Genomic DNA, 60,948 nt, shown 5'->3' with positions numbered 1-60,948 from the left:
GATAGGCTACATAACGATTTATGTAGCCTATCACGGGTGACTTAAAAAAAAAAGCGCGTACGCAAATGGCGGCCCCCATAGGGAGCCGCCATTCGCGTTCCTTATTTGGTCGCTGTAGTCTATGTAAAGATTTATGTAGACTACAGCGAAAATAAGGGCAACGCAAATAGCGTTGCCCTTATTTTCGCCGTAGTCTACGTAATCTTTACGTAGACTACAGCGACCAAATAAGGAACGCGAATGGCGGCTCCCCATGGGGGCCGCCATTAGCCGTACGCGCTTTTTTTAAAAAAGTCACCCGTGATAGGCTACGTGACGATTTACGTAGCCTATCACGGCTGACTTTGCAAATCTAGCCGTGATAAGGCTACGTTAATTGTCACGTAGCCTATCATGGGGGCATTTTTTTTTTTTTTTACTTTTCTTGGAATGGCGGCGGTGGCGGCAGCCGGTCGAAAGACCGGCTGCCGCCCCCGCCCCCGTCGAAGCCCTGCCGAACCGCCGCTGCGGCCCGCCACCGGGAGCGACATTCGGGAAAGGTAAGTCCCATCCTGGGGTGGGGGGGGAGAATTTCTCCCCGAAACTACTTCGGGGGGCCGAATACGTTGGCACTCGGCCCCCTGAAGTTTCGGCGAGAAATTCTCTGATACCGCTAGCCAGTATGCCTATGTACACTAGTTGTTGGGGAAGATGTGCAGGAGGGTGCTATTGCACTCATGTCCTAGTTGTGGGTTCACAGAATCATACAATCATAGAATAGTTGGGTTGGAAGGGGCCTATAAGACCGTCGAGTCCAACCCCCTGCTCAATGCAGGAATCCAAGTCAGAGCATCCCTGACAGATGGCTGTCCAGCCTCGTCTTGAATGCCTCCAGTATGAGAGAGCCCACTACCTCCCTAGGTAATTGGTTCCATTGTCATATTGCTCTAACGGTCAGGAAGTTTTTCCTGATGTGCAGCCAGAATCCGGCTTCCTGTAACTTGAGCCCATTATTCCATGTCCTGCACTCTGGGATGATCGAGAAGAGATCCTGGCCTTCCTCTCTGTGACAACCTTTCAAGTACTTCAAGAGCGCTATCCTATCTCCCCTCAGTCTTCTCTTCTCAAGGCTAAACATGCCCAGTTCTTTCAGTCTCTCTTCATAGGGCCTTGTTTCCAGTCCCCTGATCATCTTTGTTGCCCTCCTCTGAACCCTCTCCAGCTTGTCTGCATCCTTCTTAAAGTGTGGTGCCCATAAATGGACATGGGTTTCTGGTTAGCTACTGTGGTTAGCTGGTTAGCTACTGTGTCAACAAAATGCTGAACTAGATAGACCTGTGGTCTGATCCAGCATGGCTCTTCTTACGTTCTTATGATATCATAAATGGTTGCATATTCCTTAGATCCAGTATAAGTTCATAACATAAGCATATATCAGTACAACATTATACTCAGTATATGGGATGGACAGTTTCAAGAACAGCCTTAATCTTTGCTGTCCGTGGCAATTCTTCACACAGCGCATAGTTAAACTATGGAATTCGCTACCACAGGATGTAGAGATGGCCCCCAATTTGGATGGCTTTAAAAGGGGGTTGGACAAATTCCTGGAGAAGGCTATCAATGGCTACTAGTCTTGATGGCTATGAGCTACCTCCAGTACCAGAGGCAGTGAGCATATATACACCGGTTGCTGGGGAACATGGGTGGAAGGGTGCTGTTGCACTCGTACCCTGCTTGTGGGTTCCTGGTGGACAGCTGGTTGGCCACTGTGTGAACAGAATGCTGGACTAGATGGACCCTTGGTCTGATCCAGCAGGGCTCTTCTTATGTTTTCATGATAACAAAATTGTGTTCAATATATTGTATTAGATGCATACATTTGCCTTGTAAGTATATAGAGTAGGATGGATGAAACAGAGGTTTAGCTTGAAGAGTGGTTGCGAAGCAGCCAATCTAAACTTAAGAGAGTATACTTTGCCTGGGTGTACCTTGCCTTCAACATTATCTTCCATTTGCCAAAAGAAGAGTTAATAATTCATCACTGATCCTCTAGTTCTCAATTAATACCTGTTCAGATTGCTGATCTACTTCGACAGCATTATACACAATGCATTATCAGAAAATTCAGGTTTAAATCAGTGAATGACACAATTATATCCAACAACAGTCAATGGTATTGCTGATGTATATTAGATCTGTTTTGTACACTGCAGAATATGAGGAGGAAGATAATATTACAGTGTGGTGTTTATTTTATTTTACAGTGTAAAGGCGGTAACCCTAAAGTCATGATTGCTGCAGCCATGTTCCATTCTAAGCTTTATTTCTATTTCCTCCTTTGCCCTCTCTTCCTTCAAACTTTAATATTGACAGAAATATAACATGACCATGATGGAATTGGGTTTGGCATCACATTGTACCTTACAGAAATGCTAGATGTCAGTTGTACTTTGGAGGGGGAAAATGCTGTGTGTGATAACTAGGACATACTGTGGCCAAGGGAAAGATCTGGATAAGGGCCTAGGTTTTGTCATCCACATTGGAACCCACTCCAGTTCTCCCACAGAACTATACTATGTCTTCTCTTCTCTCACAGACATAATGGGCCAGAACAAAATTGGAAAAATTCAGAAACAAAATAAAATGGGAATGCTGAAAGTTGTACAACTTTTTTCTGTCTAAACACACACAGGATTGCACCCTAATACAGTTTGCAAAGGAGGTATGGGTTGCTATGACCTAGACAAGACTGACATTTAGAGCATTGTAGTCACCAACTTTAATCAGATATAGTTTCAGGAGGAAAACCTCTTGACAAGGTGAGAAACCTCTGACTGGGGATAGGGGGTGGGAGAGCTCAGAAAAGCTTCCTGCCAATTGCAGTACAGACAAGGCAAGTGCATGCATAGGCAGAAGTAAATCATAAGACCATAAGAACAGCCTTGCTGGATCAGACCAAAGGCCTGTCTATCTAGTCTAGCATTCCTACAGTGGCTGAAAAGCAGGACATGAGGGCAACAGTTTTCTCTTGCTGTTGTACTGCAAATGGTATTCATTGATAGCTTTAGGTCTCATGGTATCCAGTGGGCCTTCCTCCCTACTACATTGGAGAGGGACCATGGGCTTCTTCACATGGAGCTTTTATCCTGCTATTGAGATTGCTCACGTATGGAAGTTTGCAGCCCCTCCAGAGCATCTCCTGCACTAACGGTGCAATCCTATGCTGGTTTAGACAGAAAAAAGTCCTACAACTCCCAGCATTCCCCAAGCTGGGGAATGCTGGGAGTTGTAGGACTTTTTTCTGTTTCAACCTGCATAGGATTGTGCCCTAAATGACCTTTATTCAATTTTTAAAGAGATTGGAGATAATGAGGTATCAAATTACCCCGCCTGTGTTTCACTTGAGTTCTCTCTGTGAAAAAGGAAAAACCGCAAGAAGATGAGCTAGATCAATGAAACATATGGAAGTCGCAGATAAGGGGGAGCGAGGGGAAGAGGAGTGGGAAAAGGAAGCATGTGTAAAGGGAGTCCATTGAGAACCTGCATTTTAAAAAGAAGCAGAAAGCCCCATTTTAAATGCAGGATTTTAGGCTGGCGTAGAGATGCTCCATAGCTCAGCTTTGCATGCAGAAAGTCCCAGGTTTAATTCCTGGCATTGACAGAGTAGGTAGTGGGTGATGTGAAAGACCTAGGACCCTTGAGGATCACTACCAGTTAGAATAAACAATACGGGGCTAAATAGACAAATAGTCTTACCTGCTATAATGCAGCTTCCTATGTCTAGAATTGCAGTCTGACAGCACCATGCTAACCATGTTTACTTAGAACATAAGAACATAAGAAGAGCCCTGCTGGATCAGACCAAGGTCCATCTACTCCAGCATTCTGTTCACACAGTGGCCAACCAGATGCCCACGGGAAACCCATAAGCATGAGTGCCACAGCATCCTTCTGCCCATGCTCCCCAGGAACTGGGGTACATAGGCATACTGCCTCCAATACTGGAGGTAGCACATAGCCATCAGGACTAGTAGTCATTGATAGCCTTCTCCTCCAGGAATTTGTCCAATCCCCTTTTAAAGCCATTCAAAGTAGTGGGCATCACTACATTTTGTGGAAGTGAATTCCATAGTTCAACTATGCCCTGTGTGAAGAAGTACTTCCTTTTGTCTGTCCTGAATTTCCCACCAATCAGTTTTATGCGATGACCCTGGGTTCTAGTATCATGAGAGAGGGAGAAAAATGTCTCCCCATCCACTTTCTCCACACCATGAATAATTTTGTACAACTCTATCATGTCTCCCCTTACTTGCGTCTTTTCTAAGCTAACAGTTCCAGATGTTGTAACCTTTCCTTGCAGGAGAGTTGCTCTAGCCCCTTGATCATCTGTTGCCCTTTTTGGCACTTTTCCCAACTCTTCGAGTCCCAGTGGGATCAATGAGATGAAGTCACTACTAGTAGGTGAGTTTAGGATAACAGCCTGAATCCGCTTTCTCCCGGTTCTCACTCAGAATGGGTCAGAAGCTGCAGTCAGCACAAATGCAGTGACTAGGGGCTGATCTACATTGCGCCCGCCATCGCAATGAATTCAGTGTCCCGTCGGGTTAAACGCTCTCGCATTAAAACGTGATTATTCACACTCACCCATTTTCCCCGTTGCAGTGCTTCATCGAATGCGCAAGTTCGGTTCACACTTGAGCACTGTGCTGTTTTCCTGCGCGTGCTTGTCTGATCTTGGATGCTAAGCAGGGTCGGCCCCGGTCAGTAGTTGGATGGGCGACTGCCTGGGAATCAGGCTTCCTGCACTGAGCAGAGGGTTGTTGTATCCCTTCAAATGAGACTAAGTTTTACCCCCTCCTATCCCCCTCTCCGGATGATTTTTTTAAAATAAAGGCATTATCCTCGCATAATCAGGACTTCTCCACGATGTTTTTTTTTCTAATTGAGGCATGATCTTCGAAGCTTCGAAGTTGTGAAGCTTCACAACTTCAAAGCTTCGAAGATCATGCCTCAATTAGAAAAAAAAACATCGTGGAGAAGCCCTGATTCTGTGAGGATAATGTCTGAATTTAAAAAAAGCAAATCCAGAGCGGGGGATAGGAGGGGGTAAAACTTAATCTCATTTGAAGGGATACAACAACCCCCTGCTCAGTGCAGGAAGCCTGATTCCCAGGCAGTCTCCCATCCAAGCACTGACCGGGACCAGCCCTGCTTAGCTTCCAAGATCAGACAAGCGCACGCACATCCAGCCATTTGCTTGTTGCTGAGGAAATGGGGGCTGCTGATGAAGCTATGCGATCGGTAGCCGGAAGAAGACATGGGGCTGTCAAGAGCTGTGTTTGGACAGGAGGGAAATACAAACACCGCCGTATATGGACAGGCGAGGGAGGGAGCTACGACTGGATATGACAGCGAAGGCGGAAAATCAGAGCACATTAAGGGGAAATACCGAGATATCAGGGTATTGAAAGCGGGAGCACGGAAGTGGGAAATTTCGGTTCCAATTCGAGGCGGCTACTGCGTAGTGTGAAAGATGGGCGGTGAAACCTCATTGGAAGCGAAAAAAGGCGGTAAGTGTAGATCCAGCCCAGATTGCTCAGTGGAGCTTTTCACCACACTCGTATGATTTCTGTGCTGAAAACTCTGCATTGGCTTCCAATTAGCTACCAAGCCAAATTCAAAATGTTATTGCTGGTTTATTAGGCCCTAAACAGATAAGGACTAGGTTATCCAAGACTGCCTTCTCCTGTACAGGCTGCCCTGGTCTCTACATTCTGAGGGGGAGGCCTTGGTGACCATACTGCAGCCTACTGAGGCTTGGCTGGCCATGGTGTGGAAGAGTTGTGGCTCCTCAACTGTGGCTCCTACCATGGGAAGTGATCTCCCTATTGAGATCAGGTGGGCTCCTAGTGTGGAGTGTTTGCATCAACAACTTAATGCACATTTGTTTGCCCAGGCATTTCTCTGACCACAAGCATTGCCAGCTACCACTGCTTATTTTAATGAGATTTTATTGCTTTATTACTGCTTTATTGTTTTAATTATTCGCTTTATTGTATTTTATCATCTCTTCACCTTGTAAACTGCTTTGGGATTTATTTATTTATTTTATGAAAAGTGGTACAGAAATTCTCTGAAATAAGTCAATATGACACAGAGCTGCATGAGCAGCATCAATAAAGAATTGAAGTTCATACGCCCCCGCACCCCAAACTAAGCTTTGGTTGGACTACCCCATATCATACATCTCCATGACCGAGGAGGGGTAGGGAAAGAATCTGAGTGCTGGTGTAAAGCAAGGAGATATTTCATAAAAGAACCAACAACATATAAATGGTTGCACATTCGGCCTGTTTATCTGATGTTCTTAATAACACTGGAGAACATGGAAAGGTAGAGTGTAATGAAGACCACACAGGCCGCCTTCATTCGTTTCACTGTTGCATCTGTTTCTTGCATTGAAGAAGATGCATTCTTCATCCCGGTGTTGCTCTGGAATCTCACATGAAGAGGGATATTGGTGACATCCAAACCATACTTGCCTGGTCCAGCGACTATGTGCTCTGTGGCCACAACAAACTTAAGCGCAGCAAAGGTCTGGGGTATGTCTTTGAGGATGGAAGTAGTTGGGCCATTAAAACGGGTGTACAAGGGGATGCAGGAATGTGGGAGGACATGGGTGATGTCATCAAAAAAGTTCCCTTTGCAGGCTGAACACCATGTGGGCCTGATGGAGTAAAAAAACTGGGTCAGGACATATTTCACTGCTCGTGCTGATAGGTGGAAAGCGTCCTGAACTCCATCGAGGAATCCCAGGAAGAGTGAGATAACTATTTGCTTCATGACTGGCCGCAACACTGCCTGGTATGCTTCAGTATTCTCTTGGAGAAAAGGATGCACGGAGTGGTGGAGTTGGTCCTCTGTAGATGAAACAGCTGGCAACACGCTCTGTTTCAGGAGCATAAGTAGCAACCCTAGAGACCATTTGGCAGCACAGTCTTTCAAGGCACTGACCAGATAAATGCCAACACTCCTTGCAGCTGCCTGGGAATGCCACAGGATGCGGACTGCTGGGGCTAGCACTTCCCTCCAAAGCTTCCTCACGAGAATTAAATGCACAGCACTTGATATCTTTAGGCTGCAATGGCATAGGATGAAGATCCCAGTCACGTGGACAGTGACCCAATAGAAGACCAGCCTGCCTACAGTGGTCAGGGAGTGCAGCAGCGGCCTGTAGACTTTCACAGAAAGAGAATACATCAAAAGGCAGAGTACCATAACCTGGGGTTGGGGCAGCCTCAGAGTCTGTTCTGCCCTGTGCAGCATCATTTGCTTCCCAACCAGCTGGTAAACTGCCAGCCTTTTAGCGCCCATAATTTTGTTAATTTTGATCCCTTAGGTGGTAAGGCCACGATCATTCCAGCACAAACATCTCCCCTTCCCTTCTTACCCCAGCATCTGTTTTGGGACTCCTTTATGTGACTGGGTGATGTCACCACAGTTGATTGCATCAGAAAGGAGGGTGAGATAGGGTTGCTACCTTTGGGCTCCAGCCTAAGACACCAGGCTTAAAACAACAACAACAACAACAACACTAACAGACATAATTTAGATCCAGTGCCTTCCCCCATCCCCACAAAGGGGAAGGTGCAGAGAGAAGCTAGGAGTGAAGGAAGCGTGGCTGAGGATGGAAGAGAAGGGCTGGAAAGGAAAGAGGTGGGCCAGTACAGGAAATTCCCTCTCGCTTCTTGCCATGCTGAAATAGCTCCCCTCTATGGATCAGTAGCAGTGAGGGGCATACATTCACATACATTTATGTGAACGTAAATTCTGGCATGAGCGATAGTGAAATGGAGAAGTGAGTGGCAGCGAGGAGAAAGGAATTTTCAGGGTGGAATCTTTTCCCCATTCCAGTCTGCTCATTTCCAGCCTGCTCAATTCCATCCCAGACCCAGCCACACCTTCACTCCACCTTCCTGGGCCCCATCTACATGAGCCATTTACTCCAGGGCTGCTGTGATCCAAGGACCTTCGGGACATGCGACACAGTCGCCACTTTGCAGACTAACCATAGTTTTCACAGGGAAAATATAGATTTCCACAGAGGAGTTTTGCTGCAATTTTTTACCTTGCTGCAGGTTTACCGTGGTTGCTGAGCTGTCTGCCCCTTCCTCAAACTGTCTTTGCAGTTTGCGGTGGGCGTGGGGTAAGCGTGCTTAGTGATTGCGTCACTCTGTGACGCCTTTTCACTCCCCCCCATTCCTTTGCAGCTGCGCAGAAACAGAGAGGTATCATTTTGGAATGATGGGTAGGCACGTGCTTCTCACATAGGTAGTTGGCCCCTTCGCATGTACAAACTATCACAAGAGTGTGGGGCTGGAGGGCCGCCATTGTGACTGCATACAAACAGTTGGCATGGTAATGAAGGAGCCGACTACCCACATCTTACCAAAGAGGAACAGACAGAAAAGAACCCCTAAAGTACAAAACAACCACTCAAACCCGAAGTGTCGCACCCCCACCCTCACGTGGCTGTGCAGGTGCGCACTTAAATATAATGGTTAAAAAAAAAAAAGAGTAGCGTGACGCCACAGTTTACTTTGCTTCAACGGCCATGTGTCAGGTCTAGGGATGCTGGAGAAATTCAAGATGGATTAAAATGAGCTCGGATTTCTAATAATCCGACTAGCGGAATCTGCTGTGGAACAACCCCCTCAAGCCGTTCAGAGTCCGTGGACTTTCGGATGATTTTTTTTACTTTCCCAAAATTTATGCATATAAATCCATAGAACAATACGTAAGTTTCTGCTAAGGAAACATTGAATGGAATGGGGGACAATACACTACATGTTACGTACTGAGGTAAATTATGTAAATACTTACGTAAATATTTACGTAATTATTTCTGTATTTTTCTGCATGACGAAAAAAAATTCGCATCCGTCTGTGGGTGCATGACGGAACAAAAGGTGACTGACGATCCGCAAAACACAGACGGAGCGGATTTTACACAGTCCATAGTACATCCCTAGTCAGGGCACAGTGGATTTTTCCATTGGAGTTGTCCGCAGTAAATCGCGCGTGTACTACAGCAGAAGTTAATTTGCAGCTGCAGTACTGAGCAGTTATGACGGAGTGAACATTGAAAGTGGTGCTGAATCAATGACTCCCTGTTCTCCCTACACATGGGCCCATTCCCTCTCCTTCTACATGGGGTGAAAGATCTGGATCATCTCCAATTTTTAACATTCACTATTTTTTAAAATAAAAATGAGCAAGTGCTAGATTAAATACTGTGATGCCTTATAGTTTATTTGTACTTAAATATATAATTTTGTGAGATGTATCTGCCTTAAATGACTCTGGTTATACGTAGCTATTATGTAGCTATGGAGGTCACCACAAGATGTCAGCATTGGGTTGCACCTAACGTTAGCCCTACTTAAGGATGTAGGAACCGAGCTCCTACCATCCCACTTGACTTCCGCAGTTTGCATCCTCTGTCCCGTTCCGCTGTCCGCAAGCCCCTGGAATCCTCCATTTCTTCCCCGCTTCGGAAATTACGTAAATAAATCCGTAACGACCGCCGAAAAATCCTCCCCGCCCAGCAGCCGTCCGTCTCCGTCCGCCATTCAGCGAACTTCCGGGGGGAACACTATTTTTCGTAAACGTTTCCGTATTTTTTGTCAAGGCAGCAATTCCCCACGTAACTTCCGTAATAATTCTTTTTCGTAAATATTTACACTTTTTCCATTGGCCGGAATTGACCTCCACATAAGTTCCACCGCACTCGCCATTGTTGTAATTGCTTACGTATTTTTTCCCTTGCCTTGGCGGGAATTCCCACACACACACACGTAACTTCCGCTGCACTCGCCACCGCCATGATTACTGTCTACGTATTTTTTCCCTTGGGTGGAACTTTCCCGCTATTTACGTAATTGTTTATGTATTTTCTCCCATGGCCGGAATTTTTCCCACCCTCTGTGCGCTCCGCCACTGTCTTGTTTTCTCAGACAGGGACTGTGATTTTATTACTTTCAGAGTATTTGTGGTTGATGTTCCTCATGTTTACTGGTCTTGTTAACCTCAGAAAACCCAGCGTCTCCCAAATTTAAAAAAAAACAGGGCTGCAGCTCCGCTTCCGCAAAATCTGTCGTAAACTTCCTGCTAACTTCCTGAATGTCGTCTGCATCTGCATGGCGGTGGTGGTCTGGCCATTCTGTGTGTAGTTGTGTGGTGGTTGTGCGTGTGCATGGTGGTGGCTCTCTGGTTATTGTGTGTGTGTGTAGTTGAGTGGTGGTTGTGCGTGGTTGTCTGGTTTGTGTGTAGTTGAGTGGTGGTTGTGCGTGGTTGCCTGGTTTGTGTGTGTGTAGTTGAGTGGTGCTTGTGCGTGCGCGTGGTGGTGGTTCTCTGGTTATTGTGTGTGTGTAGTTGAGTGGTGGTTGTGCGTGGTTGTCTGGTTTGTGTGTGTGTAGTTGAGTGGTGGTTGTGCGTGCACGTGGTGGTGGTTCTCTGGTTACTGTGTGTGTGTAGTTGAGTGGTGGTTGTGCGTGATTATCTGGTTTGTGTGTGTGTAGTTGAGTGGTGGTTGTGTGTGCACGTGGTTGCCTGGTTTGTGTGTGTGTAGTTGAGTGGTGGTTGTGCGTGGTTGTCTGGTTTGTGTATGTGCAGTTGAGTGGTGGTTGTGCGTGCGCGTGGTTGCCTGGTTTGTGTGTGTGTAGTTGAGTGGTGGTTGTGCGTGCGCGTGGTTGCCTGGTTTGTGTGTGTGTGTAGTTGAGTGGTGGTTGTGCATGCGCGTGGTTGCCTGGTTTGTGTGTGTGTGTAGTTGAGTGGTGGTTGTGCGTGCGCGTGGTTGCCTGGTTTGTGTGTGTGTAGTTGAGTGGTGGTTGTGCGTGCGCGTGGTTGTCTGGTTTGTGTGTGTGTAGTTGAGTGGTGGTTGTGCGTGGTTGTCTGGTTTGTGTGTGTGTAGTTGAGTGGTGGTTGTGCGCGCGCGTGGTTGTCTGGTTTGTGTGTGTGTAGTTGAGTGGTGGTTGTGCGCGCGCGTGGTTGCCTGGTTTGTGCGTGTGTAGTTGAGTGGTGGTTGTGCGCGCGCGTGGTTGCCTGGTCTGTGCGTGTGTAGTTGAGTGGTGGTTGTGCGCGCGCGTGGTTGCCTGGTTTGTGCGTGTGTAGTTGAGTGGTGGTTGTGCGTGCGCGTGGTTGCCTGGTTTGTGCGTGTGTAGTTGAGTGGTGGTTGTGCGTGCGCGTGGTTGCCTGGTTTGTGTGTGTGTAGTTGAGTGGTGGTTGTGCGTGCGCGTGGTTGCCTGGTTTGTGTGTGTGTAGTTGAGTGGTGGTTGTGCGTGCGCGTGGTTGCCTGGTTTGTGTGTAGTTGAGTGGTGGTTGTGCGTGAGCGTGGTGGTGGTTCTCTGGTTATTGTGTGTGTGTAGTTCAGTGGTGGTTGTGTGTGGTTGTCTGGTTTGTGTGTGTTTGGACTGTTTGGTTTGGACAAAAAAATGGCTGCAGCAGTGCTCGAGAGGAGGTGGGGCCGGGAGGGGACCAAGGCGCTCATAAGAAATATTAAAAACAGCGAGGCAGTGGCAGTGCTGTTTGGGAGCTACTGGGAGTGCATTAGGAGGTGCATGGAGACCGTGGGGCATGCGCGGACCACTGGGCAGTTGCGGTCCAAATGGAAGGCCCTGAAGTGCTCCTTCATTAAGGAGGGGATGGGTGCAGCAGAGAGGAGGGCACCGTTGTTGAAAAACGCCCCCCTATACTACTGGAGGATCTGGAAAGTGTGGGTCCAGGCAGGCAAGCCTGCATTTTCAGAGGCAGATGCCTGGTATGTTATATTTATCCCATCATCAAGCTTGATTGAATATGAAAACAATGATGTGTACCGTCTGCCACTCCTCTTGGACACTACCAGTCTTATTATTATTCCCATCCCATGTCCCTCCAGTCCCAGCCCTTTTTGCAACCACCTCTCCTGCAAAAGGCCACCTGAAAATGAAGCTATCTTTTTATGTTCTCATGTTGAAGCAAATCCCAACATTTAGCCTGCAATCCTATACTTGTTGGACAGAGAAAAGTCCTACTCCCATCATCTTCCGGCCACTTTGGCTGGTTGAAAAAGGTATGCTGGGAACTGCATTACTTTTTCCTGTACAACCACATGCATAGGATTATGGGGCCCCCCGGCTACAAATCGTATTACACACTGATCATTTCCGGTGAAATATTGCTGCTGCTGAGAGACTAGCAGCAGCAGCAGGACCAGCCTCTCGGTGGGTGCACGTCATCCTTATTTATGTAGTGATTGCTGAATTTTTGCACCCCACCTTTCTACCAAGACTTTGGCACTCAGATCAACGGATGAGCAAGTGTTGAACTGGGAGCTTGGAGATCTGGGTATAGTCCACTCAGCCATGGAAGCTCGCTGGGTGACTTTGGCCCAGTCAGAAAGCCCCAGCCTACCTCACAGTGCTGTTGTTGTGAGGGTTTAATGGAGAGGAAGAGGGTAATGTGAGCCGCCTTGGGTTCCTTGCGCTAGGAAAAAAGGTGGGATTCATGCAATGCATAGAGTAAATAAATGCCATGACATTGCAAATGTAGAAATGCAGTATATCAGTTCTGTGGGGTATACCGAAGTCCAACAGTCCCCATCATGCAGCCAAAACTGCCAATACTGTCTAATCTGCCTCCCTAATTATCACCTCAGTAGACCTTGTGGTGGGAGGACAGAATCTGTGGTTCTTATGGTAGTCAGAGTAGGCCTTGGAAATGGTGATAGACGGATCAATGAATGGCTGTGGTTTTGTTCACTCACTGCATATATAACTGAATTCATGCTGTTACTGTGACATTCCACAGCGGTGCATCGTGCATTGCTTGCAGAGGAGGCACTGAGGGCTTCCCAGAGAGGAGAGAGGAGGAAGAGGAGGAGGAGCAGCAGCCCGAGGAGCCCAAACCCCAGCCAGCAGCAGCAGCATCTGTAGAGGAAGGCCACCCTTCTTCCACAGATGAAGCTCCTCCTCTGGTACTCCTCAGGCGTCTGCTGGGGGATGTCCAGAGGCTCAACAGGACCTGTAAGTACTACAGAATGGCATCTAAGCAAACAACTCTGCCTGCAAGATGCATATTACCACTGTGGTTGATTCTTCTCTTTCTACACAATGACCTTCAAAGAAGGGTGGAGGCCATTGAGCGGGCATCACACATCTGAACTGAGGCCCGCAGCCGGTGACCAACACTTCAATTGTTTTTGTGTTTTGTTTTTTAATTCTGTTGTTTGTTTAAAGTTCTTTCTGCCCTGCCCTAAAAAAAATAAAATAAACAATTTCTTGGTTCAAGTCAAGAGATAATTTTTTTAAAATCTAGATCATTTTATACAATGATCTCTGTTTGCTTACTGTTCCACAAACTGCAACAAGAATGCTTTCCAAGCTAAACCATCCCAGCTGCTGTAAGCTTCCCTCATAGGGAGATGCTCAGCATCCCTGATGTTACGAAGTATGCTTTATTTTTGTCAGGAGCGCCCTAGCTGCCTCTTGCAGTCCCCACCAATAGCCAACTCAGGACACAGACGACGAGGAATTCTTTCCAAGACTTTATTCCTTTATGACTCGTTCAGATACTAATCACTAGCGACAAAGCCAGGAACAGCACTGGGGAAAGATAGCAGAGCAGCCTAAGCTCCAGGTAAGGCAGTTGGTCCCCGTTTGAAGGAGAACCATGGGAAGACCCTGAACTTATGGGCTAGGGAGAGAGGCTCCCTCTTTCCCTTGGGTCACGACCATTGTTTGCGCACCAAACGAGCGCTACACCTCCTTTCTGCGCCCTCCATCTGTCGTCGCTCCCTGCGTCTGCGCCGAGCGTCCAGCAAGCCCCCCTCCAGCGCTCTCTCACTGCCAGGGTCACTATCTATCCCAGGAATGCTGGCAGCGAGCTCCTCTCCCACAGATTGCTGTTCCTCCTCAGAATCAGAACTCCTCTGGGGCTCTATGGGCTCAGTTTCCACCCTGACAATTTTACATGGAGGTGCGTATCACATACATGTAAACTAAACACATACCAGAAAGATCTTTTCACACAGAACTCTCGGTGCTTCGGAAAACCCGATACCCCCAAAAGCTGAGGGAATCAGAGAGAGACCACAACACAACAGAAAGCAATTCCTTGATTTATGAAAGAAGAATTTAAAATGAATTAAAAGCACACTTCAAGGGAATTAGAACTATACTACATGCTATACTACATACATACTAACATTCAGAACGATAAAGATACACATATAAAGTCAATAGTGAAGTACACTGGGATGCATAGAAAATTGTGTGCGTGCGTGTACTAGGGATGTACGCTGTATAGGCCGCCAGGCACAGTCAGGCAGCGCAACTGGACTCTGCATGTCGGTGTGAGTTATGCAAAGCACCGCCACATATCGCCACTGCTTTGGGTTCTGCCCAGGCCAGACAAGGACTGCTTGTTTGGACAAAACAAGAACAAGATGGTCCGGTGCGGAATATGTACACTGCTGGTGGTGCAACCACCACTCTGTGAGTTGCCTCTTCGACATGCACATTTGGAAATGGTGTTTTCTCCACCAATTGAAAATGTGCATGAACTTGGGGTCACACTCACAATCACACGATTGTGCCTCATTGTGCCTCATAACTTTGGGTCACATTAGCGGCAGTATCATCATCAAAGGGGTCCTCCTCGTCACTTGATGACTGCTCTACTCTGCTGACAGTTTCAGCTGGTGGTGGTGGAGGGAGGTGCTGCTCAGGAATCCATGCCCTGTTGGAACGTATGAAGGCAAGGGTGGAGACATGTTCTGGTGCAAGTGGACTTCGGCGGGTGGTGACAATGCTGCCAGTGGTGGAGAAAAGCCTTTCAGAGGACACACTCGAGGGAGGGCAAGATAGATGCCAAATGGCAACCTTGGTCAGATTTGGCCAAACTCCATGTTTTGTGTCCCAGTATAGGAGAGGATCACTCTCTGGACTGCTGCGGGTTTCTGAGAAATCGTCTGTGGCATAAGCTTCCAATTCCTGGCTAGCCGCATCATAAGCAGATCCATTCCTGGCTCTTTTTGTACAGTTCTCCTGTGCACTTACACCGAGCTCCACTGCCATTGAGGAGTACAAGTAGAACTTTCTACAAGATGCCCCTGTATGTCGTGGTGGTGCAGCTGCTGTGGTGTCATCGCCCTTCCTGCTGGTGATGTCACTGCTGCAGATATTATCTGTAGTGGCGGTAGTAGTCCTACCAGCCTCACTCTTCCCCAGCTCCTTCTCATCCAGAACATCTCTCTGGTCGCACTCCATGATTTTCTCTGTCAAATAGGTTTTTAGACGTTGGTAGCCAGGGTTCTGGTTTTCCAGCACCTCCCTCATTGTGCTATCCCGGAACCGCGGTTCAAGGAATGATGCAGCAATGTATTTCATGTCCCCCCTCATCAAAGTGATGTGTCTGTTGGTGCCCAGCTCCTGCAGAAGGAATTCAGCAAGCCTAACTGCAGGATTGGGGACTTGACTGCCTACAGCACTGGTGCGCTCACAAAGCTCAGCAAGGCGTTTTCTCAGCACCCCCTCTATAATCTTCAGCACAGGTAGAACCTGGCCTAGCGTAGCATAGTCTGCACTCAGTACTGTTGTGCATTCATCAAATATTTTTAAAATGTCAACCAGGTCTTGCATCAAGACCCACTGCTGTGGTGTGCCAAAAAATTTGGAATGGTCTTGTTTCTCGAAAATGTAGTCATTTATAGCAGCTCTCTGCTCACAGAGTCTCCGTAGCATATGAAATGTGCTGTTCCAGCGTGTGCACACATCCAAGATGAATTTGTATTGTGGGAGACCACGGCTACGCTGGATGGCGCCTATTGCCGCCATCGCTGAGCAGGACTGCCTGAAGTGGGTGCACATGGCTCGCGCCGCCTTAAGTAGCTTACCTATTTTAGGAGATGCGTTGCTCAATCCAGAATGCACCACAAGGTTCAAACACTGCACAATGCACGGAACGTGGTTTAGCCCTGCAATGCGGACTGCTTTCAGGTAGTTGGAGGCATTACCTGTTGCTAAACAGCCCACTGTCAGATTTAAGGGGGTGAACCAGGACTGAACAACACCGTTGATTTTACTTGCAATGCTTTCTGCCGTGTGTGTCCCTGAGAGCATTGTGAGGGCCAATGTCGCTGTTCTCCGAGTCAGTCTGCAGCTCGCATTGACAGATACCCACTGCGCAGTGACACGCAGATAAGGCTGTGTTTGAGCGCTTACCCATGTGTCACTTGTTAGATGAATACTTCCTCCAACTGCGTGTTTCAAATCCTGTTGGAGCGCCCTTCTGATTTCAGAAGCCAGGGCTGGAATGGCAACGCCACTGATGTAGTGACGAGAAGGGACATCCCACTGAGGGCACAATTCCTTCACGAAGTCCCGGAAGGCCTCCTCTTCCACCACGGAGAAGGGCAGCATGCAACGAGCAATGAACTCTGTCAGGGCTCGATTCAACCTTGCTGCCTGGACGCTGTCAGGTGGGAATTTCTGTGTCAGCGTGAGGCATTTTTCCATTGACACCTGCCTCTTAGCTAAGTCGCCTTCTGTGTCCTTCTCACCCGGACCACTTTGCGTTAGGTCTTTGCAAGATGAGGCAAAGAAGGCAGTAATGCTCTTTTTGGATGGCTGTGAGAGGGACTTGCCTTTACTATCTTTGGGCACAAGAAGCGCATGATGCACCTCCATGTGTTGCCTCATGGCAGACGTGCCCACTCGGCCACAGCCCCCTTCCTTCCCTAGGCGCACACGGCTTCTACAAACTTCACAAACGACAACATAACTGTCATCTTTTGCATATTTGAAGAAGCGCCACACACCATCTTTTCTTTGGGGAATGGGGGTATCAGTTTCAGATGAGGCGGCATCGGGAGCTGCACGTTTCCGCTCATCTCTGCTTGTGGATGGTGTTGCTGGTGGCACTGTTGATGGTGATGACGAGCGCTTAGCAAGGGATATGTGTTCCTGAGGTTTGGGATTGCTCCCAAAGAACCCAGCAGGCTGGACTACAGAGTCATACTCAGTCTCAGCAGGGACATTGGTACAGAAGGGCTCCTCATCATCTTCGCTGTCTGGATCACTGCCGAAACTAAGTCCTCTGGCCTTTTTTTCCAAATCACGTGAACAGCTGCCCACGAGGTAATTATCAGCAGGCAGCTCTGGACGTGATTCATCTTCTGTCCCACTTTCGCTCTCTGATACAGGGAGGACGGTTTTGGGTGTTTCTGTAAAGATTCCAAATAGATAGAAGCGGAATTTCATGAGAAATGCACCTTTTACACATGAATAATAGCAAAGAGAATAAAACTGTGTACTTCTAGAAATCTATGAAACATAGTTTGGAATTGCGATCAACATCACACAAGGTGCAGATGTAAGCTACTACTGCACTAGCACTGGGAAAACAACACAAGACACAAGGTGCAAAAAAAACCGTACAGACTTCAAAGCTCCACGAGTTATCTAAAACTGTCCTCACTGCGAAAAGTCTGAAAAGCATGGGGGAGGATTGACTGAGTCTTACCAGAGTCATCCTTTGGAATGACGCAGACTTTGTGACTTTCATTCCGCCGCTGCAGAATCTCCTCAGGAACATTGTCATCTGCTTTGGAGACACTGCCCTTCCGCTCACCATCCATGAACTTTCTTCCTGTTCCTCTGGAGTTGTGGCTGGCTATGCCTGTGCCACTTTCTGTGGCAGTATTTGGTGGTGTGTGCCGCTTACACTTGCGGGGTGGACTGCTGCTGGGGCTATTGTCGCTGGTCACACCTTGGGCTTCCTCCTGTTCCAGCTCCTCCAAATATTGTTGAACTGCAACCTCCGCGCTGAATCTCGCCCGGCGTCCGCGCATCTTTTGAGTGCTGGATTGACTACGGGTTCGTCTTTTCTCCATGTTCATGTCTCTGGGCAGGAGGAGACATAAATGCATGTGGTGGTGGTGGTGGTGGTGGTAAGAGAATTACTCAGGAATGTATTTCATTATGGCAAAGCTGAAATCATGTGAACAGCCTACAATCACAGATATAGTGCAGTGTAAAAGTAGTTTGAGGGTGCTGCTGGAGGATGGAGTCCATCCATGCAGCCTGAAAAACACTGGAGGATGGAGCATGGAATCCTTCTTGGGCCTAAACACAGACTGCTGGAGGATGGAGTCCATCCATGCAGCCTGAAAAACACAGGATGATGGAGGATGGAGTCCTTCTTAGCTCAGGCCTAAACACAGGATGCTAGTGGATGGAGTCCTTTTCGGGCCTGAACACAGGATGCTAGTGGATGGAGTCCTTCTCAGGCCTAAACACAGGCTGCTGGAGGATGGAGTCCATCCATGCAGCCTGAAAAACACAGGATGATGGAGGATGGAGTCCTTTGCTGCTGGCCTTCCCCCACCACCAAAAAATCACTAAATAGGAGCACATTCATGTAAAGTAAATATATCAAAGAACATACCTTCACTGTAATAAAGGTTGAACTGCAGTGCCATAGAACGGGGACACAAACACCCTCCTCTTGCGGCTGGGCACGAACACTCTGTCTGCAGCAGCAGTGGCGCCTCTGGTCTCTGGAGCAACTGAAGCGACACAGGACGATGAAGGGAGGGAAAAAATGGTTGGACTCCCTCCCCTCCCCCTCCCTTGAGTTCCCTCCCCTCAATGACATTATCTTCCTGGTGGGGTGGGGGGTGGCCTGGAGGGATCTCAGTCACCTGACCTCACCTCCACAGACAATTTAAAAAAAACCTGAGGCTTTACCTGCACTTCGTGACTCAGTCCCAGCGAAAGAAAGCCATGTGGTCGCAGGAAAGTGCGTATTTATTTTCGTAAAAATAGGAAACGCGTTCGCATTCTATTTTATTCATTCTGATTTACGGATTTTCTTTTGTAATTATCTTCGTAAAATCCGCGGTTCAGATTTTTTTTTAAAAAAAGGGTCTGCGTGAGCTCTGGTCTGGGTTGACTGGGCCACCCCATTCCAAGGAGGATTCTGCGGACCGGATTTGTCAGAATTCAATCCCATTTAGGGCGGAATTCTCTGACATCCCTAGCCCTACTTAGAGAAGACCCAGTGAAATGAATGGGACTTCACTGCCATTCATTTTAATGGGTATACTCTTAAGTAGGGATAACACTGATAAAAAGGTAAAGGTGTCCCCAACCAGTCGTGTCCGACTCTAGGGTGTGGTGCTCATCTCCATTTCTAAGCTGAAGAGCCAGCGCTGTCCGAAGACGCTTCTGTGGTCATGTGGCCAGCATGACTGAACACCGAGGTGCACGGAACGCTGTTACCTTTCCCGCCGAGGCGGTACCTATTTATCTACTTGCAATTTCTTGCTTTCGAACTGCTAGGTTGGCAGAAGCTGGGACTGAAGACGGGAGCTCACTCCGTCACGCAGCACTCGGGTCTGGAACTGCTGTCCTGCCGACCTTCCGGTCTGCAATTCAGCGTCTTAACCACCAAGCCACAACCCATTTAATATGCACTATCTTGAGGATGGCTTTGTTAATTTGTCCCAATACTGCACATTATGGAGAACACACAATCCACATAACTCTTGTTAATAAGAAATTGACATTACATACTGCACAACCTTGTAAAGGGTTGGTATGGAGTTGGCTCCACATTTCAAACAGTAGCGTCATCCACTTATTTTCATACCAATTTTCAGCTAGTGCTTTTATTTTGGCGTAAAGGTGGCGTTGTGGAGGTAATCTAGAGGCCCATACAATCTAACTCCAAACTGATGGCTTTTTTAGGCTGCAGTCCTATAGCCACTTACCTGGGAGTAAGGCCCACTGAGCTCAATGAGTCATTTCTGAGTAGACATGTACTGTCGTGTTCTAAGATTTGAAAAATTCATAGAAGTCTATAAATAGCTACTAGCCAAGTCCAGAGGCAGCCTAGCCTTGAAGACCTTGTATACCAGTTGCTGGGGGCAAACAACAAGGAAAGGGTGCTACCTGCATGCACTTCTTGTAAGATTTCCAGGTGCATGTGGCTGACCACTGCCGGGAACAGAATGCTGGACCTGATGGAATCTTCATTTGTCCCGGCCTTGGAGGACAGCATATAGGCGAGGAATTGAAGATCTATGTCTATTATCTGAACCCACTTGCTCAAAATCTGGGAATGGCAGGGGAAGGAAGCAGGTTGGTTTGGGCAGTGTTTCCCCCTCCACTCCAACCTCCTTTCTTCTGTCAGTTGACTCACCAACGATTCACACAGGCATGGTTCACCTTTCTTCTCTCTGTGCATAAACCTAGGCCCCCTGACAGAGCAGCATGAGTATAAACCCTGAATAAGCTAAGTGGCAAGAAAAGGGGAGGAGCAGCAAGGGACAAAGTTGTCCTAACTAAGCCATTCCTTCTTCCCTTGCCTTCTCCCTCTCTCTCCCCTCCATCATGCTCCTAAGCGGAGTTGGGCAATAAGCCCTGTAGGGGGTGAGTCAAGAGGAGAGCTAGGGAACTGATCTTTCATTTATAGATCTTTAATTGCTGTACTGTCTAGGTGAAAACAGACAAGGGGGACCTTATGTTGAGGCTACAGTAGTGAGTTAAAAATACGGTAGAGGGAGTTCCTGACATCAGAATATGCCTATGAACCAGTGTAAAAGGAAACATTCATGAAAACATACCAAAGGCAACGGATATGTCTCAACCTGTTGGGGGGGGGGGCAGGGACCCTTGAGGCTGCAATCCTATGTGCAACCTGAGAGCCACACTGAACATGGAGACAGAGAAGACTGAAGAGATCTGTGAAACCCAGAAGCTTACATATTCACACACTGACCAATTTTAACCCACAAAATAATAGCACTTCTCTATTTTGTATGCCCTGCTGTGGGGCCTACGGGCTTCTGTCAGGCTGTGATGCCATTGATAACCCCGTCTTCCATGGATACATTTTGGGCCTTCACTTCGGTGGCTGTCTAGAAATTCGACTTCAAGATGTTTAAGGTGCAATCCGAGGCATGTTTAGGCAGAACTAAGTCCTACAACTCCCAGAATCCCCGAATGCTGGGAGTGGTATGACTTATTTTTACCTGAACTTGTATGGGATTGCACCCCTAATATCTTCAAATATACATCTCCCATATTTTTCGGTTGTATTGCATTTCTATCAGTCCCCATCAGAGCCCCATTAAAACACGTCTAGGGTTAGGCGACGCCCCTCTCGTAGCTTGCTCCTTTATGCAAGTTTACCCCAAAGAAGGTCCTACCTGAGTTCAGCGGGGTTCCTTATTGCGCCTTCTGAGGATGATCGAGTCTTGCCAGCACCCGTAATTCTTTCTTTCTTTCTTTCTTTCTTTCCCCCTCCCCCTGCCCCTCCCCCTGAACGACGTTACCGTTTCTTCCTCTCTCCCCGCGAGGATTACGCTACGAGTACGTGTACGTCCTTTGGAAAGCGCACGCGTAAACGCATTGGTCGGGCGCGTCTACGCACGTCCACGCGGCGAGGAGATAAAGAACGCATGCGTGGCTTTCGGCTTCCCTTCTGCCTCGGCTCGGAGACAAGATGGTGGGTGGTAGCGAGGCGGCGGCGGCGCGGCGGGGAGGGGCGATAGTAATCCGCCGCCATCGGTTCTGCGGCCGCTCTGATCTTTCTGAAGCCCGGGTTTTTTTGCTCTAGGGTCTTGGCCATACGTGCCTCGAGAACTATTTTGGGACTTCCTACACCGCAGTCGGTGCAGGAGCCCTGGGCCTAGTCATTGGCCTAATGAGCGGCAGCCATTCTAGCCTTTCTTATCTAAGACTCGCATGAGAGAGACATTGACTTACGGGGTACCTGAATAGAGGCCGCCTTGGTGTGTCTGAAGCGAAGCTTGCTGGAGTTACTTAGGCCGGAGTGCTCTAGCGCTAATCCGACTTGGCGCCTATCCCACTTCTCGAAGGCCTTGAAAAGTTGACTGCATTCTGGATAACTTCGTAAAGTCTTCAGATGTGGCTCTTTTGGGGAGCGCATGGGGGGGGTTAGTAGATCAGCCCTATTAAGGAGCGTGGGTAATAGTGGGTAGAAAAAACGGCTTTTAAAGTTATGGTTGTATGTCTAGGATTGTTACTTGAGGTGGCGTTGCATGATCAGAAAGCCTCAATGGTATGTAACTTTCAGGAATAAAAGAGCTGCTAGGCCATGCGCCTAAAACCTGGATGAGCCCCCAGGTTTAAGGCAATGTTCCAAGGTGTAAAGAAGCCATTTTAGGCTGCGAATATTTAAAGTACTTATGCCTTTTTTTCCCCCTTCAGAAATGGAGTTTAGTTTATAATGGATGTGGAATTAATAAGTCAGGGATGCTGCATGACTACCCTGGCTTTGCTGGCTGGGAATGATGGGAGTTGCAGCCTAATACACCAGGAGAGCACCGGGTTGGGGAAGGATGCTGTATGGCTTTGAATGAAGCTTCTTATTTCTAGGGCTGTTTGTATGCTCACAGTAAAAATACATAATCGGCTACTGGTTTGGGGTGTGAGAAAACTTTGATTTTTCCCTGCTGGGCAACCAGTACTAGGTAAATACTTTGTGTGGTTATTAATCTTGTCTAAGGCTCAAAACCATTCAAATCTTGGGCTATGACTGTAGAAGTTATTGACAGAGAGGCATGGCAGGCTTAGACCATGCTGTGAGGAAAAAGGAAGCAGCAGAATTTACATAGGGCGAAATCTGAATAGCCAGCGTGACCTTGCTTCTAGAGACGAGTATTCGATAGGATTGGTTGATTATTTTAATAAGTCATTGTGATTCTTGTGTAACCCTCTGAAAGGTCTGCACTGATTCCCTAGTATTGCCACACTAAGCTCTTGTGTGGTAGATAGAACATAAAAAGAGCCATCCTGGATCACTCCAGAGACAAATCTAGTCCAGCATTCTGTTCACTCAGTGGCCAACCAGCTGCCTGTGAGAAACCCAGAGTAGGACATGAGCATAATATCACCCTCCTGCTTGTGTTCCCCAGCAACTGATACACAGAGATATACTGGTTCTGACACGGGATAACATATAGTCATCCTGTCTAGTAGATAGGTGAGCCCTGCAAGGTTGTCAGACTTAAAATTTGCTTGACACAGATTTCATTTCTGTATGCAACAGAAGCACACTTTAGTGTTCTGGGGGAATGTTGTGAGTGGAGGAAGTTTCTGTCCCTCTTCCAAGGAGCTTGGGTATTGTCTTAGCCTCACAAGATCCCTGAGTTGGGTTAGGAGAGTAACTTACTCCAGCCTGCCTAAGGAACCAAATGTGTTGTCGTTTTCCAGTCTCACCGCAAGTTTTCAGCTCCCAGGCATGGATCCTTGGGCTTTCTGCCTCGCAAGCGCAGCCGTCGCCATCGAGGCAAGGTGAAAAGCTTTCCTAAAGATGACCCCAGCAAGCCCATCCACCTCACTGCGTTTCTTGGGTACAAGGCTGGCATGACCCACATAGTCCGTGAAGTTGACAGACCTGGGTCCAGTATGTATGACTTTTGTATGTGATGTGAAGTCATTAGGAGGGAGGTGGTACTGATACTTGGCAAGTATATAGTGCTTAAGGGTGCTTCATGTTCTCAGTACTACTTAAAGATATGCCATTATTATTCCCATAATTTGGGTGAAGGACCTGGGATGTAAAATAGTGGTTCATAGAAGCCCATTTGGTCCATAGGTGAGGAGAAGGTTACAGCAGGAATATTTTGGCTGTCACTGTTGAACTGTATGATATCAATTCCTATTGGGTGGGAGAAAGGAATAGATAGTCTGGCCACCAGCATTGCTGTTCTGTTGCAACGCTCAGGGCTAAGAGAACTTTTGCTGTATTTGTTCCTACTTCTTCGGCATCTCAGGATCGTGTTTACGTTCCATCTGGGGCTAGGGGGTTCGATCTGACTTCCAGAACTGAACAGTTCGATTCCATTTCAGTGCAGTCTTTTATAGCCCGGTTACCAGAAATCAAGGTTTATTATTGTGTTTTAGTACTAACTTGTATTCTATTCCGCAGAGGTGAACAAGAAAGAAGTTGTAGAGGCGGTCACTGTGGTGGAAACCCCCCCCATGGTCATTGTGGGGATTGTGGGCTATGTGCAAACTCCCCGTGGCCTTCGCACCTTCAAGACCATATTTGCTGAGCACATCAGTGATGAATGCAAGCGTCGTTTCTACAAGAACTGGTATGATGACTGAGATGGAAAGGTGCAGAACTGGTTAGGCTCTCCTGGGAGAATTTGAGAGTTTTCCTGGGTCATAGTTTTTTGGAGGAGAGATCAGTGGTAACCCTAAGGTTTGATCTCACTGGTAGTGAAAGAACATTTCTTAAACTAGAGAATCATAGAACAGTAGGGTTGGAAGGGGCCTACAACACCATCGAGTCCAACCCTCTGCTCAGTGCAGGAATCCAAGTCAGAGCATCCCCCACAGATGGCTGTCCAGCCTCATCTTGAATAACTGAACTGAAAGTTATGTTGAAGAGCTTGTTCATATCGAGGTGTGAGAGTAAAGTTGATGAACCCCTTGGATACATAAACACTACACATGATGATTTCCTCGACGGGCGGACATAAAGAAATCGCCTTTGGCGTTTGTTGCTGATTGTCGAGTACTGAGTGTAGTTTGCTATTTTAGGGTGATGTGCAATGTTGCTTTCTCTACTGGTGGGAGTAAATTTTCAGCGAGTTTCCTGGGATAATCTTAACATAGGCCTTGAGAAGAATTTCTCCCACATGATATATATTGTAGCCTAGTGGCCTAGAATTCCAGGGGAATTCATCATCATTCTGGGTTCAACGTGGTGTAAGCAAATGTAAACCACCCCCACCTCCTTGGTAAATGGAGTGAGAGTTAGGCTTATGTTAAGAAGGTAGTACTTAACGTTGTAATGTTGTGAGGTAAGGTTGTGCAGCTTTAAATGAAAGTTAAAGGAATTGTGTGGAATGTAACACACTTTGAGGTATAAAAAAGTTGTTTTAACTGGTTAAAAACTTAGTGAGGTTTCTGAACAGTGCATATTAATGTCCTTTGGGTGAATTTATGGCAGCTCCGCTCAGCTCTGGCAGCTTTGCCTTTGTTTGATGAGCTCCAGGCTCCGCTTGTCGGTGGAAAAGGCTCCTTAGAAGCCGGCAATGAGCCCAAACCAACCTCTGTGGCAGCTTCTTCCACTCAACCACCTCCCTGGGTGGGCTGATGAAGGGCTCTGCCAATCCCCTCTCTGCTCTTCTGCTCCTCCTTGAAGGCATAAGTCCAAGAAGAAGGCCTTTACCAAGTACTGCAAGAAGTGGCAGGATGAAGAAGGCAAGAAGCAGTTGGAGAAGGATTTCAACAGCATGAAGAAGTACTGCCAGGTTATCAGGGTTATAGGTCACACTCAGGTGAGTCATCACTTGTTTCCTGCAGTACATACAGATTTGCAGTTGTTTGAGTGTTGGTGGCCAAGGCTGTACTGGTAGCAGCCACTGGGCGCTATTTGGTTGACAAGTTCTGTTGACTGTACTTTGGTCCATACTGTTAGTAGCTGTTGAAGAATAAGACCGCACCAGTTGTGTGCTTAGCAGGGTTCCCCTTGCTGTTCAGATGTCCTTATTTTTAAATGCTTCCTGAATGTTTGTGTTCTTCCAGTTTAAAAAAAAAACACACAGTTGCCTTGTTTTCTTGAGTCCTTGGATATTAGCGAGACCTGATGGAATCTGGTGTGTTGGTGTAACATGGCCTAGGAGCCACGAACAGTTAGTCTACTTACCTAGTGACACATTTTGGCAGAGCCCTATTTAAAAGCAGTTGTCTGGCTGAATTGGACAAATGTTCATATGTCTTGCAAAATCTTGGCAATAAAATAATGGACATCCGAATGTGGCTATTGCTGCTGAATACCTTGCAAAGCATAATCATTAGATTTTATACCGGAACAAAACTAGCTGACATAATGGCATTTAGCCGCAAAATTTAGTTGGATTTCTTTGAAGGATTTGTAGTTTGAATAATTTACAGGAATCTGTTGAAAGGCTGTTGCTATTCAGCCTATACCTTGCGTGGGGTCTTGAACTGAGCACGCCCATGCTGCTGTTGATGGCTGTAGAAAGGAAGCATGGGGGTAGCTTTCCTACCATCAAGAACTTGCTGCCTCTTTTGGCTCAGAGGGCCTTCAAGAAGTATGGTGGGAACAGACGAAATCCGAGCCATCAGTTAAAAATGCCTAATCAGTTTTAAACATAGCAGCATAAAAACGGTGGAATGATTTTGCTGGAAGTACCCACTGACGTAGGAAAAATCTCAACAGCAAATACAATTAGAGATCTTGGCGTAAGCAGTGCAGTAACGCTGTTTTTCTGGTCCCCCAGATGCGCATGCTTCCACTCAGGCAAAAGAAGTCTCACCTAATGGAGATCCAGGTGAATGGTGGCACAGTGGCTGAGAAGGTGGATTGGGCCCGAGCAAAGCTGGAGCAGCAGGTGCCTGTGTCGACTGTTTTTGGGCAGGATGAAATGATAGATGTCATTGGAGTCACCAAGGGCAAGGGTTACAAAGGTAACTTCTCCAGCAGGAACAATATGCCAAAAATGAATTTACTAAGTGTGTAGGATTTTTTTCCCTTGGGGGGGGGGGGGTATGTCGTGGTGGGGAGGTAGCATCTTGTGTCCTCGCTAGGCAAAAGCTGTTCAGTGATGAGGTCATGGAATATGCACTGGGCACAGTGCCTGAAACTCATGAGGAGTCATTCCATGCTGCCTTCCTTCTGAGACCAGCTCAACAAAGAATGGGAGTGGGGTTGGTCAATGAAGAGCAATTATTTGTACCATCCCTGTTTTTTAGTATAGTAATCTTATCTTGGGTTGCAGAGGCAAAAGGAAACGGGTAATTTGGTTGCCAATGATACTTGCAAGGGCACAGAGTAGGGCCTTCTCGGTGGTCGTTAAAACCTGACATTCAGTGGCTTCTCCACGAAATGTGAAGGCTCAGTAAATTAATTGGTAGAGCTGAGTAGGTCTAACAAGGTTCCATGTCTTCTCTTGTTCTTAGGAGTTACTAGCCGATGGCACACTAAAAAACTGCCACGCAAGACTCATAGGGGTCTGCGCAAAGTGGCCTGCATTGGTGCATGGCATCCTGCTCGTGTGGCCTTCTCTGTAGCTCGAGCTGGTCAGAAGGGCTACCATCACCGCACAGAGATCAATAAGAAGGTGAGGATGTGCTTTACAATGTTCAGCCTTGGACTGGAATAGAGTATACGTGTTCTGTGTGTTCATAAAAATTATTCCAAAGTTCCAGATGGGTAGAAGGAGACTACTGCAGTAGAGGATGGTTTACTTGGCTGGATTTAACCCCACAACCTGGGGAATTGTGTGCCAAGCTCTCTGCTAGGCTATCGGCTTCATTTAACATTTGCCCTGCAACACCACAATTTGTGAGAGAATACAGCATTTCAATAAAGAACAACCTATTTGGCAACTCCCCTGTGAGGAAAGGTTACAGCAGCAGGGATTGTTTAGCTTAGAAAAAAGGCAAGTTAGGTGGGACGTACAGATGTGTACAAAACCATACGTGGTGTGAAGTGGATAGGGAGACATTTTTCTCCCTCTCTCACAATACTAGAACCCGGGGTCATCCCATGAAGCTGATTGGTGGGAGATGCTGACAGATAAAAGGAAGTACTACTTCACACAGTGCATAGTTAAACTATGGAATTCACTTCCACAAGATGTAGCGATGGGCACTAATTTGGATGGATTTAAAGGGGGATTGGACAAATTCCTGGAGAAGGCTATCGATGGCCACTAGTCCTGATGGCTATATGGTATCTCCAGTATCAAGACAGTATGCCTATGTACACCATCTGCTGGGAATCGTGGGCGAGAGGGTGTTGTTTCCTGCTTGTGGGTTTCCTGTTGGCAGCTGGTTGCCCACTGCATGAACAAAATGCTGAACTAGATGGACCCGTGGTCTGATCCAGCATGGTTCCTTTTATGTTCTTAATGTGCTGTAGGAGGCGAAATCTAGTCTTACAGAGTAAAACATGCGAGCACATAACGTACTAGTACCTTCTACACATGTGTGCTAGTGACCAGTTAACATAGCAAATCTTGATGGGAGTAGTCAAGGAAGCAAGTTCCTTGGGGATGAAAAGTCTTCCTGATAAGTGCATGTTGATCAGTGGTCTTCAGATGTTGGCATCACTTTCTAACCACACTTTATTTGTGGTTGCTGCCCCTCTCCTCCCCAGCATCCTCTGGCATGCACAGGTGGCTTGGGAGAAAGGCGTGGTCTTTGCTCATTTGTGCAGGGTAGAAGGGTAGAGTCCTGCTGCTTGGAAGGAACTTGGGCTGGTTCTTATCTTCTCAATCTTCAGTGGAAATTAGAAGTGGGGCAGGGATTTGTACGGGTCCAGGTGTCCTCATCAGAGGGCTAGAGGCACGTGCTCCTGGCGAATGAATTTGTGGTTGCCTTGTTCCAGTTTCTCATTGCTTGAAGAGCACTCATTTTCTCTTTATTTGTTGATCACATAGATCTACAAGATTGGCCAAGGATATCAAATCAAGGATGGCAAGTTGATCAAAAACAATGCGTCAACAGAGTATGATCAGTCTGATAAGAGCATTAACCCTCTGGTGAGTAGTTTTCACATCAAAATTTGGGGTCTAGGCAGGTGATTGTTGGGCAGAAATCCTGTTTGTGTTGTCCCCCACCAAAGGATGAGTGACTGCCATGTTCTGGAGGCACAGAATAACCTCCAGTACCATTTGGGTTGATTATAACAATTCCCAAAGATGTCATTCTGCTTCGGTATAAACACTCCCACCTCTGTGGTTCTTCATGCTTTTTTATCTGGTGGATGTCTACCATGAATTCTGTCTTATTTTTGGAGTGGACGTGATAACTTCTGCAAATCCCATTGGGGGTGAGGGGAAATGGCAGAAGTAAGTGGTGGGGACACGGAGTATTAAATATTGCCTTGTTTTTGTCATACAGGGTGGGTTTGTCCATTATGGTGAAGTGACCAATGACTTTATCATGTTGAAAGGCTGTGTTGTTGGGACCAAGAAGAGAGTTCTCACTCTGCGCAAGGTGAGCAGTGCAAGGGTATATGCCAAATGAAGTGATGTAGTTGCAGTTGTCTTCCTAGATATTGCAAAGTATCCAATAATGCCAACAAGCTAGAAGCCGAGTGTTTCTTCTACCAATTTTTGGTAGTGTGTTCTCAAACAGCAAGTGAGACATGTACACTAACTAATCCACTTCTCTTTCTCTTAGTCCTTGCTGGTGCAGACCAAGCGTCGGGCCCTGGAGAAGATTGCCCTGAAATTTATTGACACCACTTCTAAATTTGGCCATGGCCGCTTCCAGACAGCGGAGGAAAAGAAGTCTTTCATGGTAAGAGTGCTTCCTTCGTAATGTGTTGGTAATACATGTTTGCTCCATATAGCCCTAGATGCATAGGGTCAACTCCTGTCATGGTTTTTGCTTGCCGGGATAAACTGGGACTCTGGAATTCTGCTTTCTGCCTAGATAAAGGCTCTATGATGATGAGGCAATGAAATGATGTCTGACAAATGTTGCTTTCCTCCCTAGGACCACTTGAAGTGCACAATGCCGCTTAAATAATAAAAATAACAAAAGTCTTGTGGCACCTTAAAGACTTGACACTTTTATTCTGGCATAAGCTTTTGTGGACTATATCCCATTCCATCAGATGCAGTAGATCACACAGCGTGAAGTTGTGATTGTGTATTTATAAAGAGTGAGGAAAATGCCCTGTGCTTGGAAATGCAATCGCATGCATTTACACATTCTTCAGATTCAGGTTTTCAAAGGAATCTTGAAATTTTTTTTAGGATTAATAGGCCAGTGGAGAGAGGAAATTTCCTCCTGACAGCTGAGCTTTCCTTAAACACTACTGAAGTTTCATAATGACGTTGCATAGTGTTGAGGGCTAGAAATACACATAAGTAAACTAAATAGTATTGACACAGCATTTACCTGCAAGCAGTTCATAACTTAAACTCTAGTACGTTTGTGCATTGATGAAAGTCCTGAGAATTGGAGGTTTGTTTATTTATTTATTACATTTCTTAATCGCCCATTTGGCCATTCACCTGGCCACTCTGGGCAATGTACATCAATACAAACAGTTTTAAAACAATAAAATTTTACATTAAAACATCGTATTTCTAAAAATGCCCTAACCCACCCCAAAAGCCTGCGTGAACAACCACGTTTTTAACGTGTGGCGGAAGCTCATTAAAGAGGGGGCATGGTGGAGTTCCCTTGGGAGGGAGTTCCACAGAGTGGGGGCCACCGTAGAGAAGGCCCTCTCCCTTGTCCTCATCAGCCTAGCTGTCCTGGCTGATGGAACAGAGAGAAGACCATCTGAGGCTGATCTTGTTGAGCAGCTTATCTGGTGTTGCTGGGCCGGAACCATATAGGGTTTTAAAGGTCAAAACCAACACCTTGAATTTGGCCCAGAAAATGACTGGTAACCATCGGAACTCTTTCCGCACTGGAGTAATGTGATCACACCGGCAGCTGCCTTTAATCGGGCGAGCCGCCACGTTCTACACCAGCTGCAGCTTCCGAACCATCTTCAAGGGTAACCCCACGTACAGGGCATTACAGTAATCTAGACGAGAGGAAACCAGGGCATGAACTATTGATGGGAGCAGATGGTTAGGGAGACGGGGCGCAGCCGCAGTATCGGATGGAGTTGGTACAGCGCTGTCTGGCTCACAGCTGACACCTGAGCCTCCATGGACAGCTGGGAGTCTAAAATGACCCCCAGGCTGCGGACCTGGTCTTTCAAGGGTAGCTGTACCCCATTCAACATCAGGTCAACATCCCCCAGCCTCCTCTTGTCTCCCACCAAAAGTACCTCGGTCTTGTCAGGGTTCAGTTTCAACTTACTCCTCCCCATCCAGCCACTCACTGTCTCCAGACATTTGTACAGGGATTCTACAGCCAACCTTGGTGAAGATTTGAACGAGAGGTAGAGCTGCGTGTCATCTGCATATTAATGACACTGCACCCCAAACCTCCTGGTGATAGCCCCCAGCGGCTTCACATAGATGTTAAATAGCATTGGGGAGAGGATGGAACCCTGTGGCACCCCACAAGTGGGTGGCCACGGGTCCAACACCTCCTCTCCCAGTGCTACCCTCTGGTACCTGCTGGAGAGGAAGGACCGGAACCACCGTAATACGGTGTCTCCAATGCCCAACCCCTCCAGGTGGTCCAGGAGGATACTGTGGTCAACTGTATCAAAAGCCACTGAGAGGTTGAGGAGAACAAGGAAGGAGCATTTGCCCCTATCCAGAGCCCTCCTCATATCATCCACCAAGGCGACCTAGGCCATTTCTGCCCCATGCCCAGGCCTGAAGCCCGAGTGAAATGGATCTAGATAGGAAATGGATCTAGGTTGAGTTCATCCCATTTCTAAAGCAAATTTCTTGTATATTAGGTGCAGGGTGACTTCAGTCTTGTATGGCTTACTTTCTCTTAGATCAAAATTCCTGTGGTCCATTGTGTGTTAGTCTTGCTGTGTACATTTATCTACTCAGGATCCCTTTATCGTTCTAGGCCATAACAGTAGCTAACATGTAGGAACGTGAACGTCTTGGTGCACAAGGAACCCCAGCAGCAGGCGTTCGGTGTAGTCCATCAGAAATGTAGCCAGTAGTCCATCAGCGAACTGCTATTCCTGTGACCACTAGGTGGCAGCAGATTTCAACAATTGTCTTACGATGTCATATTCTATTAACTTCTGCCTCTGAAAACACTTAAAATGTGCTTGCTGGCTAATGATGCATTATGAGAAAGATCTGCTGTGTAGACTGACATGTTCATAATTTTCTTTGCAGGGACAACTCAAGAAAGACCGTATTCCCAAGGAGGAGACAGCTTAGTGTCTGGAATGTTGTGGTTCTGGCCTGTAGTCTATAATAAAGATAGAAATATCGAATACCAGTTCTGTTTCATGCTTCATGAATGATAGCACTGTTGTTGCAATTGGTGTTTAGTTGGATTGTGAGAATGGCTTGGATTTTAAAGGCTAGAAAATGGCATTGCTGTTCTAAGAGTATAAACAGATGGGAAGTTATGTGGCAATACCCCCTCATTGCAACCTTTAAGGCACTGTTGTCCCGAGGGGTGGGGGGGTGTATGGAGTAGGTACTACCTGTCCAATTGCTAGAAGGGTACCTAGGATCTGTCTCTGGAAGCTACTGCTCTCAGACACTGAATCAGATTCTAAGAAATCAGTTTGGTTTTAAGTAGGAACAGAGGGAGCTACTTTTTATTCTGACTCAAAACTATTTGTCTGTCTAGTTCAGTATTGTCTACACTTGACTGGCAGTGGCGCTCCCGAGAATTCAAACGAGTCTTTCCCTGTTCTACCTGGAGATACCAGGGATTGAACCTGGGACCTTTTGCGTCCAAGCCATGTACTCCACTGCTGAGCAACTGCCTTGTGCCAAAGGAGATTGACTTTCAGTGCCCTTACTGAAGAATTCATGCACAGTAGTTATTTGGAGTCCATCTGTACTTCAGAACTATAACATTGGTCATCTCCAGAAGTGTATCTGGAGACTAAGTACACTTTATATGACAGGAGGATAAATGTTGCTGGAACTCTGCTTTCCTCATGGTGGTGCTCTGTTTTTACAGCAACCGCAAATACTTGCCTGGACTGGTACATTTCCATGGTAGTGTCTTGCACACTAGCACCACCCAACTTGGAGCGAGACAGTCAGTCTTGTACACTCTGTCCCAAATGTGGATTATTCCTTTGGCTGTTGCTTGAGGAAAAGCTTTAAAATGATTTGTTCTTGTATATGTCAACTTCCTGAATCACTTGATATGTACTTCGCAGTGTAGACTGTCTCAAATGATGCAGCAAGTGCAAACATGGTTATGGAGTGAGCCAAGAATTGAAGATTGGGCACTCTCCTTTTTTGGGAACACCCCATTTCAACCTTAGAAGCTATAACCAATGCCAAGGTTACCCAGACAGCCTTGCCACCTGCTTGTTGGCATTGGTGCTAATAACAAAAGGATATTTCAAAGGAGCCAACCAAGCTGCCTCTTGTCTCATCGGCCCCAATAGTATTAGTTGTGGTTGGAAAGATTGAGGACTGGAAGGAAATGTTGGATGAATAGGCATGCAGGAGAGCTTCCCCCCATGAGGGTGCATTAACTTGAGGAACTCACTGCTGTGCGACCTATGCAAATACTGGCCTTAAAATTGCTCAGGGCATGGCTAAAAAGAACAGAAGTTCTACCTGGAAGTGGGATCTAGTGCTGAAATGCGTAAGCTAGAAGTCCCTGCTAAGTCACTCCTACCATGAATTCACAGGGGTCCTTAAACATTTGTTTGTAATACAGCATTTATATAGTGCATTTCAAGAAGCACTAGGATTATCTGGGTAAATCTTAACAGCCCTGTAAGATAGGCCAGTATTTCCAATATGCAGGTGGGGTGCTGGTGGCCCATGTGATAGGCCTCTGAACAATCATGGCTTCTATAACAGTTGGCTGAATTAGAATAGATTGATGTGCTGGGGGAAAGGTACTAGCAGGTGCTCAAGAGGGAGTTGAGTAGTCTGTAGGAGGAATTCAATCAAAAGGAAATCTTGAGTATCCAGAGCTTTCCATTCTCTGTTCAAGTCTTGAACAGGTTTTGAGCTTCTAGAAGGCTTGAACTTAACTTTTCTCAGAAGGCTTGAATGCTGCAGATTCAACCATGCCAATTCAGCTTTTGGTAACAGGACTTGACACGGTCAGCCCAAGGTGTTTTGATGCCTGTGAAGGACAAGATAGTGCTCCCCATTCCAAGTACAGAAGCCAACCACCACAGGCTAGCTTAGGGCACACAGCTCTGTCCTACCAACACTCTGCAAATTCTCAACCCAACTCCCAGCATCTGCTTGAGGTGGCTTCCTCACTCTGCCTAATAATAGAGCTGGCCTTAGCAACAGGTATCTACTAGCCCATATCTGTCCCCAGCAGGGAGCTGCCTGATTAGTTCACTCGTTAACCCAGATTCAGATAGTAAGTGTGGAGGGCATGTCATCCGTGCCAAAGATCAGCAGGCCGGTAAGATGCGTAAGCTTCAAAGTCAATGCATAGAATGCAGACACGCTCATATACATGTAAACTGCCTTGAAATCATTGATAAAAGGTAATATATCTCTTTTAAATGCACAGTAACCTGGCTCAAGTTCTTTCTACCTCAAAGCTACTTGCATAGTCTCGATTTTCCAGTTTGCAGTCTACTCAAGCCACAGATTTTGAGCCACAGATGCTCAGAATAAGGAAGAAGCTTGTACCAATAGTTAGCTTGGTGGACCAGATCTGGCACTTATCTTTCCTCCCAGGTTTTAGTCTGCTCTGATGCCTGTGAACTTCAAAGACCCCACCCCATTATGAAGCCACCAGAAGAAATCTAAGGCTGCAGTCTTTTACATAAGCTTACTAGGAAGAAAAACTCTTGAACTTGGTGGAACCTCTCACTGAGTAAACATATTTAGGACTGGCATGTTAACACCACTTTTAATAATTACATCTGAATAATATTGTAACAGGTGTGAAATGGCAAAGGTGGGAGCGGCCGCAATAGTGGAGGAGTTCCATTGTGTCCTCCCAGGGAGGAAGGCATGTCAACCTTGGGGAGTATGCAGCAGAAGCACTGATGATGTCTTTCACTTCAAGTTTTCAAGCGGCTCTTGCTTTGAGGAGACCTGCAATAGAGCGCCTTGTTGTTCAGTCGTTCAGTCGTGTCCGACTCTTCGTGACCCCATGTACCATAGCACGCCAGGCCTTCCTGTCCTGCGTTCTCAAGTCCATATTCATTGCATCAGTGATGCTATCTAGCCATCTCATCCCCTGCCGTCCCCTTCTCTTTTTGACTTCAGTCTTTCCCAGCATCAGGGTCTTTTCCAGAGAGTTTTCTCTTCGCATTAGGTGGCCAAAATTTTTGAGCTTCAGTATCTGTCCTTCCAATGAGCACTCAGGGTTGACTTCCTTTAGGATGGACTGGTTTGACCTCCTTGCAGTCCAGGGGACTCGTAAGAGTCTTCTCCAGCACCACAGTTCGAAAATAGAGCGCCTACATTGGCCAAAGTGCTCATTTCCATAAATCAGGGTTGGGATAAAGGTAAGTTGGGATCTACTGGTAGATATCCAGGTGATTTGCAGAAGATCAGCAAGGGTTTCTAGCCCCCAGTGTCATAACTGCAAGAACAAAAAGCCTGGATCCTCTCCTAAATTGGGCTGTTGAAACCAAGAAAGCTTAGGTGGGATGGGGTATAGAAACAGGAGTAAATTTGTGTAGGAAAAGGTTTGTGGGCAAGCTCTAGTTTGGGTGCTGAAAACCGAATTCCTAGGCTGAGCCTGTTCTCGGGGGCACCTTGTTCCTCAATTCTGTGTCCTAAGCCACTGCTATGCACCAGGAACCACTTGGTGGACCTTGATGTTCTACTGGAAAACAAAATGAAGGCTAAGTCTATGAATGGCTACTAGTTGTGATGGCTATGTATTGCCTCCAGTGCCAGTTGCAGTGTGCCTCCATATACCAGTTGTTGGGGAACATGGGCAGGAGAGTGTTATCGCACTCATCTCCTGCTCGGCTTCCCGCCAGCATCTGGTTTGCCAGATGTGAGCTGGTTTACACATCTGGTTTACCAGATGTGAACAGAATGCTGGATAGGCTTTTGGTCTGATCCAGCATGGCTCTTGCGTTTTTAACCCCACATGCCTAAGGTCTGCCCAGCCCTGTCATACATGCCTCTCCTGTTTTCCACACTAACAAAGATCAAGCATCAAATACAAACAATTCAAGAGACTGGAGGTGACTGATGTAAAGCTTTGCATATGAAAAATGTCCTTGCAGCGAACCATGCAGCTGATCGCTGGGTGGGCCAGTAGGTGGTGGTGGTCTCCCTTTGCTTTTGCTTGCTGATCTGCTGCTCTCCTTCACCCGGCCTTTCTGTTCCTGCAACAAAGGGGTTTAGGACACTGTCTCCACAGCAACAGGCAACAATTGAGTGAGGTCACAGGCCCAGCCTTTGCTGTGGGCTCAGCTTGGAGAAGACTTTGCTCTGAGAAGATGTGGTCAGAGACTCAGGAAAAGGGCAGAGGGCAAATTGTGATGTGCTAAATACACTCCTGGAAATTATCTTTATGTGAAATACATTGGTTTGCATATCCCTTTGGTATCTGTGCCCCTGTAAAAAGTGAGGGATTCTTTGGCCGGGCTAGTGAAGGCATTACAGCAACAAGAGTTTTCGAACTTCTGCTGTGGTCAACGCAGCTACCTCTTTTTTTATGTTTTTCTTTTAAGTCTCTGGGCATCTCAAAGTGTGTTATTAGGTAGTCTTAAACACATTCAGAAACAAGGACCACTTCATCTGCTATTTTGTTCTGTTGTGTTTGTATCCTGTTCTTCCAAGGAGCTTAGGGATGCTGTATTGTGGGGTGGGGTGGGGTGGGGATGGTGTCCCTCCTTTCTCACAACAACTCTGTGAGGTAGATTAGATTGAGAGAAAGGGACTGAACCCAACCCCCAGATACACTTCTTGGGTAATTAGAACCCAGGTTTCCTATGAAGACCAACACTAATCAAGCCCTTACACCATCCTGGTGCACTTATTACCTGCAAGCTGCTGATTATTAGGAGGTAATAACTCTTTGGAAACCATTCTCATTAAAGGAGAAGAATTTCCTTGCTGGGCCAGAGTCCAGGTCCATCTAGCCCAGCACTCTTTTGAAAGATGCCCTAGAACTCGTAAAAGCATGCCTTGAATGAAGATGGCTATTTGTTTATTGTATTTATATCCTGCCTTTTCCTCTGAGGAGGGCAAGGTGGTGAACATGATCCTCCCCTTCCCCATTTTATCCTCACAACAACCTTGTGACTAGCCCAAAGTGACCCAGTGAGCTTCATGCATGAATGGAGATTTGATCATGGATCTCCTCCGTCCTAGTCCAATACTCCAACCAGCACACCACACTGTTTGGTTCCATCGTCATCTAGCGCTCAGCTGTATCTTGCATGTCAACCTGGAGGATCTGTTTTTGGCTCTCAGTCAGAGGGCCTAGTAGCAGACCATCCACAAATGTGTCTAATCCAGGAGTGGGCAACCCAACAGGACCCCTCCCTCAGTGAGTCTACCTTCTCATCACCATTGTTACCAGCTGCTCTTCCTCTCTCTCAACTCTTTCTTGCTTGAGAGGCAGAGAGCTAGTCAACAAGCAGGCATCTATGGCTGTTCTTTCTCACCACTTCTGTGGTGTGGGCCAGAGCGGGGACAGGTGAACAAACAAGCTGCAGTGGTCAAGAGGTGGGGCAACTCCAGAGGGCCCTTGGCAGATGCCCAACCATGCCTACTCTTGATGTTGGCTTTGCCCTTTGGCCTCCTTTCATGTGGCCTGTGGAACCTCTGGCAGGCTCTGCCCAAACCTTCCCTGTCCTGGTAGGGAGGGTGCAGCGTCCTCCCTGCCCAAGGAGGGAGAAAAGAGCACTTTGAATGCAGAACTTTCATAATATCTACACTTTCAAAAGCCTCCACCGCGCTTCCCGCTGCTCAACTGATTTGCAGGGGAGGCTGAGCAGCAGTGAGGATAAGGGGACCTGCCTGCAGGTAAAGCCTAATTTTATCTGCCACACAACCCTTTTTTCTGCTACTCAGCTGTTTCCCACAGATCAGCAGTGCTGTAGGGGAGATTGTGACAGGGTGGGGAGGTTTAACGTTCCCTTGCAATCTTGATGAAGATTGCTCCCCTTTACACAGGGGGTGATCTCCATTCATATGATGGGGCTGGGGCTGAGGGAGGTTTCATACCTTACCTTCTCCCACTGAATATGTGAGAGAAGAGAAGGGAATGGGACAGAGTAGGCAAGTGTGTGTGAAGGAGGTGGTTGTGTGGGATGTGTGTGCAGAGGGATAGCAGGGCCCTACACATCTGCCCCAATGTTCTGCCCTGATGGTGCCATGGTGCTCAAGGAAGGGAAGATGCCACCAGGCTGTTGTTGCAATCTTGCTGGGAGATGTCAGGTTTGGGATCGGCTTGTTCCCAATCTCGTCTCCCGTGTTGAAGGTGAAATGGAAAGCAGCTGCTGCACTTCTCCAGGAAGGACGTTCAACGGTGCTCAGGGCTGCCTCGGGCACCCCAGGAGGTGGGGCGGCTGGGTCTGGAGTTCACTGTTCCCACAATTAGCTTCACAAGTGGTCCCTCTGACACTCGTGCGCTGCAGAAGTCCTCGGCTTTGATCAGAGTGACAGGTGGTACGCTTCAAGTATGCTTAACATGGGAACGCAGCTTATTAATGTGCCCAAAGGCGACGAAGCCAGGCCCAGCAGCTTGTGCATGTTCTCCAGTGCTTTGGCTCTTCCCCCCCCCCCCAAGACATATTATTACCCCCATCCCACACCCCTTGCTGTTTTGATGCTGGAGATCTAACTTGAAAGTGTCTATTTCACGCTGCTGGGTTTTTTCATTCCTTTTTAAATGGTAGCTTGGTTTGTGATTCAGGCAAGTTCAAAACTGCTGCCTCTCAAGTCACCTTAATTATTATTTATTGGCCTATGACAGCAGCACCAAGAAGCCTCAAGTGAAGTGATGTAAAACAGTAGCATTGAGAGATTCCCTGCCCCTGAATGGTGATCTGACAAGGCGGCGTTGCAATCCTGCTTTTATACCCCAAAGTGTTTGAGTGATATTTGCTCAAGGCTTTCAAGCTACCAATTTGCCCCTGCACCAGGAAATTGAATGCCATTCTCCTTAGTCCTCACCCAGTGCTGAATACGCAGGCCCATCTATCTTCTCTTTGCTTGCTTCCTTTCATTTCTCAGTTCTTTGCCATTTTCTCTGCCTTGCCATTACAAAAATAAGAATAAATCCTCCAGGCTTCTTTCCAAACTCCAGGTAGAAGAAAAGCCAAGGAGAAAAACTTCTCCTAGGAAATGTCTGCTCCCCTCTGGGGGCAGGTGGGATGATGGCCTCCCCTTCTCTTAATGATGCACATGTACAGGTTGGAGATAAGAAAATGGCGCTTCCTCTACAGCAAGGGTGGGCAACTTCGAGGGCCAATTTCAAGCCCATGGGGGCCACACTGATGTGCGCACTGTCAAACTGTGGTGGCAGGAGTGGCAAATCAATCAGCAGGTGGCCGCCATATTTCAGTGGCAAACCACAAGAGTGACCTAAAAAAGACAAATTTGGCTTTAGTTCAAGTAGAGTCTACAGTGTGCCCCCTAAGCTTCTGCTTCTTCTCACTTCACGGTAAAACTGGCCCTCATCACTGGGGCTGCAGCATCCACTCTAAAATTTGTGCTATTCTCCTGCAACAATTCTTTATGCACCTGACTCCAGACACACCCTCACTTAGTACTTTGGCTAATCCTGCTGCTCCCAAGCACACAGCTACCCAAGCAGCTCAGGGAATAGAAGGCTGCTCCCGATATGCCTCAGTTTTCCAGCATTCAGCCAGAAGCTGTTTCCTCTTCTGCATCCCTGCAACCTCGATGAATGATCTTTTTCCTGGGCATTCTAAGGCAACATTCCCCAGCCCGGTGCCTTCCAGATGTGTTGGACTGCAATTCCCATCATTCCCGGCCAGCATGGCCATTTATATTCACATGCTCTGTTGATCCAGAACAATTTCTCAGAGTGAGGGGTGATTTAATGTGGTTTTAGGTTAGGCTACTCTTGGCACAGCTGGATCAACAGGATGGAGGCTAAACCTTGGAGGGTATAGAAAATAAGCAAATGTTATCAACACAAATTATGTACTCTCTCTGTGAACATAATCACTTACTGACTTCAGTGACTGAAATACTTTCAGTAAATGGGCCACAATTCATGGGGCAAAAGAGAATCGAGAGAAAGCAGGGTCACTGTCTCCCTGATCACCTTCATCACTTTGTTCTGATCCTCATTGCCAAATGTCATCCTGGATGGAGCTCCTGTTTCTTCCAAAGTTCTGAGGCTGGGAAAAGTTCTACTGAAATAATAGCTCACATCAGCCTGCTGCAGTGATGAGGGCACGCTAGGCTTCCCCAACCTGGTGGCCTTCCAGATGTGTTGGACTACAACTCCCAGGATTCCCCAGTCAGTCGTGGTGGTGGAGGATGCTGGGAGCTGTAGTCAAACACACCTGAAGGGCACCAGGTTGGGGAAGGCTGGGATAAACCATGCCTGCCAAAACACCACCACTTCTCTAGCAAGCTATTTAAAAGCTCAGATAACTAAGACAGTGTCTAGCAACTGATGGGAGCTGTTTGCTTGGAGTAAGAGTCTTTTCCTGGATTAGGGGTTTTGTATTGATCCTCTGCCTGAAAGTACTTACATCAAGTGATCAAGCCGCAATGGGTTACATCTGTAGCAACAGACAGAGCACGCTGGCTGGGGAATGCTGGGAGCTGTAGGACATTTTTCGTCTAAATGTGCATAGGATTGTGCTTTAAATGTCAAGTCTCAAGTCTCATGTTTTACATACTTAGTGGAAAAATAAAGGTGCAGGGGAAGACTCTAACAGTGCAATCCAAAGTAACGGTGTATACAATCGCAGCCTCAAACAGTTTTCATAAATGCTAAGTAAGACATCATAATGTATTTTCATTTTCATGTATTTCTTATGCAGATGGCCTTATTGTAAGATAGCTGCTTCTGTTAGCTTCTTAGTTTTTCATTGCATCTTTGCCAAGTATATATGTAAAAAAATAAAGTTTTGTTATTTCTACTTTCTTTGTCCTTTTTGCTAAAATAATAAATTGTGTTGTAATGTTATGGGGCCTTTTAACCTTGACATAGTTTAGGGCCTCAGCAGGTCATAATCTGGCCCCTTCCCTGTTTCCCCTCTCATCTCTAATCAGTGGAGGCTGGTGGCTCCGATGTCGGTGGGGTGGTGAATCCGCTCTGGTGTTCAGTCAGAACTAGTGAGCACTCTAAAGGAACTATCCAAGGTGCACCTTGGATAGCTCCTTTAGAGTTTTCACTGGTTCTGACTGAACCCTGGAGCGGATTCACCACCCCACCGACCTCGGAGCCACCAGCCTCCACTGTCTCTAGTTTTGCTGAGCTGTCATCACAGAACCGCAGAATTGGAAGGCACCTTGTCCAACCCCCAGCTTGATGCAGGAAGTACATAACTAGAGCATCCTTAGTTGTTGGCTGTCCAGCCTCTGCTTGAAAACGTCCAAGAGCCAGCTTGCTCGCCCATGAATGGCTTCCATTGTCAAGCCACTCTTACCGTTAAGACGTTTCTCAATCTTCATCCCCTACTTGGAACTCAGCTGAAGTACATTCACCTGAGCCGATTGCACATTCTTCCCTTGTTACCATCCCCTCTTTCTCTCCCTCCCTCGGTTACCTCCGACTTGTAAGCGTCTTGGGCCGAGGTCCCATCTCTGTGTTGACAACTCTTTGAAGTGCCATTGCACACTGACAGCGCCTTATCATTGACGTATCGCCATTACTGTGCACTGTGTTTTACAGAGGAGCAAACATGGCAACTACTACACAACTACTGCAGAGTCCAATCCAATAGATCATACCAAATCTGCAGAATCCCCACCCTCCACAGCCCTCCCCAAGGGTAGCCAACCTGGCACCTTCCAGATATCTTGGACTACAACACCAATCAGCTAAAGCCAGCATGGGCAACTTCAGGGATGATGGGGGTTGTAGTCCAAAACATCTGGAGGGTGCCAGATCCCATGCCAGATCCAGGTTTCTGGGGGCCCTTGGGCAAGGCACCCACAATGGGCCCCCTTCCTCAATGAGTCTACCTTCTCAGCACCATTGTCACTAGCTGAGATTGTGCCTCAGCCTCTTTTTTGCCATTGCTACCACTTGCTTGCTTGACAGGCAGAGAGCCAGTGAGCAAGTCAGCAGTGGCATCTACTGCTCATCCTTCTCACCACCACCATTGTCTGAGCCAGAGTGAGAGGCAGGTGAACAAGCAGGTTGCAGTGGTGAAGAGGAAGAGCAACTCCAGGGGCTCTGGTCAGTGGACTGCTGCTGGGGACTTGGCCCTCTGCAGGTGCCCAACCATGCCTACCTTGACACCACCCCTAGTTGGATCCAACCTTTGCTCAAATGCAAAGGGATTTTCCAGTCTTCTCCTCCCCCTTGCAGCCCCCTGCACATGCCCCAAATCTGCTCCAGGTGTCCTCCAACCATCCGGAGATGGGGACGGGCTGCAGGGAGAAATGGAAAATCCATTCTGCCAGTGGTTCTCTCCTGCTGTCAGAGAGCTTTTCTGCATGAGACTGTTTATTGCTGTATCTACTTTCTGTTTCATCGCAGAATTGAGATCCGAGCTCTACACAAACAGCTTTTCCTTTCCTGCGTTTCTGCTACATAACCTCTAGGTGGAGCTGTGCTGTAGTGGAATAGCACAAATACAGAAGTAGAAACAGGGCTTTCAGAAATAATACCCCATTTTCCCCATTCTAAGAAAACCCAAGAAAGTGCTTTGAACAAAAAGAAGCTAAGCAGTTCCAAACATTGAAATCAGAATATGCTCTTGTTTATGTCTTTAGTTTAGTTGACACCATAGGGCTTCATGTGGGTAAGGGTGTTTATTTTGTCATTTTGTGGGCACTGGCTGTGATTAAAGAGAAAGAGGCCAGAGATGCACAGGGAAGGTAGGGGAGCAGGCAAAGCTGAGGAAGCAGAGGTATATGAAATCTCTGGGAATTAAAAGATTCCGTATCTCCCAGTAGAGGGGGTCACAGTTAGTGTGCATTTAGCTCCAATTACAGTGACAGTTTTAGTTCTGGTTTTCTTTGGAAACATATTTGTTTCCTAGAGAAGGCCACTACTTCATGGGTGCTCACGTGATATTTTTGGGGAAGTTGCTCTGGTTCCCCCATTGTAAGAGAGTCATGAGTTTCATTGCTGTCCCTGGTAAATTTCAGGGTACACTAAATATAGTGACATTTCCTTGCTTACTTAACTTCCCCAAAAAATGAAACCATGATAAGGCCTGTGTGAACAAGGATTCTGGTGATGAAAGGGGATTTTCTAGGGACTGTGAATGTGGAATAACACATTGCCCAGGGACTGCAGAGCTAGAGGGAAGCGCACTTTGACCTCTTCCACTGGCCATGGGACCAAATGCCACTAGGAAATTGTGGTTCCCCATCCCTTCCAGAAAGAACATCACAGCAAGGAGAAGTCCAGCCTGGCTCCTTCTGTTGGCCAAAGAAGAAGCAGCTGGAGGGAGGTTGCTTCCCTCCCTTCACCCCACCAGAAAGAAAACTCAGGTCCAATTGCCAGTTGCTCTGGGACTGCAGAGCTGAAGTAAGCTTTGGTCCCATCCATTGCCCAGAGCTCTAAGGGCTGCTGGCTCCTGTGTATACTTCTAGGCAGAGAGGCTCACCTGTTCAAATCAGACGATACCACTGAGATTGTGCAACTTCAAGAACTGATGTCTGGATTTGCTTGTTTTCCTCTTCCCTCTCCACTCCTTTTTCCTTTTAGATTGTGAACAGGGACTGTCTTATCTTTTAATCTCTGTGCAGCATTTAGAAAATAAGTGATAAACAGCAACACTGGATAGCAGCCTTTCCCTACTTGGGGAGCCGTAGTCCGACACATCTAGAAGACACCAGGTAGCGCGAAGCTGTTCTAGAGTGTGGGAACTCTTGCAGCTCCATCCCCTTGCCATATTACACTGGCCAGCTTGCACATATTGCATGTAGACCTCACACTGAGGAATTTGGCAACTGTGCAGGATGAGTCTTCATGAGGAACACGGCCTGGCTTCCTGCCTCTCTTTTATGAACAGAAGCTTCAATCACATTTGCATTCCATGCTCTTCACCCCTTCTGGAGCTCTGGACAGCATAAAAAGGATTCTCATATATTAGTCTCACAACGACCACATGAGATTGGTGAGGTGGAGACACTGTGACTTCCCCAAAGCTGTACTGTGAGCACCATGTCTGAGTAAGCATTTGATCCCCTGTCCAAAATCCAACACTCTAACCGCCACAATGTACTTTCTAGTCCTCATGAGTTTGTAGAGGACAGTGGAAGAATAAGTGGATGCATGCTGAGAAATGGCCTTTCCCCAACCTGGTGCCCTCCACGTATGCTGGACTACAAGGCGTACGATGTAGTTGGACTACATTTAGAGGGTACCAGGTTGGGGAAGGCTGACGCAGCCCATGCAGAGACCGTGTCCTAGTCCAACTGATGTCATCATCACCACCATCATCATCATTAACCTGGGGTGGAAGAGGTGTCGAAGAGAAATTCACACTTCCCTGCAGAAATGTCCATACATTCCTCCCTGAATCATGACCTCCTAGTAAAACTGCCAGATTGAGCAATCCCTTGCCATTAGACAGCCCTGGATCAGGCTGACTTGGTTTTCTGACCTTTCCTTTACTATCCCACCTTGTGATCTGCTGCTCCATCCTGCATACTACTGCCACTTTCCTCCAAGTTCAAAAGGAGGTATTTTAGTAGTGCACTCTGGGGTTATTTACTATGCATCCCTCTCCAGACCAATGCTTTGGAGACAAGCACTTGAGTATGCTGCTGCTTAATTTTATTTATTGACAGTTTGTTTGGGATCTTTGCGTGTTTGTTTTCGCTGCCGCTTTTAGCTTTTTGTAAATGTGTTTTTATGACTGTTTTACTGCTTTTTATATGTTGCAAGCCGCTTTCAGCTACTCCTTTTTTGGAGGGAAAAGCGGGGCATGTATTTCATAAATCTATAAAAATAGAAGAGGATGTGTGCCTGTCTGTCAGTGCCAAAGTGCCAAGACTGTGGGAGCTAGACGCCTGAAACCTGGCATGCACGCTTAGGGGACCCTAGGGGCACGCACCGCAGGGTTTGCTGTTTTAAACGCACTAAATAATTGTTATTAATTTAAGTGTGCCCATGTGGTTGAGGCCTACAGTAACATTTTCAGCCACTAGGGGTAGAGAACCACAAAAGCTCCCCCTCCATTTATGCTGCTGAAATGAGGACAGCTTGGGGCAGCCAAACGTGGGTTTCTGTGTGGAAGGATGGTGAGCTCTATCTGGTCAGCTCTGCTACTCAGAACCAGTTCCTGGACTCAGAATGCTCTAATTCTCAACATGTGCATTTTGCTCCAGGCTCCGGCTGGTGGATCTCAGAGTGCTAGGGGAAAAAGCCGATTCCACCCGCCTAAATTCTGCAGCGAGCCTGGATCTGCAGCAGGTCACATCCGGGACAGAGTCTGTTTCCTTCTCCTCCCTCCTTTCCTGTCCAGCCTCTACCTTCCTTAACATTCTAGATCAGGGGTGCAGAACCTCAGGTCTGAGAGCCAAGTAAGGCTCTCCAGGGGTCCTGATCCAGCCTTTCAGGGTTTCCCAGATGGTCACACTCCCTTCCCCTAGTCCCACCCCCATTCCCCCAACCACGGATTTTTGGGTGGCTTCCCAGCTTTTGTACCATTTTCTCCCCATGCTAAAAAGTTGAAATGCAGGCTGTAAGAGCTTTAAGTAGTGAAGGAAGCACCTTGGATAGCTCCTTTAGAGTTCTGTCTGAAACTCGGAGCGCATTCACCGCCCCACTGACATTGGAGCCACCAGCCTCCACTGGCTTTAAGCTAAGATAGGCTGATGCTTTGGGGTTTTTGGCCTCGCCCACTTGCCTTTGGCCCCACCCACCCCTGGAATGTAGGCCCCCAAGAGATCCTTTGAAACGGAATTCGGCTCTCAGGCTGAAAGCGGTTCTGCAGTAGGAGATGATTGGAGATCTCCTTCCCGCCCTTTCCCACGTTTCACCCTTTAACCTCCTTCGCTGAGAGGAGGGCGAATGCTGCGTACATATGTGCGGCAGTAACCAGGTGCGCGGCTGGGTGCTCCCTCTTCAGCTGATGAGTCCCTCTCCAGCCCCATTTGGCTACGGTCCCGTTTCTGCCTCTTGGAAGTGGAATTCAGAGCAGCCCTGACGTGCGTTTGCTGCCGCTATTGCCTGAACAGGCTTCTTCTCTGAAGCTGGGCCAGGAATTCTTCACACCCCTTCGCAACAGGCCCCAGAGGAGGGGAGAATGAAGGTGGGAGTGAGGAGGCAGTGGCAGCAGCAGCAGCAGCAGCAGCAGCAACTTTGACCTGGGATAAGGGAACCGAGATTTACAAGAGCTACAGGAAAGGATGTCCTGGCTACCACCCATCAGTGAAATACTTCCTGCTGCCCTAAAGTGAGGAATTCATGGACTCACAGAGCAGAAAAAGGCCCTTCTGGTTCAACCTCCTGCCCCAAACACGGAACTATCTGCCACGGCCATCCAGCGAGCAATCCAAGCATTGTAGACCACCGGACACCTCATGCAGAGAGCAGTGGTGCTCCTAGGGCTGGACTTGGGGGCTGAAGTTCAGCGCCCTGCAGCCCAGGGCCTCCCCCAAGAGTACCTGCTCCAGGGTTTTGAGGGCCCTTGAGCAGGGCAACCTCAGTGGGCCCATTCCCTCAGGGAATCCACGTTCTCACCACCATTGTCACCGGCTGCTCTTGCTCCTCAGCCTCTTTCTCATCACTGCTACCATTTGCTTGTTTCACAGGCCAAGAGCTGGTGAGCAAGTCGGCAATGGCATCTCCTCCTCCTCCTCCTTCTCACCACCACTGTTGTCTGAGCCACAGCAAGACGCAGGTGAACAAGCAGGCTGCAATAGAGAAGAGGAGGAGTGGTCCATGAGCGCCCAACAGCAGCCCGACCACTCAGCCGCCCCTCAGACCCCTTTACAGTCGCCATTTGCACAACATTACATTTACGGAAAAACCCGAGTGGCCGTGTTCTCACAAAATGGCGGGTTGCTGAGGGGTCAGGCAGCCACCAGGCGCTCGCTAGGCGCCTGCGGACCACACAGTGGCTCATCCAGGGAGCCAAACAGGAGCGGACAGGCGGCGGCTCAGCGAGCGCCCAGCGGTGTGGACAGAACAGAGTCTGTCCATCCCTATTGCAGGGGGTCTTGCCAGTGGGCTGCTGCTGGGGACCTGGCCCTCCGCAGGTGCCCAACCATACCTACCTTGACACCACCCCTAGTTTGATCCAACCCTTGCACAAATGCAAAGGGATTTTTCAGTCCTCTCTGCCCTCCTGCGGCCCCCCGCACATGCCCCAAATTCTGCTCCAGGTGTCCTCCAACCATCCGGAGATGGGGGGCGGGCTGCAGGAGTAGTAGAAAATCCATTCTGCCTGTGGTTCCCTCCTGCTGTCGGAGAACGCCCTTTCTTATTTTCAAAAAAATATTTTGTAGCCAGGGGCAGCCGGCAGGGGATGGACATGTTCATTTTATTTTTGCTTTTTAAATATATCATCCTTTTCCACAACAGAATGGTGCTTATTCTCAAGTAAATATGTGTAGGAACTGGGCAGCAGGAGCAAACACCTTTTTATTCCCATAGTCGTGATGGTGCTGATTTAAGTGAGTTTAAAATGCAAAACTGCATATGCTGAGTATTGGCATTTTTTAAAAAAATAATCAGGGTTGGCGAACAGTTTTGAATTTGTTTCTTTGTTTTTTGCCCTAACATCAGGAATGTGGAAGTAGTTGTAAAAAGGGATGGGTGAACCCCAATGTCTGTTCCAGGGGGTGGGGTGAGGGTGCACCTTAGGGAAATTGGGGCCACTTTGCATTTACCAGATTTCCCTGGAGCCTTGTGCATCCTCTGGATTTCACGCAGGGCAGATACACTAATGCAGGTTGCCATTAGCCTATCATGGGAAAATTACATCTGTAATTTGCATATTTTATGCCATTTGCGGCCGTAAATCGCTTACTTCTACATAAATTGCGGCCATAAAGTGCTTATGGATGTAATTTACATAGAAGTGAGTGCATTATGGTCACAATGTAGGTTTCTGAGCGTATGTAGTGAATTTTTGTGAACCGCCCAGAGTGCTTCGGCTATTGGGCAGTATAGAAATAAATAAATAAATAAATAAATAAATAAATAAATAAATAGTGTGTTTCTCTTTGTTCTCCAACTTTCAGTCTGTATAAATGCATCCTGTTTTCTTTTTTTTGGGGGGGGGGGAGAGACACAGTTTCGTCTGTCTCTCCCACGGCCGTGATGTGCTTTAATAAATTTCTGACTCTTCAACCTAACCTGCCTTGGATATTTCCTTAATAGTATGTAGAAGTAAGTGCTATATGGCTGCAAATGGAGCAAAATATGCACATTATGACTGTAATTTTCCCACGATAGGCTAATGGCAGCTGCCATTAGCGTATCTCACCTCTTTTAAAGCTGGAGAAATGCCCTGTGTGAAATCCGGAGGATGTGCAGGTAAAGGGGGCTGGTCCGCTGTGGACTCTGCAGGTCTTGGGAATCTAGCCTCATTGGAGTCCACAGCGGATTTCTCCAGCATCCCTAGTTGTAAAGCATGGAATGGAAGTGGCGGGTGGAGGGGGGGAGGGAGGGAGAGAAATGTGAGTTGTGTGCTTCACAATGGAAGTAATAAAACATGGCTGTGTCAAGCCCCTTCCCTCCCCCGTAAGACAGTTAAGTCCAGGGTCTAAAATTACCTAGCACCGCCACTGGCAGAGAACAGGTGCAAAATTAGAAAGGGCCAACCCGGGGTGGGGGTGGGGAATCACTGTGGAAAGTAGTATCTATATCCTATTTGATCCATTGTGGGAGATCTGTTTCACTGTCACAGTGGGCATCTCTACACCAGCCTAAAATCCTGCATTTAAAATGGGGCTTTCTGCTTCCATTGTAAATGCAGGATCACAACGACTCCCTTTTTCATGTGCTTCCTTTTCCCCCACACCCTTCCCCCTCCTTCTCCCCATATCTGAGTCTTCCATTATTTTTCATTGATCTCGCTCTTCCTCTTGCCACTTTCCCTCTTTTCATGGAGGAAACTCAAGCAGAACACAATTTGATAGCTCATTATCTGCGATCTATTTAAAAATGGAACAAAGGGCATTTAGTGCAGGAGACACCCTGGAGGATCATGGCGTCATGTAAAGAGCCCGCAAACTTCTGTGAGGGAGCAATCTCAATTGCAGGATAAAAGCTCTGTGTGAAGAAAGACAATGAATGGCTGAGCAGTTAAATGACATTGCAGAGACTGGGCACAAGGTCCTGTAGTCAGGAAAGACCCTCCCACACCCTCCCCTCTCCAGGGATACACCAAAGACTTAGGGGCCACACTCTTCTGTGCCAAGAGATGTTGGACTGGGCAGCTTGCACAAATTATGGAAAATATACATACTAGCCTATATTTATGTCTGTTTTGTAGTTCTGCACGACAAGCCTAACATAAGAACGTAAGAAGAGCCCTGCTGGATCAGACCAAGGGCCCATCTAGTGCAGCATTCTGTTCACACAGTGGCCAACCAGCTGACGACCAGGAATTCACAAGTAAGACATAAGCACAACAGCACCCTCCTGCCCATGTTCCCCAGCAATGGGTGTGTATAGGCATATTGCCTCTGATACTGGAGGCAGCATAGAGTCATCAGGACTAGTAGCTATTGATAGCCCTCTCCTCCAGGAGAAGGTTTTTTTGTGCTAGTGTTGTGCCGGTTTAATCGACATGGCCTTTCCCAGCCCTCAAAAACCCTTGGGAATCCAAGTTTGGTGTTAACCTAGTTTAAGCAGGACAAATTAGACATTTTAAAAAAAATGAAACATAGGAAACTACCTTGTCCCAAGTCAGACCACTGGTCTATCTAGGGGTGAGCAAAAGGTAGATCTCTAGATGTTCTGGACTCTCAGAAGCCCCTGCCAGCATGGCCAGCATCTGGAGATCTATTTCCTACCCACCCCTGATTGGCTGTGGCTCTCCAGGGTTTCAGGCTGGAGTCTTTCTCAGCCTTACCTGGAGATGCCAGGGATTTGCACTTTGAGCATGCAAAGAATGTGCTCTACCCAGGGCCAGCCCTACCATTAGGCAGAGTGAGGCAGTTGCCTCAGGTAGCAGATGCTGGCAGGTGGCAGCAAGGTGTTAGAGAGCTGGGCACCAAGTGGCCTGCCCTGTCCTAGCTAAGCTAACCTGCTGCCCTGTTCAGGTGCAGCAGAGAATGCTGTTCCATTGTCAGTGCTGAAGAAAGAGTCCAGTTGGCTTTTGTACATGGAATGGGAGAGGGCGCCATCTTGCTCTTCTCCTCAGGCAGCAAAATGTCTTGGGCCAGCCCTGGCCCTACTTCTGAGTTTTGTCCCTTTCCCAAATAGCAGCCACTGTGGGGAAGGGGGCTGATATCTATCAAGATCCCAGCATAGTGGTAAGTGGAATATAACTCTTTCCTCTCCTGTGGCTGTCCTAACAAAAAAGACTCCTTTAAAGCTGCTATTCCCATTGGGAGGGAAACTCCTGTTGGCACCAATGGGACCTTCCCAATACAAACAGCAGCTTCAAATGAGCTAGTTCAACCCGTCTCTCCTCTCACCAAAAACTGGGAACTGTAGTTCTATGAAAGGGAAGCTAAGGAACTCTGATTTAGAATTTGCTCTTGAGTCCCTTCACCAAACCATGATCCCCAGGATTCTTCAAGGGCTGGGGGAGGACACGGCAGTTAAACTGGTCTAAAACCAGTAGAGGTTTGTAGTGCAGAACTACAAAAGATAGAGACAAATATATGTATAATTTGCATAATGTATGCACATTGTGGAATCCAATGTTTCTTGGCTCATACATTGGGCTGCACTGGTGTAGTGCGTGTATCCATGCATGTACCTGGGCCTACAGAGTAAATAAAGCCTTGTCTAAAAGCAGGCAAACAAGCAAGATGGATATAAATATAGAGAGCTTAGGTGGAATCAGAACAGAAAAGGAAGGAAAGACTGGGCATTCTGATGGGTATTAGGAACCCCTTTTGGAAAAGTGGGTTGCACTAGGAATGGAGTGGGGATTGGGCCCTGCTGTCCTGTGCAAGTTGTGACACAAACACATTCACTTGGTTCCTGCTCCTGCAAACTGCCTCTTTCCACACAGAAGTCTATCCAGGGTGCTGATGGATGACTTTCCCAGGTGTCCTTGTTGCCATGGGAGCCTCCAGCTGTGGATAACGTTGCTGGGGAACTGGGCCTATGCAAGAGGTTGCTGTTTCTTTTCATACTTCCCTCATTCTTGCACTTTCTGTTTCACCAGATTCCCATTTTGTCATGGAGCAGTGAAGGATGTCAGGTTCCAGGCTGTCAAGAGGAGGGATCAGAGAAAGGGGCCTTTGGATCATCATGGATTATGCTGGGATTGAACCATGAGGGGTAACTGTCTTTTCTGAGTAAGAATTCTGCCCAGGGGAAACCTTATTCCAGCCTTCCCCAACCTAATGCCCTCCAGATGTGTTGGACTACAACTCCCAGCATGTCCCAGCCAGCCATGCTGGGAGTTGAAGACCAACACATCTGGGGGGCACCAGGTTGGGGAAGGTTGACTTATCTTTTGACAAGGAGTTCCATAGAGCCCGAAGGACTCATGGTGAGCTGTCCTGAGGGAATGACTACGGCCCAAAGAGACCCGTTTCACACAACCCAATCACCTCAGCGCCCATTTGCATGGAGCATAACTGGACTGAGCAACGTTTGTGGCTAAATGGTTGCATGATTGTTTCCCCAGGAGCACAATTTGCAAATCCACCCACCTTTATTGCATCACGGTCTCTTTACTGCAAACAGAACCTTCAGGGACAAAGAGGAGCCACTGGGCATGGGGATTTTGGGTGGGAAACCTTTGCAAGGACCTGCTTGGGATTGGAGGCCCACCTGGCTGCTTTTCCTTCAAAATAAAAGTAGCCAGCTTCAGCACGCTTTTAGAAAAGCTTGCTTAACATAAGACACACTTTGTCCATGTTGTCAGCACCATTATTTTTTATTGGGTTTTTTGTTTATAAATTGGTGGGAGGGGCCATGGCTCAGCGGCAGAGCCCCTGCTTTGCATGCAGAAGGTCCCAGGTTTGATCCCCAGCATCTCCAGTAGGGCTAGGAAAGAATCCGGCCTGAAACTCTGGATTGCTGCTGTGGGATAATACTGGGCTAGATGAACCAATGGTTTGACTTAGTATGAAGTAGCTTCCTACTTTCCTAATTCATACCCTGCCCTCCCCTACATTCAAAGCAACGTACATAATAAAACCAGGAAAACCATTTTTAAAAACACACCAATCACAATGACGCGGTTGACGTGATCAAAATAGCCCAGTAGGCTGCAGTGCATGCTGGGCGGGATTTGAATATTCATTGCCTGGCCACGGCTTGTCATGTCATGCAAACCCAATTGGCAGGGGTTGTAGAAGGGTTAAAGAATCCTTGCATAAACCATGGTCTGTTGTTGGGTTATGTGAGGGTTGTTTAACCCTTGCGCAACTCCTATTGCCAGTTTCGCATGACAAGCTGTGGCCAGGCAATGAATATTCAAAATGGCCACTCGCATGCGTAATCGAACAGCCCACCATGGGTTATTTAAGGCATGGTGGGCTGTTGGATTGTGCAAACTGGCCCAATATGTAACACTATAAAAGCAAAAAAGAAACCTGACTGCCTTTCCACACCCTCCCTAAATGATGCCCCTGGAGCAGACTACTGTTTCTGCACTGAATCAAATACAGAGAACCATAACTGTTAAAGGAAAAACTGCAGCATATTCAAAGCAGCCCTTGGGACCAGTGCTAATGTCACATGGAATTCTGTTCCTGTTTTCTGTATCCTCCCAGGACTGAGAAAGCTTTACGCTGTGCTGAGATTAAAGATCTCTTTGCCTATATGGAAGGAAGAATCAGGGTATGTAAACCTTAACCAGGATTCATTTTCTCTTAGAGAATATGGACAAGAGCAGGCTGAAGGACACACCTTTGGGATTCTGGATGGCTGAAAGCAACCTTTACCTAACCTTAGAATCTCCCGAGGGCACGAGGATGAAGCAACTGTCCAAGAGGAAGGAAGGAAAGAGGAGATATGCCCAGAAGGAGAGAACTCACATTCACAGACGTCTCTGTACATTTTTCCAGATGAGTGACATGAGGTATAATATGCAAACGAAAGGAAATACCCTTCTCCCAAGGGCTGGCTAGCTGGCTAGACAGCCGGCTGGTTTACCCGCTTTCAAACTCCCTTTATAGCCTGAATTAAAATCTGCGCCATGCTTTTTCCCTACGCAGGTGGATGTTGATTCATGGTTTCAGAACATTAGAATTCCCCCTGTGCTGCGCACATACAACACCAGCTGAGGCTGCCATGACTCAACATTTGCTAATGTCGGGTTCTGCTGCCCTCTGTAGCACCTCCTGCAGGAAGGGAGTAAACTCAGAATGGCTGAGATTACTCAATAAGGCAAGTGCCAGGCATAAAACATGGAGCTCTAAAACAGCTCCTAAAATGAGCGACTCCACGCTTCTTACTTAGAAAAAACAAACAAGGAGAGCCACCACGACTTTTAAGGTTATGGTATATTTCTGACGAGGCCCTTAATATTAAAAAGTCCTGCCCCCCACTGGCACCCATAGATAGCTATGATTTTATGGGTCACAGTGGATGGAACAGAGGTTAGAAGTGAAGGCAACGAGTATTGCTTGTGCAGCAGGCAAAGGGCAAAATTATAATGTGTGAACAAGCCTTTAGGTGCAGGGGTCGGCAACCTGGTACCCTCCAGATCTTTTTGACTGCAACTCTCATAATCCCTCACCAGTGGCCATGCTGGCTGAGGCTGATGGAAGTTGTAATCCAAAATATCTGGAGGGCACCAGGTTGCCCACCCCTGCTTCAGGGTTTGTATCCCAATGCAGGGTCTGAGGGCACTTGATGCAACCACTTGGGTCAGGAGTGGGCAATACAAGGCACATATACCACACGTGTCCCCTGCCACCCACACTTTTTCTTTTCTTTTAAAAAGGAGAAAAAGTCACAGTTTGCCCCCAGAATTTGGCCAGCAAACCACTTCAGAGGCTTAGATAGGACACATTTAGCTTGTTTTCAGGCAACATTTGGTCATTCTATGCCTCCATAGCAGCTGCAGAGGCTTCAAACAGACACATTGAGCTTCTTTCCCCCTTTTTTCAAGACCAAAGAATGACCAAAGATACAGGAACAGACCAGAGTTCAGGAAGCCCATGTTGCTCAAGCAGGGCTCAGACGCTTGAACAGGAAGCTCAGAAGGAATCCAGGCCCAAGACATTTTGTAGGCAAGACATCTTGTCACAACAGCCCTACCCCCATTCCACATACAAAAGGCACAAGAGGAATTGCCGGAGGTGCTGCCCCTGCTGCACTACCCAGCATGTGTCATCTGAGGCAGCTGCCTTACTCTGCCTAATGATAGGGCCGGCCTGGGCAGGCAGAGAGGTTTTCATTGAGGAGGCTGCCAACCTGCAGATCAGTGGTTCACCACAGGAGGCAGCCTCACACAGATCCAGCCATTCCTGATATTAAGCAGGTTTGTGTCTGGTCAGCGCTTGAATGGGGGACCTCTGGGGACCATAGGTATGCCTGGCTGCCTTGAGTTCTACGATGGAAAAAAGGCAGAATATAAACGTACAAAATGAATACAGAAAATACATTGTGGCATATGTTAGTTTGAGTCTTGGAAATGAATTGGGCCTCCAACTGATGATTTGAAGTCTCCATGTGTTTTCTCCCTCTAGGGGCTTCATGACTCAGGTTATCCCCTTTCTTATAGTACTGCCTATATTACTATACTACAGCATATACTGCCTAGACGCTGTAGCAGGGGTGAGGAGGGGGGTTGCTGTAGTCACATCCATACTGTGTAAGCATGATGGAGTAGGAATATTTGTGCACCATAAGAACAACTCCGAAAAGGTAGCAGGAAGTTTCGGACTCGGTTGAGAGCCCTGCCAAGATGATCAAAAACGGTGACACTGACAACTGAGGGAGTAGCTTTGCATGATCCATTGCAAGCAGCCTCTTTGGATATACAAAATGACTTTCTCTCAGGGCTTTTGTACAGTTTGCCATCTGGAGGTGTGTGCTTCATTAATGGTCTTGATGGCTGGTGACTAGTAGCACATACGCCACCTGCTTGGGTTGAGGCCGAAAGAAACAGGTTGGCAGCTGAAATACAACCAGCGAAGGAAACAGATATCTCAGTTTTGTAGCTGAAGTAACCTGTGGTAACGCATAATTTGTTCTGGGGGCTTCATGGGTATTTTCTTTTCTTTTAGGAAACCGTTGCTGCTTTAAAGATTAGCACTACTTGCCTGGGTGTTTGCCTGCTTCCCCATACTCAACTAAGCAGTGAGTTGTGCGTGTGTGTTTTTAAAAACAAGAACAACAATTCCCTCCTCACAAGGAACAATGTAAAAAGCTTGTCTCTGGAACTTCCTACCCGTCAAGGAAGTGGGGGGGGGGAGCATGAAACAATTGAAAAAAGGATTCCTATGTGATTTGTGCATCTATTTCCCGGCACTTTCTGTAAGGTGCGAAGCCATTTTCCGTTTCAAGCCCCTTTTCAAGAGGTTCCAACATCCACATGCTCATCTGGCTCCTCAGGAATGTGAAATTAATCAGCTTGTTGATTTCACCTCTTCTTGGCCTTGGTCTTGTTTGCTTACTACCTGTGAAAGGAAGCCAGCTCACTCGGGTTTTGTGTGGATGGTATTTTCATCATCAACAACAACTAAATGATGAGAGGGCTGGATGCGCCTGATCTCCTCTGATCTCGGAAGCGAAGCAGGGTCAGTCCTGGTTAGTACTTGGATGGGAGACCGCCTTGGAATCAGGCTTCCTGCACTGAGCAGGGGGTTGGACTCGATGGTCTTGTAGGCCCCCTCCAACCCTATGATACTATGATTCTATGATAAATAAAATAATAATATCAGAGTGCATGGTGCTTTACAGTGTGCAAGGGGACCAGTCTCTGTCTTGAGGAGCTTGCAACCTAAAATTTGAAAGAACAGAAGAATGGGAGGTTGCCACTGGTGCAGTGCTATCATGCCAGGTTCCTATTCTTGTGATCCTGGATAGATTCCCAGGCAGCACAGTGAGCTTTGGGGAGAGGGCCGTAGCTCAGTGGTAGAGCACATGCTTTGCATGCAGAAGGTCCCAGGTTCAATCCCCAACTTCTGCAGGTAGGGTTAGGAAAGAATTTGGCCTGAAACCCTGAAGAGCTTCTGCCAGTCAGTGTTCACAATACTGGGCAAGATGGACCAAGGGTCTGACACCATATAAGGCAGCTTTCTATGTTCCTATGAGGGAATTGGAGGCAGGGTTAAACAGGGAAGCAATATGTGCTTGTTTCAGTTGCATGTGCTTAGGCCGGGTGGGATATGTGCACTAGCTACTAGCCACCAGCCATCAAGGTCATTAATGAAGTACATACCTTCAGATAGACAATCTAGTAAGCTCTAGATGTTTGGGGCTATAAATCCCATAATCCTTTACCATTGGCCATTCTGGCTGTGGCTTATGGGAGTTGTAGTCCAAAACATCTGGAGGGCACCCACAATAGTATCCCGTGTTAGTCCTACTTAGAGTAGATCTATTGAAATGAATGAGAAGTAAATAAGTCACAATTAAATTGTCCCATTCATTTCAATGGGTCTACTCTACATAGGACTAACATTGGATACTACCCCCGGTTGCCTATCCTTGACTTAGACTTAGTTTCAGGCTGAGTTACAGTGGGGCATGGGAACTAGGCGCTTGTGCCATAAGCTTAACCAAAAAGCATGACAATTCAACACTGCTACAGAAGTCTGAAAAGTCTGGCTCATGCGTGCTCCCAACCAAGGTGTGGATGTTTGGCTCTTGTTGCCCAAGAATCCTCCCTGTGCATTCCATCTTCTCGCCTTTGCGCTCTCTCTCTCTCTCTCTCTCTCTCTCTCTTTTCCCCACATGACAACATGGGACTTGCCTAGGTGACATCATTGCTATGGTCCATCCTCTCCTACCACCTGCAGCTGTTCCACATTTGCACACAGAGCAGGCAAGCCTGGGCCCAATCCGACTTCACTAAAAATACACTTGCGTCCCTCTCTCCATTCTTCCCTCCAGGGACAGAACAGCCTGGCGTTGAGCCTGCACTGCTAAAATTATACACACATAGGCAGCAAACTCAGTCCCACATGCATAAAAGTAAATAGTCAGATGATAGCCCTGCTGGAACTTGGCCAGGATTCAGAGGGTGATGACACCCCATCCTGCGCTTGGTGGAAAAGTTTGGATTGTCGCGTCTCACGTTTCAACTGAGCGATAGCGCAGGAGCCCTCTCAAGTTTTGTTAGGGCAAGATGAACTCACACCCAACTCAGGTGGAAGAGTGCTCCGCCCTCCAGCTTTTAAACTTAACTCAAGAATTTCCTTTGGGGGCAGGTGTCCAATTCAAGCATCAACTAAGCCTTAGGTTCTCCAACTGTAGATTGGGAGGGCACATCATGGCTGCTGCTGGAAGACCCCGAGTCCTTCCAGAACTATGCTGTCTCTTTTTTTAGCAGTATCCAGTCATTGTTCTTCTGCTATAAGCTCCATGCAAAATTGCAATGGGCTTTCCAAGTTTAAGAACGTAAGAAGACCCATGCTGGATCAGACCAAAGGTGAAGTTTGGAAGAAGGGCCCAAGTTTCAAAAGTCAGAGAAACAGTGAATAAGCATAGGCCAATGTCCTTTAAAAGCACCCTCAAGCAAGCTATCTTACATCGCTTACTCCTAATATGGTCCCTCTAGACATTTCCCAGTGAGTGGGCAGGTGGGTGGATAGATGTGTGAGGGGCGTGGGGGGAAGAAACAAGTTTGGCCAAGCCTCAAAAGGAAGCAAGGGAGACCATTTCATGGCCTAAGCTGAAGAGGTGTCTGCATGAGCTGTCTCACCTCCTGCTGGCCAGGTGTTAGTCAGGCAAGTACTGGAGGCCTGACTCATGCAAAGGTGAAGGTGCATCTTTCCATGAGACAGCACAGCCCGGAGGTTCAGCCACTCAGCAGGGGCTCCCCATCACAGCACAGCTTTTGGCAATCTTTCCGTCACAGTGGCTTTCGTGTGGCCTGCCAAGGGTCAACTATCTATTTGCAGCCTCTTCCTGCCCTAGGTATGGGTTGGGATTGCTCCAAAGAAAGAGGCATTATGTGGAGGTGTGTGGGGAAAATGCACGTGCACCGTTAAATCACCTGCTTTCTCATACTTCCAGTTTAGTGCACAAGCACCAAACTGTGAACATATAAAGCTACCAAAATCATCTGAATGCAGGGCTAGTGTCAAGATTAGGCATTGTTGGGCACTTGCCAAGAGCCCAAGCCCCATCAGGGGCCCACTGACAAGAGCCCCCTGGAGTTGTTCTCCTCTTTACTGTTGCAAACTGCTTGTTCACCTGCCTCTCACTCAGGCCCAGACAACGGTGGTGATGAGAAGGAGAAGCAACAGATGCCACTGCCGACTCGCTCATTGGCTCTCTGCCTGTCAAGCAAGCAAGCAAGCAAGCAGAAGCAATGATGAGAAAGAGGATGAAGAGCAACAGCAGCTGGTGACAACAATCGTTAAACTCACTGAAGGCGTCTTGCCCATTGAGGGTGCCTTGCCCAAAAAACTGGCGCCAGCACTGTCTGAATGCTCCCATACTGACCTGGGCAAGATAGAGACCTGTACCAAATCTAAAATCCATATAGTGTAATATTTTATTAGACCAACTCAAAGATCACAAAAATGTGCAAGCTTTCAAGATCTCCAGATCTCTTCATCGGGCAAGATGTTACAAAGTCAACTTGCTTTTTGTAACATCTTGCCTGATTAAGGGATTTGGAGATGTTAAAAGCGCGCAGATTTTTTGTGACTGTTGAGTTGGCCTAATAAAGGTATGACACTGTATGGATTTTGGGATTTTTCTTATGGCCATCATAGCTGCCTTTGTTTTTTGCAAGTCAAAAATTCACACATGTGTATCCCTCAATGTCTCACCAGTCAGCGATGCAACACCTGATGACCTGCCACTGAACTTGCAAGCTGCAGTCCTTAAAAAATATTGTTTTAGTTTGAGGTGATGTCAGAAGATCCGCAAATACTATCTGGTGATTGATATGTGATAACTGATTCAATTTGCACTTCATCACTTGATGTCGCAGTCGTCAAGCGATGAGAGTTGCACATGTGAACTTATGTTAACACTCTATCTACCAAAAAGCAATAAAAATTGAAGACACACACCCCTTGCATCTTAAAGACCAACATGTGTGTGACATGAGCTTTTGTAGGCAACAGCCTTCTTCAACAGGCACAGGATGGTCTTCAACATTGGTCTTCAACTGGAGGGTCGCGAACCACTACTGGGTTGCAGCCTGACTTAAGGTGGATCCCAACAGCAGCATTACCACCATACAAACATAGGTGAAGGAGGAGGAGAATTTTGCGAGTATGTCATGGGCGTGCTAACAAAATGCAGTGGAGGCTGGTGGCTCCAACGTCAGTGGGACAGTAAATCCACTCTGGGTTTCAGTCAAAATGAGTTAGAATTTTAAAGGAGCTATCCAAGGTGTGCACCCTGGATAGCTCTTTTAGAGTTCCGACTGAAGCCACTCTCAGGGCTAACCCATGAAACAGGCTTGTTAGCATTCTGTTCTGTCACTGTGAATTCTGGGAACGTCTCTTGCCTCCTATTCTACACAGGGTTAAACTTCTCACTGCCTCAGTATACTTTGGAGATCCCAGGGAGTTAATATTTAAACTAGGCCCCATTGCTAATTAAATATACTGATGACCTCAGGCAGGTCTCCTTATCACCTACACACACCTGATGCATGTGTCACCACTGTTTCTCCTCCTCCTGGCTGTAAATGGGTTAGTCTGGGGAGGAGAACCTTTGCCAAGGGTAAAGAGGGAGAAACTATTTAGGGAGCGATTAGGCTATGAAGACCCTTAGGAGGCTGGAACTTGTAGGTACTTCATTCCCAGACTTTCCTGCAGGAGGCACTGCAAGGAAGAAAGCCAGCAATGTGTTTGTTTGTCCGGGCATGATTTCCTTCTAGTACAGGATAAATGGCAGCATTCTAGGCAATGCATGCTATGTACAGGGGGAAATCTCGCTCTGAATTTGTCAGTCACAGGCGCTGCCTCGCATAGTATGTTTCCGACATGTACATTTAACATGTTTTACATGTATTAAGTAATGTGATGAGCACATGTATATTTAGCAGCATGCGCCTGATATGAGCGCAGCAGCAGCAGCCCTGCCCTACACCCACCCCACAAAAACAAAATGGGAAACTTCAGATCATGGTTTATCCTGATTTGTTCTGAAACTGCTAACCATGGTTTCCTGGTTCAGATGAAATGGGAAACTTTGGTTAATTAGAGACTTCCTGTTTTAGTCATGGCTCAGGCGAAAGCAGGAGTGAAATGGCCATGTGCCTGGGCAAAATGCTTGTTGCTAGCTCAGCTTGCTAAGCCGGGATATGATCATCCAAACTTAAAGTGGCCACTTATAGATCACTAAAAAAGAGGAAGTGCATTACCCAAAATGGGCATGCTGGCTGGGGATGATAGAACATAGGGAGAATAGGAAGCTGCCTTATACTGAGTCAGACCCTGGGTCCATCTAGACCAGTATTGTTGTAGTCCAACACATCTGGAGGGTGACAGGTTGAGGGAGGCTGCAATAGAAAGCAGACCCTTAAAAGCAGTGTGAAAGGGAGAAGTTCAGTACGTGCAGTTTCTCCCAGCAATGGAAGCAGCAGCATCTGCTGCTGTTCTCCTACCTTTGCAGCTCTCAACAGCTCCCAAGCTGTATCCTGAATCTGGCAAGCTTCAACTACAGGTGCACTGGCAGTGCTTGGGAGCGGGACATTATATATTTACTCTCAATGAAAAGACAGATTAGGCTCGTGTCGGCACAGGCTCCATGCTGACAACAGCTGTGCCAATGCTGGTGGAGCAGAAACAGAATGGCAACCTGTAGTTCCTTGGCCGAAACTCTTCCGCAATCTCCATTTTCAGTGACCTCATTGTTTAAGCATCGTTCAAGTTTGAAACAGGTTGCCCTGTCGAGAGAAAAACGTTGCAGATCGCATCTCACGGAGGCAACCTTCACACTTGGATTTGCCGGATTCAAAGCAGGACAGGGTTCT

The 60,948-nt window shown here is 47.3% G+C and overlaps 2 protein-coding genes and 1 non-coding gene across 5 annotated transcripts; 2 read left to right on the top strand and 1 right to left on the bottom strand.

The window, feature by feature from the left end:
* Window positions 1-13,261: 13,261 nt before the first annotated feature.
* LOC146339650 (zinc finger BED domain-containing protein 4-like) lies at window positions 13,262-21,388 on the bottom strand. Of its 2 annotated transcripts, XM_084809871.1 has the most exons (4): window positions 21,236-21,388; window positions 18,469-18,589; window positions 17,545-17,924; window positions 13,262-17,245 (listed from the first exon to the last, which is right to left on the bottom strand). In XM_084809871.1, exons 3-4 carry the CDS (start codon window positions 17,918-17,920, stop codon window positions 14,619-14,621), a joined length of 3,003 nt encoding a protein of 1,000 aa, XP_084665997.1. In that variant the 5' UTR covers window positions 17,921-17,924; window positions 18,469-18,589; window positions 21,236-21,388; the 3' UTR covers window positions 13,262-14,618. The 2 variants fall into 2 exon arrangements, with proteins under 2 accessions (XP_084665997.1, XP_084665998.1); XM_084809872.1 differs by having other exon boundaries at window positions 17,545-18,589; window positions 21,236-21,370.
* A 117-nt stretch (window positions 21,389-21,505) lies between these two features.
* On the top strand, window positions 21,506-31,925 carry RPL3 (ribosomal protein L3). Of its 2 annotated transcripts, none has more exons than XM_084809873.1 (10): window positions 21,506-21,534; window positions 23,265-23,457; window positions 23,983-24,151; window positions 25,210-25,345; window positions 26,312-26,498; window positions 26,991-27,151; window positions 28,475-28,576; window positions 28,938-29,033; window positions 29,220-29,339; window positions 31,820-31,925. In XM_084809873.1, the coding sequence occupies exons 1-10, from the start codon at window positions 21,532-21,534 to the stop codon at window positions 31,862-31,864; spliced, it is 1,212 nt and encodes a 403-aa protein (XP_084665999.1). In that variant the 5' UTR covers window positions 21,506-21,531; the 3' UTR covers window positions 31,865-31,925. The 2 variants fall into 2 exon arrangements, with proteins under 2 accessions (XP_084665999.1, XP_084666000.1); XM_084809874.1 differs by having other exon boundaries at window positions 21,506-21,941.
* On the top strand, window positions 26,625-26,717 carry LOC146339649 (small nucleolar RNA U83B). Its single transcript, XR_014784596.1, has one exon. It is a non-coding gene; the product is annotated as a small nucleolar RNA U83B (small nucleolar RNA).
* Window positions 31,926-60,948: the final 29,023 nt, after the last annotated feature.

The sequence above is a fragment of the Heloderma suspectum genome, chromosome 7, assembly GCF_057233095.1.
Source record: "Heloderma suspectum isolate Gila_16-S chromosome 7, 16-S_ref, whole genome shotgun sequence".
Classification (NCBI taxonomy): domain Eukaryota; kingdom Metazoa; phylum Chordata; class Lepidosauria; order Squamata; family Helodermatidae; genus Heloderma; species Heloderma suspectum.
The sequence above is the reverse complement of the archived record's forward strand: the minus strand, read 5'-3'. Positions and strand labels throughout refer to the sequence as shown.

Excerpts from the sequence above, each read along its gene's own strand:
- RPL3 (XM_084809873.1), top strand. Across the intron at positions 26,499-26,990 it reads CAAGGGCAAGGGTTACAAAG|GAGTTACTAGCCGATGGCAC; the intron begins GTAACTTCTCCA and ends TCTTGTTCTTAG. Across the intron at positions 27,152-28,474 it reads GCACAGAGATCAATAAGAAG|ATCTACAAGATTGGCCAAGG; the intron begins GTGAGGATGTGC and ends TTGATCACATAG.
- LOC146339650 (XM_084809872.1), bottom strand. The coding sequence starts at position 17,950 with ATGCATTTATGTCTCCTCCTGCCCAGAGACATGAACATGGAGAAAAGA. Across the intron at positions 17,246-17,544 it reads CATTCCAAAGGATGACTCTG|AAACACCCAAAACCGTCCTC; the intron begins GTAAGACTCAGT and ends GAATCTTTACAG.